This window comes from Scardinius erythrophthalmus (assembly GCF_964197995.2).
Source record: "Scardinius erythrophthalmus genome assembly, chromosome: 2".
Lineage (NCBI taxonomy): Eukaryota > Metazoa > Chordata > Actinopteri > Cypriniformes > Leuciscidae > Scardinius > Scardinius erythrophthalmus.
The window spans coordinates 60,099,541-60,171,629 of NC_138222.1; the positions used below are offsets into that span (position 1 = coordinate 60,099,541).

The 72,089-nt window shown below is 37.7% G+C and overlaps 2 protein-coding genes across 2 annotated transcripts in view; one reads left to right on the plus strand and one right to left on the minus strand.

Annotated features, from left to right (window-relative positions):
- Positions 1–3,322: 3,322 nt before the first annotated feature.
- On the plus strand, positions 3,323–32,086 carry LOC308705370 (cell adhesion molecule CEACAM5-like; the record flags this gene model as incomplete). The annotated part of the gene is made up of 20 exons (XM_081390345.1): positions 3,323–3,336; positions 9,380–9,567; positions 11,023–11,286; positions 20,451–20,726; positions 20,825–21,109; positions 21,185–21,463; positions 21,552–21,815; positions 26,103–26,348; positions 26,441–26,551; positions 26,743–26,823; positions 27,125–27,175; positions 27,258–27,320; positions 27,429–27,503; positions 27,584–27,661; positions 28,011–28,079; positions 28,160–28,237; positions 29,347–29,400; positions 29,625–29,684; positions 29,817–29,886; positions 30,113–32,086. 19 exons carry the CDS (start codon positions 3,323–3,325, stop codon positions 29,879–29,881), a joined length of 2,601 nt encoding a protein of 866 aa, XP_081246471.1. The 3' UTR covers positions 29,882–29,886; positions 30,113–32,086.
- Positions 32,087–38,026: 5,940 nt separating this feature from the next.
- The window catches only part of LOC308687126 (Fc receptor-like protein 5), a 40,983-nt gene continuing 6,920 nt past the window's right edge, over positions 38,027–72,089 (minus strand). The window contains exons 2-19 of the mRNA XM_081359389.1: positions 65,045–65,080; positions 64,061–64,321; positions 62,352–62,636; positions 60,778–61,110; positions 50,532–50,810; positions 50,149–50,433; positions 49,795–50,073; positions 49,443–49,706; positions 47,351–47,596; positions 47,152–47,253; positions 46,880–46,960; positions 46,730–46,780; positions 46,571–46,621; positions 46,394–46,462; positions 46,232–46,309; positions 45,856–45,915; positions 45,654–45,723; positions 38,027–39,750 (exon numbers count right to left, since the gene is read on the minus strand). Coding sequence (XP_081215515.1) covers positions 45,659–45,723; positions 45,856–45,915; positions 46,232–46,309; positions 46,394–46,462; positions 46,571–46,621; positions 46,730–46,780; positions 46,880–46,960; positions 47,152–47,253; positions 47,351–47,596; positions 49,443–49,706; positions 49,795–50,073; positions 50,149–50,433; positions 50,532–50,810; positions 60,778–61,110; positions 62,352–62,636; positions 64,061–64,321; positions 65,045–65,080 — 2,825 coding nt within the window. The 3' untranslated portion in view covers positions 38,027–39,750; positions 45,654–45,658. The remainder of the gene's footprint in view (positions 39,751–45,653; positions 45,724–45,855; positions 45,916–46,231; positions 46,310–46,393; positions 46,463–46,570; positions 46,622–46,729; positions 46,781–46,879; positions 46,961–47,151; positions 47,254–47,350; positions 47,597–49,442; positions 49,707–49,794; positions 50,074–50,148; positions 50,434–50,531; positions 50,811–60,777; positions 61,111–62,351; positions 62,637–64,060; positions 64,322–65,044; positions 65,081–72,089) is intronic.

Sequence of the window (72,089 nt, forward strand, 5' to 3'; positions counted from 1 at the left end):
ATCAGTACACTACTGTAATTATTTTTATTTGTACTAAATATAAATTAGATTTGATAATTTTGATATATGATTAATTTTATTTTTTATCCTACATAAGTACTACTTTCATACAAACCAATTAGACAAAGTTATCACAAAATTTTTTTTATTTAAAACATTTCATATATATCACAAAATAAACATGCCAATGCTGGAAATGATGTGTGAAATTTTTACACATTAATGGGTGAGTTTAGAGACAACATTTTTTGTGTTAATTTTAACTCATTCATTGTGTTAATGATTTTAACAAAGTAAATATGTCAGAGAGGTTAGCACAAAGATGTGTAAACGTGTTAAATTAACACATTATGTGCTGTCCTTCACTGCAAACATTTTTGAAAACATACATAAAACCATAAACAAAACATTAGCATTTGACTCAATGAATGTAGAGTCATTGGTTGTTTAGCTTATACAAGTATTATAATGAAATATCAACCATTACATTCATAAAACTGCAGAATATAAATACATTTTTAAGCATTCAAAAAGGAAATGTCCAAAACAGGACAAAACACAGTTCTTTTCACAATACAAGTTTCCAAAAATGTGTTGGATTCATGTACACTGGTGGCCAAAATAAGTATTTAAGTGTCTTAATGTTTTTGAAAGAAGTCTCTTTAATGCTCAAGAAACATTTCTTATTATTATCAATGTCTGACTGTCTACTCCTCCATCTTTTCTACAGCATAGGAGTAAAAGTCATCATCAAAATAATCTTTAAAAAGCCAACACAATGTTTTTGTCCACCTTTGTGAATAAATGAACTTCTCCAAAGATTGGTTCCTGTTCAGAACTTGATTGACAACATCAGAGTGTTCCCTGGTCTGCATGCGTGCCCACAAACACAAATGTACTCAGTCCTTCAGAGGAGATCCCGGTTCCAAAACTATATGAGAGAGAGAGAGAGAGAGAGAGAGAGAGAGAGAGAGAGAGAGAATATTAGTGTCACATTATTTTTAACCTCCTTTTTTGTTAATTTTTATTATTATTTTCACAAAAACTTAAGAATATATATTTGTAAACAGCTTTTGTCAATAAATAGCATACAAAAGAACTAAATTAAATTATGCCAGATTAAATTTTAATACTTACAAATCCTAAATTCTGTCCAAAAATGCTGAGATCCATAGAAAGAACGACTGAAATCGATGATTTTAGCCCATTTCAGCTTGTCTGCAGTGAAGGAGTACCTGTTTGAGACAAATACACAGTAAGATACATGCAAGAAATCACTGTGTGATGATCGTTCTCCTTCCTACAGTAGTTAACCCACCTGTGCGCTGATATTAGGACCTTCCTAGTCAGGTGGGACTGCAATGGTAGAGTCTTCTGGCTAATAAAATATCAAAATAATGCACAAATATAAACTTAAGTTGTTTAGAATGCTAGATTTGGTATGAATTAATTAGTGAGAGTTTTACTGCAGTGCTTACCTGGATACATTTAATCTGGTGAGACTGAACAAAGACGGTCCATCTTCTGACTGGTTCATTTGCTGTGTAATAAAGTTAGACATAATGCAAAGGTCACTTATTTGATATAAAGTTAGCCAATTTTATAGAAATTTTATAAGATATTGTAAGCTACCTAGTCTGCACCAGTGGCTCAAAAGCAATTTTCACATAGCGTATGCTAATCATTTCAGCAAACTTATCTCAAAATATCACAAATGGGCTGGCCTACCTCTGGAATCTTGCTAGAAGTCACTGGCGCGAATTGCCACTTTGTTGCAGTTGCCTTTAAACACAAAAATGGAAGTAAATATTAAATTCCATTAAAAAAAAAAAAAAAAACTATAATGGCCTATGGTATAGTTTGCAAACTAATGCTAAAACTATAAAGGTTCTCATCAGTAGGCCAACATTAGGCTATAAACAGAATTTCACATTAGTTTATTCACATTTATTGTTAATGTAAACGCGTTGCTCGTTGGCATATTTTAACTCGACAATTCAATAATCTAACAAAGTGTGTAAAATGAAACGTTAGCTCAGTTTACCATGGTAAAGTTCGTTACCGCCATGTTGACGACGAGTAACGTTAGGCTAACGTTAACGTTATAACATAGGTTAAACTGGGCACAATCCTGTCAACACACACAGAATGTTTTTTTTTTTTTTTTTACCTTGCTTGCTGATCTCTCTCTCGGGCCAGACACGAACGTCGCGATCCAACAAAAGACAGACCCCATTACCTACACTGGATGCTCTGACGCGACACGACAAATCCCAGACAGTGTAGTGATGCGCCGCGGCCGTTATATTTCTGACTTAGTCCGATACGAGTCCAAGCGCTCGCGCTATTTCTGACAAGGGATAAACAGGTTTGCATTTAAAGGTCCGGTCGCTTCAATGTATATAGACAGCCTCTAGCTATTATAGTGTTGTAGACACGCGGTGTAAGGCAAAAATTAGGAAATAAAAAGCACGGTGGAATGGTGCCAGCCAGAGAGGCAGTTAGTCAAATACAGTAGTATACAGCAAATTTAAAAAATACAGTAAGTCTCTGTATGTGGTGTTAGACGTCACAGAAAATTCCCATGATGCAATGGGAATCACAGTTATTTACTGTAAAGAGAAATAGCAGTATAATACTGGGGGATTTAAAGTAAATAACTGTAGAAATTACAGAAAAGTCTAACAGTGTAGCAATGGTAAGAGAAACCATGTGCCTGTATGATGTGTCCCAGTGATGTGGTGTAGACGGAGAATAGGAGGGGTCCAAGAACTGAACCCTGAGGAACCCCTGTTGTTAGTTGATGTGCTCTGGATACCTCGCCTCTCCATGCGACCCTGAAGGACCTACCTGTGAGATAGGATTCAAACCAGTGGAGGGGAGTTCCTGTGATGCCCAGTGATGAGAGGGTGGACATAAGGATCCGATTATTCACAGTGTTGAAGGCAGCAGGCAGATCCAGGAGAATGAGAACTGAAGATTTGGAAGCAGCTTTTGCGATCCGTAGGGTTTCTGTGACCGACAGTAGTGCAGTCTCAGTTGAATGCCCTTTCCTGAAGCCAGATTTGTTGACATCCAGCTGGTTGTTCAGAGACAAGAAGGATGCTACTTGGTTGAAAACAGCTCGCTCAAGTGTTTTCGCAATGAATGGTAGGAGAGACAGGTCAGTAATTCTCTACAAATGATGTGTTTAATGTTTTTTTTTGTTTTGTTTTTTTTAAGCAGTGGAGTTACCCGAGCCTGCTTGAATGCAGTAGAGAAAGTGCCAGTATGGAGGGATGAGTTGATGATGTGTGTGAGTGTTGGAAGAAGTGTGGGAGAGATGGCTTGTATAAGGTGTGAGGGGATAGGGTCTAGAGGGCAGGGGTAGGATGACTGGAGAGGATAAGTTTAGATACTTATTCCTCGGTTAGTGGAGAGAAGGAGGAGAGAATGTTATTGGCTGTGGGAGAGGTTGGTCTGGGTTCCTGTGTGTGTGGAGCTGAGAACTGACTGCTGATAGTTGTTGTTTTATTGGTGAAGAAGTTAGCAAAATCATCAGCAGTTAAAGAGGAGGTGGGTGGTGGTAGAGGTGGACAGAGGAGAGAGTTGAATGTCTTGAAAAGTGATGGTGTGTTAGAGGAGCTGTTGATGTTGTGGAAATATGAAGATTTTGCAGCATGAACACCCACAGAAAAGGAAGAGAGGAGAGATTTATACATACTCAGGTCAGATGTGTCTTTTGATTTGCGCCATTTCCTCTCCGCTGCCCTGAGTTTGGTCCGGTGTTCACGAAGAACCTCAGATAACCAGGGGTGTTAGAGGGAGTAGCGCGTGCAGACCTGTAGGCAGTGGCGGATTTAGCAAATTGGGGGCCCAAGGCAAAAGTATGTATGGGGCCCCCCCATTCGATCTTTAAAAGAGAACGAAAAATTGTTTTACAGACTGAATGGTGGATAGGCAGGTAAAGCTAATCTACAGGGAAGTAAAGGTTGGAGAGGAAAAAAAAAACTTTCCCTTTAAATCCTGCATACATTTTCTTTAATCCAAAAAGCAGAGAACACACAAAGTGTAGCACTACACAAACTAATAGTCACAATGGCACCCAACAGAGAATACGGTTTCAGATAACACCAGAACAATCTAGCATCACAATAAGTGTATTGTGATGTCAAAACATTTTAGTAACTAAACAGAAACATGTTACAATGTTTACATGGTACAATTTCTGGTAAGCTATGGGTTTTTTTTTATTGCTTGACACAAATTTCACGATTTCAATTCAATTCTTGTGATTTGATTCAATATTGACTCATTTGGATAAATATTAGGTACGCAAGATAGGCGTTAATTTTTCCAAAGAAAAAAAAACTCACATAATGCTGTAAACATATATTAAACTCAAATTAAACATAATGTGTTTTATTATAATAACAATTTTAATAATATAAGTAAAAAAATACTAAATATGTAATATATTACACATATTTAGCAAAATAATCTCTTTTTTCTAGCCAACTAACATGCTATAACATATATTACGGCTTTCCTGAGGTAACGTAACGTTAAGTGACATAATTGTTCTCCAGCTGTTATATTGACGTCTTTCCAAGGTTGAAAAACACTGATTGATCGATATATAAGAGGTAAATATACATTTCGGTAAGTTGTACTATATCTTTCAACATTGTTCATTCGTGTTTATTCACTATTAGCTAGTAGAGAGGATCGATTCGGTTCACCTGCTGCTAGTGATCTGTCACGTCACATTTACAAGCGCCAAAACGGTATTTATAGTAAGGGGGTAACGTAAGAGGGGCGAACTTGGGAGAGGTGATGTTGCATTTTGCTCCAAGCAAATCCACGTATATCCATGTGAGTGTGTTAACATTATTCTCACCTAGCGCCACTTCACAGCTAACGTTAAAGGACAATTCCGGTATTTAACACTTTGAGTCTATTTTGTAGTTTGTTTTGGATGAACAAGAGTGGTGCACAAAGAAATTTTGACAATGGTTCCTGTCGCGACAGTTTTGAAAACGAACGTTAAGGGTTGTTTTAAGGACATGTTCGTGCATGGCCATTGACTCCCATTCTAAAGCGGTCATGGGCAATTCTAAAATAGTCAAAAAGTCGCGACAGGAACCATTGTCAAAATTTCTTTGTCCACCACTCTTGTTCATCCAAAACAAACTACAAAATAGACTCAAAGTGTTAAATACCGAAATTGTCCTTTAAGTTAGATGCTGCTGCTGTAGAGGCATGTTCAACGCTTTGGACGTTGTTGTTCCTGTCTGTATCCCCAACAGTAGCCGTAAAAAAAACTATCATCTTTGGCAGCGTTGCCAAATACTTATCTGCGTCTTTTCGCTTTTTTCTTTTATTTGAGCCGCTTGGGTAACTTCGTTTCATTTTCGCATTTAGACTCGTCTTGTTTCGTCTCTGTTTGTGTACGTCCCAGTCCTCCTGTCACTGCGTGTTTATCTTTCGCGCCGCGCACCGTTACGGACTAGTCCATTTCATTGTGAAAGTCGGGGGTGTATGTGTAGACGAATAACCATAAAGGCATGAACTGGACATTTTAACTACTACTTCAACGTTTCAACGTATTTCTTAAGAATATTAATACAATTTACCATGCTTTTGAAGCGTTCATGATGATAAGATGCTTTTTTTTTTCTTTTTTTTTTTTTTAGGTTGGTTGGGGGCCCCCCTACTACGACTGCTGGTAGTGGGCCCCAAGCAGCCGCCTACCTATGCCTCTATGTTAAGACCACCACTGCCTGTAGGAGAGAGGGCAGATATTGTCTAGAGAAGAAGTTAGAATGGAGCATGAGGTATCCATTGCGGTATTCACAACCAGAGATGAGAATTGTGAGAGAAGATGACACAGCAGAGGAAAGATGGGAGGGAGAAAGTGAGCGCAGGTTTCGTCTGAAAGTGACTGGTAGGGGGGTTGGTGGTGCATGGGTAGGAAGTTGTAGATTGAAAGTAATGAGGAAATGATCTGAGACATGGAGAGGTCTGACCAAAATGTTGTCTGTGCTGCAGTTACGTGTGTAAACCAGGTCCAGTTGGTTGCCTGATTTGTTAGTACCTGTGGTGATGAGCCATTTGAGATCGAAAGAGGCTAGGAGAGAGATGAAGTCTGTTGCATACGGCTTCTCGAGATGAATGTTGAAATCACCAAAGACTAGAAGTGGGGTGCCGTCCTCAGGGAAAGAGGACAGCAGCATATCCAGCTCCTCTACAAAGCTTCCCAGCTGACCTGGGGGCGATAAATGACTACAATATGGATCTTATTGGGAGTTGTAAGTGTAATAGCATTATATTCAAACGAGTTGTTATTGCATAGATAAGAGAGCGTTGAGTATTTCCAATTGTTAGAAATGAGAAGCCCTGTACCCCCACCCCTCCCAGACTGGCGAGGGGAGTGAGAGAAAGAGAAGTTGTTAGAGAGAGCAGCGGGGGTTGCTGAGTCTTCTGGACGAATCCAGGTCTCAGTCAAGCCCAAGATACTAAGAGTAGAATGAGATGCAAAGGCTGGAATAAAGTCAGCTTTATTGACTGCTGACTGACAATTCCATAGACCCACAGAAAGAGAGACAAGTGTGTGTGAGGATGAGAGAATGGTGCGCAGATTAGCAGTATTGCGCTGCCTTCTGCACGTGATGAAAGAGCGTTATCGAGAGACAACATGAATGTATTGAAAGCACATGTTGAGTAAGGGGAAATAAGATAAAAGTGTGAAAGGAAAGGGAGACGAAGATACTTAAGTGCCTTTCTGGTGTCCTTGCTCGTTTGGAGTCGCACAGTTAGAGTCGATGGCCTTTACCCGAATCGGTCTTCACACGAGAAGGCTGAACACGAGAGCTGAACTACATAGATATAATGCTTTCACCGCTGAGTGAGGACAGCTGTCTCGGCCCAGCAATTAGCACAGCAAAAGCAAATAATCCGAAAATGGGAGGAATCGAAACTAGCTGTTGGACAGCGCTGTACTTAAGTGTAATAAAATTCAAACTGCAATTCTTTTCAGACGTGGCTGTTATTTAAAGTAGGAACGCGTATAAATAAAATACAGATTTATGTGAAGGTAAAAATTAAAAATAAGCAGAGAATCGAAGATAGCCTTACCTTGAGTCAAATAGTAAACTGAACAACAGGAGAACTGGATATTAAGAAAAAAACACTTGTTCACTGAAGTGTGAGTCATTGAATTAAGAATATTTTGATAGGAGACATCCTCTAGATGGGGTTACATTAACTACTAGTTCTATCATCAGGCATGCATAACATTATACAATATAAAAAGACAACATACAAACAGTAATAATACACTAAATGTACTGGGGAAATGCATGTTAATTCATTAAGAAAATTTGTCAATGAATTAGTGGAGAGAATTCCATTTTTTTATGGGATTGCATGTCTGTTTTTTTTTTTTTTTTTTTTTTTCGTGGCCTTTACTGTTCTCTCACTCAGAACAATAGTGTCTTTGAAGTGTGTGAGTGGAGCAAAAAGGTGATAATTCACAGTGGGGCAACCAGACATCACAGAGTCTTCCTGGGTGAGGAGTTGTAAAGATTAAGTGGAATGATGGTGTCCCTTACGGTACAAAAATATATCGGAATAGACTGCAAAATACAATGCGATATATTACATAATACATTTCCATATATGGGAAAATAGTGCTTATATTTTTTTAATATACTGCATTATATGCATTGTCCATGTATGGCTATATATTACTGAATATAAAATATTTATAAATTAAGACAAAAATAGCATAGTAGTTGTATCCTTTATTGTGTACATATATTGCACATACATGTTCCCATGTGAATGTATGTTCACACACACACACACACACACACACACACACACACACACACACACACACACACACACACACACACATTCACGGAATGAGTTACAACAGATTTCTAGTTCCCAGCATGCTTTGCTTCTGACTGACTTCTGAAAGGAGAGCAAATGTTAAATTTTCTGTTATTTTGGAATTTAAAAGTTTTTTCTGGTATGTGTGAGTTTGTGTTGAAGAGTAGAGCCTGTGATTCTGTTGATGACTGACTAAACACCATTAAGATTATAATTACTATATTTTAAAGCAGAACAGTGATAGTCTCGTACATGCAGCTTTGCTTGTGCTTTTAAAAGTAACTAGCTTGAAAAAATTAAACATTTATAATGTAAATAATTTAAAAAATATAATGTATGTGTTTGTTTTGCATTTTACATTTGTAATATATTACACATGCAGTACCATATCTGATCACATATACATCTATATATTATGATGTGTATTACTGAATATAAAATTACATACATTATGATGATATATTAGTAAATATATTGTCACATATTTTTCAATATATGAAAAGCGGCAATTCCGTATGTATTATTCAATACATTGTAATATATTAACACAATATATTATTCTGTATATTTTCAAAAATAAGGTTAAACCATTTAATATATTGATCATTCATATGGGAAATATATTTTTGTTCTGTTAGGGGTGTTTGATCGATCCAGTCGTTACAATTAGGTTCCATGTAAATGCAGCTACTGTCACTATGGTTACTGGAGATATTTATGAGTATAATGAGAACAGAAAAGGCCATTTAAGTAATTGAGTTCAATAAAGTTGAGTTTTGTGCTGAAGTCAGAGAGAATGACGTGACTCACAGATAATGATGTTAAATGAGTTCATGAAGTCTTCAGATAGTCTGATGAAGTTGATTCAGACTCCATAAACTCGCAATTACGAGAAAAAAGGGCAGATTTGTGAGAAAAAACCCCTCAGAATTACCTTTTTATTTTTTATTCAGTGGCAGAAACAAGCTGGAAATACGACAGAAATACGACCTGGGCATTTCTTTCTGAGATTTATAATTTAGCCTTTTCTTAACCGTCAAATGCATATATATGTGATGTTATCGCTTAATTTCAAGGCCTTCAAACATTTGATTCGTTATGAAAGGATGAACAGCAGTAGAGACCATTATAATCACAATAATGAAATATGAACATACAGAGAATAGTGATTTTTTTTAACTGCACTGGAGCCAACATTTACCAACTTGAACATTTAATGCTTGTTTGCGAACTTAAAAAACAGTTGGTCAAGTCACATTTTTTATTTTCAAACTATTAGAGTTAGTTGCGAAATACATTTAAATATAGTAGCTAGGATAGCAGCTGTAAAAGAAAAGTCTTTGTGTTTCATTCCCAGTAACCAAAAGCACAAAACTTCATAAAGCGTGGGCACTCGAAGACCTTGGTTGGCTCATTAACTACAGTCCCATTGCACTTTAGACTGGCCGTCGTAGTGTTAAAGGATTTACAATCTGAAGTGTGTGATAAACTCTGATCACAGTGACTGGAGATATGAGTGGTGTAAAGACAGTGTAAAGTTACAGACGTCTGATCGTTACACTGTAAACAGAGACACTCTCACTATCAGAGGAGCTACTGAGTCTGATCAGGGTCAGTACAGGTGTAAAGGACAGAGAGATGGAAGACCAAACTCATCAACATCAAGCTCTCTTTCTCTCTCTGTGAAGGGTGAGTTGAACATCATTGTCCTCATAAACTCTCTCTACTAAGATACATATATAATCAAGACACTGTTCAGACTGAACTACTTTATTATTAATACAGTAAGCAGGGTCTATAATGAACACTCACCATGAGCCAAATGCCAGTAAAAAAACGGCGAGTGTATGAAACGCTGTCAGTCGCTATTTGGCCAATAACAATTTCTATATAATCTTATATAATCTGTAATGATAAACGTTCAGTGTTTGTTCAGTGTTGTTGTTTAGTGGAGGAATTCACGCTCTCTCATTCATACACTTGCTCATATTCTTTCACATGTGTACTCGTGTCTCAGGCAGAAAGTTCAATATCTTATGCAAATGTTATAATGTCAGGGTTATTCTTGTGGTTTATTTGTGTTCAGTAATGTTATTAAAACTAAACTCTTATAGCTCTATATTTTTTTAGGCAACCATGTAGATCTGTTGGATAATTGTTATAAACTTTAGGTAGTATCTTAAATAACTTTATATTACAGATTTATAGTTACAAGTTTAAAGTTGAGTGAACTTAAATTTGGGAGTTTACTTGTTATCTTTGTTTGCTTGAATAAGTTGGTGCAATATTTAATACAATTACTTAAAGTCGAAACGAATACATCAATGTTTTCATTGGTGGTGGATAATATACAAAAAAGTATAAGTTGGTCTTAAATGCAAGTTATTTTATCAGTGTTCATTGAAATGAAAAAAAAAAAACAGGTAACTGTAAACTGTGTATCTGACGATTTGTCTTTTTTTTCTGCTTTTCTTCTCACATGCACAGTTACTTTGGACTATGTTTGCCTTTATTCTCATTTTTAATAAAATTGTACGTTTTGATAGTCATTATGTGTGTATAAAGTGATTTAATAATGTCCAGTATTCCTGGTTTTATTTTCAAACTATTTTGGGTTAATCTTAATCCTGTAATGTAGTAATTTTACTCCAGAATTTTGGTTAAAAAAAAAACATTTAAACCAATCTACTGCCAAATTGGGTTGTTTTCAACCCAGCATGTTTTACTGTACAACAGTTTATTATTTAACTGTATATGCTACATTGTCACATGACCTCATCACTTTGCATGTTTAAGTCTGTAATATTTTTACACTCTTAAATTATGTAAGATTTGTAAATGTTGTACAAGCTGCAATTCTGTGTCACGCAAATAGAAAATAACATACATGTATTATAGACTCAGTTTACATGTATGACACACTTTACCCAGTGTTTCAGTTTCTACAAAGTTTATCAGTATATAGTCTATCAATAATTACAAACAATTTTGATGTAATCAATACAAACTTCCAGCAAACTAGATCTTTCATTTTTAATACAGTGTTTTTCTCATAAGGAGGTTTTGAGTTCATAAACACTAACATTGATCATGAGACTGTGATGCTGTTTTAATCAATATTTACTCATGTGTGTATTAATACAGGAAAACCTGTAGTGAAGGTGAAGCCATATCAGCGTGTGTTCAGTGGAGAGAGAGTCACTCTCACATGTGAAATACAGGGAGGAGGAGACATTCAGTGGAGATACAGCTGGATTAGAGATGGACACACTTTCTATACAACAACAAGAACAACACCAGAGTTCAGTTTCACAGCTGGTGTGTATCGCAGTGGTGAATACAGTTGTAGAGGAGAGAGATCAGACTCACACACAGACTTCAGTGATGCTGTTAGACTGACTGTATCAGGTGAGTCTTCATATTCACGTCTGTTTAATGATCATTTAAAATCCATATTTCAACACTTATGATCTTCTGTATCAGCCACATCTGTTCTTATAAGCAATTCACTTTCAGTCATGATTGTCTTCAGATGTCTTGTGTGTGTTGCACATTTTTATCAGGATATTTTTTTAAACAACATGTAAATTGTGACTTTCCAGTGTTATTGGCGTCTCCATCTTTGAGATTTACTTTAGTCACTGTCGCTATGGTTACAGGAGATATTTACTGATAGAAAAGATGAGTTTTGTGCTGAAGTCAGAGAGAATGACGAGACTCACAGATAATGATGTTAAATGAGTTCATGAAGTCTTCAGATAGTCTGATGAAGTTGATTCAGACTCAGTATCTCCTCATATGAGCTTGTAGTTGGAGATCTTCATCTCTCCTTCAGGAGCTTCATTCTGCTTTCTATGGCGAGTCAGAGGTGTTTGTCTGAGATCGTGACGGAGCCAGAGCCTCAAAACAACTGACATGACAAAACTAATGACAGTACAACAGAAAAACACAACTAATATTAGGAAATATGAGATAAAATCATCTATAAACTATATAGTGTGAGAAATGTCAGTCTGCCCCGACTCAGCTTCCACTTCAAGATTTGTATTAGAATATGTTTCTTCCCTAAAAGAGCTTAATTATCATAGAGACGATTCCTCCTGATCTCAGTAATATGTAAACACCACCAGAGTGAAACTCGATCACTTCTAGTGTGAAACGGCAGTGGGACGTCGAGAATAATCCTGTGTTCAGAAGATACATGAAGAATACATGGAGTTCCCGTCTCAAACAATATCAGAGATGTGGGAACGGAAGGCTTTCACTTTCATTGTTATCCTCAATTTACTTTTAAGACAAAACTTCGTTTACATGTAGAGCTGGGTATGATTGGTATAAAGACAGTGTAATATCACAGACGTCTGATTATCGTTACACTGTAAACAGAGACACTCTCACTATCAGAGGAGCTACTGAGTCTGATCAGGGTCAGTACTGGTGTAAAGGACAGAGAGATGGAAGACCAAACTCATCAACATCAAGATCTCTTTCTCTCTCTGTAAAGGGTGAGTTCAACATCATTGTCCTCATAAACTCGCTCTACTATGATCACTGTAATGAAGGTGGACTGGTTCTTTAGGTTTGGTCATCGCTATGGTGTGTCGGTAAGAACACAGAGATAGGATCCACATTTAAATGACTTCAATGACCATCAAGTTCACTGGTTACATTAGTGTGGGTGGTCATTAGCATGTGCACTTGTGTGTGTGTGTTTTAGTCATTGACACACACAACTCTGGCAGGAATGATGGAAAAACAACACACGAACCATCTCTCTATGATAGAGCGAAAACAAAACTAAAAAGTTCTGCACAGTCACTCACCAATGCTGTGGTTTGATTGGCTGTCCGTTCGCATGATTGGGACATGATCACTACAGTATATAGGCTTGTCCTGTATATTTGATGAATGGATAATAGTGGTATCCTCCTCTTCTACAATCACACATACAATCAAGAGACTGCGGTTTTGCTCAGAATGGAAAACATGCAGTCTGGATATGAATATCATTTAATTTAGTTAATGTGTTACATAGAAAACAGATGTTTTGTCTGCATTATGTGCACATTTAAGCTCCGACAGAAATACTCTTTTGTTGATTATTTCAGCCGCACGTGTGTGAAATATTTTTAGAAGTGTTTAAGGAGAAATGTAAGATTCAAATCTGAAAATCTCGATTAACTTCAGTGTTCAAAATACAAACAACCACTTGCCTTCTCATCTTTTTTTCTTTTCTTTTATTTATCTGCACACAGAATTGTGTTTGCTTAGTCGTTTCTGCTAATATTTAACATCTATAACCAGTAACAGTAAAGTGACAGAGACTGTTCCAGAAAGCAGGTTTAACTTACCGTCCCATAAACCCTGAACTCTAAAGCTTTCTCTCTCGTGGTTATGGGCTCCAGAAAGGCCGCTGTGAGTAAGTTCAGTCACTCAGAGCTCATGGTGAACAACACACACACATTCTCAATCTCACAGATCATCAAATCCTGGAGTCACCGGCTGTGTCTCATCTCGAAGGCTGAATCCTCCGGAGGTCACATTTATCTGCCGCAAACGTCATGAGGCTCTTCATCTCAGTAAACTGATCATTACATTCCCATGAGGAAACTACAACAATTTACACTTCACTAGCAATAACGCTCAGTTTTATAATGGTGACTGTCCTGAAATAAGACGTTCTTTATGACGTATGCGGCCGATAAATGTGACGTCAAGAGGACGCAGCTTCGACATGAATCTTTAAAACTTTTTTGATTATTAAAAACTATTAAGAAGAATATTACTGTGAACAATAATTGTATTGTTTTTTATGTTTACAGTAAATTACAAAAGAAAGATTGACTGAACTAAAAAAAAAGGATCTTTTCAGAGTGCATTATCTATATCCTCCAGACATATACAAAGTTCTGTCATGAAACTCTAGATGGCGCAGGCTAATAGGTCCTTTACTCGCCTGTTCATAATCACATCGTTATCTATAGGCCGCAGCTGATTGGTTCCTGCCGTATCAGTAGCCAATGAGCTCGCTGCTCAACTTTCAAATACTTTGATAGCATTGCTTTCAGAAATTCAACATATAAGATAGATAAGTGCATAGGTTTTTATGCTATATCACTATGTGTTTTGTGTAATCTGCTTCATCAATTCCTTAAACTAACCATTCACAATATTTAAATCTTGTGTCATGTCAAGAGTCCTGATTTAATGCTTAGAGTGAATTACTAGCAGCTAGAGAATATGCTTTTTACATTTATGCAGCAGCAGTCAATGTAAGGATACAGAGACAAGCTTGCAGGAACTCTTTAAAGTGAGACAGGCTTTTGTTTATTCGCATATCTAACAGAGCTACAGCAATTCCTAATATTTGTACAGCAGCAACATGTATAACAAATCAGATTGCAATGTTAGCAAATATTAGCAGACGTTACGGTTAATTAGACACTGAATTTGCTAATTATTAAGTATTTGCTTCACAGCAGGAGTATAAATAGGAGACTCATTGCCGTTTGGACCGCTCATTGATGTAGCGGCCCCTTCTGAGATCGCACGGCCTGAGATGAGTTTTGCTCTCACGGCTATATGTCATTCATTGAGTAACTTGTGTTTATGCTGTGGTGAGGACAGACAGTCGGGTGCAGGCTGCGAAGTTCAGGAGTGACAGAATGTGGGTTTCACTCTCAAATTGTGTTGTTGACAACCATTGTATGGGACAGATATGAAATCCCAAGTAGTAGCGCATTAGCAATGTAACTCATGTACAATAGATATTAGCCCGACGTCCCAGGGCTATTGTGTTTTTCGGGCTACCAAAATGCATAACCAGCCTGCCCGACAGACCATCTCAAATAGTGTAATCAAATTCCTCTCATTATTCACATTATTGACTAGTTATTTTAAGGAAAAATATGACTGCGCAAGTTTTTGATAATGCTGATTTATCCACAGCACAATTTCTCATGAATCGGCGTGTCTGTTTTAAGAGAAACGCATGATCAATAAAACAAATAAGCTCCACTTTCACATGAATGCTTTACTTTGTGTGCCAGAATGTTTGAATCCACGTGCTAACACACTATCACTGTAAAGCTGCTTTGAAACAAAAAAAAAAATCTGTATTGTAAAAAGCGCTACATAAATAAAGGTGACTTGACCATCATAAATTCTGCTATATAAACAGCATTGTTAAGCATATTTGAATAAGTATAAGTGGCAAAGCCATGTTATCCACCTGTGAAGCCGAGTATATGGCACTAGCTGCCACTACTCAAGAGAGTATGTTTCTTGTACAGCTACTTAAAGGAATTGATAGTAGTAACCAGCATGTACCAGTCAAGATATATGAGGACAACCAGGGGGCGATAGCTTTGTCTAAGAACCCAGTACGCAGACAGAGATGTAAACACGTTGATATAAAATATCACTTTGTACGGTCTGCACACACAGAAGGCAAAAATATCTATAGAATATTGCCCTACTGCGAACATGATAGCTGATGTCCTTACCAAGCCGGTGGCAAGGGCTAAGTTTGAGAACTTCAAGAGGTATTTGTTTGGAGAATAATGTGAACTGGCAGGTGTTTTTATTTTTGAGAGGTTTTTAGATTACTGCCAGTATACCAAATGTTTTATTTTTGTTTGCCACTATAGAATGCTATAAACATGTCTTTGAGTGGGAGTGTTAAGCATATTTGAATAAGTATGTGGCAAAGCCATGTTATAGTCTGTGCAGTGATGTCATTGAAGTGTGCGTGCCCCGCGCACTGTGTATGTTATGAGCATGCGCATAATAAAGTGTTGATGCTGTGAGTTCAAGAGACGATGGTGGTCTATCTGATTTTTCTCCCGTGAATAAATTAATCACTTTTGTGACAGTGATACGTGAGTGACTGCTGCAGAGATGTCTAACGCAACAAGCATAAAATAATTAGAGCACCATTTAATTGTCTCAAAAACGTCTGGTGTTATTATTATTATTATTTATTGCTACACTTCAATATGTGAATTATTCCATCAGAAAATGAACACTTTTATCGTTGTCAAGCTTTAAAGTCCGCGTGAACCGGAAGTTGCAAACAACTTTTCTTCAGTGTTGTGACGTGTTTCCCAGTGAAACGGAATATTGAACAGAGGGCAGGGTTTTACTCTAGCGCACCTCCTCTCCATCTTTGCTCATAACAGACTGACGGTTTGAGGGGAGTGGTTAAGCGTTTCCCAACCCAAGTCCTCAAACCTACGTCATAAGGGAAGGTCCTCCAATGCAGAGGGGAGGGGCATTTTCAGATTTTGATTAAAGATTACGAAGCCAAAAAAATTGTTTGTGTGGATTGACTGGCATGGATGAATTGTTCACCACAAAACGATCAATTTAGGCAATTTAGATCAATTTTGATTTCATGTGGACTTTAAAACAACAAAGCTGCTCGCTCTGCTTTATGGCTGCTATAGATCTGACCTGCCACAAGGTGACACTGTTTTCAAAACTCCTGATGCTTAGAATCTTGTACTGGAACAATCAGAGAAAAGTGTCAAAGCTTCAAAGAGTCATTATTTATCCATCCAGCTGCAAGTTCTGCCGTTTGGGGAAGACAACTGGTGCTTCCACCCCTTATAAAGCAGTGCCGTTCTCACTTAATGTATTGTTGCTGAGTGACAGAGATTGCGTGCGCAGCGGAGAACATTGTGATCTAAAAATGTGGCGTTCAGAGCAACGGGGTTGCTTGTACAAAGATCTCCTCACTGAGAATCCAGAACAACTCTCTCATATCTTGTTGTTGGTGAAATTAATGCTGACACTAAGTCCGTCGACAGCAATATCTGTGAGAGAGGATTTTCCTGCATGAACCGAGTGTAAACATCATATCGTACTTCTCTAGTCTGAAACACTGAATGATCTCATGCAACTCTCCATAAATGTTTTTTATTTATTTATTTATAAAGGGACCATGTACAATTTTACAAATTAACATACATGTTTCCATTTCATGCATTGTAACGGATTTAGCCAAAGGCTAATTTTCAGTTTCAGTTTGTTTTTATTTGATAGGGACAAAGCATGTTAATGAACATTTGCACAAAATACACAATGTAAACAAGCCGAATTATAGCAACATTGCTAATTTACGTCCGCAGTCCCTAGGCAGGTACACACAAAGACAAATACTCAGCACACAACACTACAAACAAAATAACTCAAAATTATGTTTTTTAATAAATTGAATTTTACAGTGATGAAATGAGAGGTTTTTTTTTAGCCAACACTTTTATCGCCTTCTTATAAAGTGTTTCTATTAACTTTAGAGTTGTCACCTGTGAATGATCAACTATTGAAACAATACTGTATGTGAACAAATCATTGAATATAAATACAACCTTGCAGCACCAACTGTCAAGAATGGCCTAATGTACTTACAATTCTTTAAATTAAATTTTACAATATTAGACAACTTTTTTTTACATAGCTTTTAAATTAAGAGTAAAATCCAAAGTAACCCCAAGATACGTAAACTCTTTAACAACTTCAAGCTCCTCCCCTCTCAGAAATACATTTGAATGTGTCAACTCTACTAACTGTTTTGAAAACATCATAGACACAGTTTTTTTTTGTGTGTGTGTGTGTGTGTGTGTGTGTGTGTGTGTGTGTGTGTGTGTGTGTGTGTGTGTGTGTGTGTGTGTGTGTGTGTGTGTGTGTGTGTGTGTGTGTGTGTGTGTGTGTGTGTGTGTGTTTGTGTTTGTGTGTGTGTGTGTGTGTGTGTGTGTGTGTGTGTGTGTGTGTGTGTGTGTGTGTGTTCAATACTAAACCTGTCCTGGTAAGCCAATCCTGTATATTGGTCATAGCAGAAGTCAAAGTAATCGAGGTTTTTTCAAAATTCTTAGCATACAATTGAACACTTACATCTTTACATACTCCAGGTAAATCATTGATATAAAGTGAAAACAGAATTGGGCCTAAAATAGAACCTTGTGGAACCCCCTTGGGTCAAGCAATGTAAGAAGATTTTATACCATCAATACATACACATCGTTTCCTATTTAAAATATAAGATTTTATCCAAAGTATTGCTTCCTCTGAAAATGTTTAATTTGTTAGTTTAGATAAAAGCACCTGATGGTCAAACAGTGTCAAATGCATTTTTTAGATTTTAAAAGACAGCACCAACACACGCATTCTTACCTAATAAGCATTTCACTTTCTCAACAAACAAACAGTTTGCTGAATCCGTAGTCCCCAGATAGGTCAACACTAACATAAAATTACACAGACAATACATATGTGTTCACATACAGTACAATAGAAACATACACACACATACTATCAGGGCCACAAAAAATAACGAAAGAAAGAAAGAAAGAAAGAAAGAAAGAAAGAAAGAAAGAAAGAAAGAAAGAAAGAAAGAAAGAAAGAAAGAAAGAAAGAAAGAGAAAGAAAGAAAGAAAGAAAGAAAGAAAGTGCACTTGTAATGACACATCAAGGATGTTAAGAGGCTAAAAGCAGGTTTAAAACTTGCCCCATTGAAGTCAACAGGGTGCAATTTTTAAAAAGAGGATAACAAGTGTAGGCAACACCGATTTTTGTCGTTATTCTCTGTACTGACAGCACTCCAAATTTACAAAAAAATGAGCTCAATGTTAAAATTGACCAGAGTTCTCCTTTAAGAAATGTAGCCTTTACCTAAGGTTACTGCGACTAAGCATAGTGGACATGAGTAAATGTTCATGAGAAAATGTATAGCTTTATTACTTTATTTACCAACTTTCAACAACACTTTTCAAGGCTGATGTTTTCATTTACTCGTGTGTGTTTCAGGCTCGGTTCAGCTAATACATGTCCATTATTCACCCGTTGTCCAAATGACTCCATATTTACAACAAGGAGTATGGAGAATTTGACTATGTCGATTATTAAATGATGTTAAATCATCATACTATTTGCTCAGTTGGTTATGGGAGGTTTCGTTTCTCATCTCTATTAGCCTACAGCGTGTAGCCGGCGCACATAGTCACAGGCCAATAGAGTTAACCCTCTGAGCCCGAAGAACAATGCCTTAAAAATCTTTAAGTTTCATTATAAGTTTCATTCACTTTCCTGCGCATTTGGAAGATGACACACTACACTGGTGAGGAAGCTCTTCAATAGTCCTGGATAGTGACGTAGAGATCGCATTTTCCTCAGAATAAGAGAGCGGGACTTACTTTGAATAACAAATTGATCCAGCCGTGGATGCAATTTTGGATGAGCAAGTTTGTATTTATATTTCTTGGACTTTTTCTAGACTTCTCTTTGAATATATTTTTAAAATTCAATTTATTCCTGTGATGTAAATGATTACTCCAGTCTTCAGTTTCACATGATCCTTCAGAAATGTCTTATTATGAATGTTGAAAACAGGGTTCGCTGATGAATAGAATGTTCAAAAGAACAGCATTTATCTGAAATAGAAATCTATTGTAACATTATTCACTACCGTTCAAATGTTTGGGCTCAGTAAGAGTTTAGTTTTTTGCTGCTGTTGTTGTTGTTTTTTAAAAGGAATGTATACTTTTATTCAACAAGGTTGCCTTATATTGATCAAAAGTTACAGTAAAGAAGATTTTTTTTCTCCGCAGAAAACAGCTAAAGCTAACAAATCATCCACAATCCCTCTCCAAACACGTTCAGATTCACCTGACATTTTTGTGTCGCTCGAACCCGTCTTCAAACTCCCGCTGTAATGATGTATAATTTCTCTCACTGTCCAATGAGTGACAGTGAGTGTTACATTTACAAGTGGGAGACGTTGGCTCCAGATTGAGGCGAAAGCTGATTGATTGCTCCCACATGTGTATTGTCCAATGCCATTTTTTAACTTGATTGACAAATGGATAAAGAAAAGCTTTTGGCAAATAGAGAGAGAAAAGGTTTGCCAAATGCTTTTTTTTAAAAGCGATTTAACATGTGCATTTAAAATGATTTATTAATGTACCTTTTTTATTGTTTTATTAATCTACGTTTAAAAACATGAATTAAATAAACAATTTTAAATTTGACTATTTATTCATACATTTAAAATGTTGTTTTTTTTTTAAATTGTTTTATGGTTTTTATTAAAATACATTTAAAAACACGAATCAAATAACCAACTTTAAAAATGTCTATTATTTGTCCATTTAAAAGTGATTTATTTATATAAATTTTTTATGTTTGAAATATTAAATTGATAAATTGATTCTTATAAAACTCCTGGTCCTCCATAGTTTTGTACCTGATTATGATTTACAGTTACTTAAACAATAGATTTAAGATATATTTTATCTGACACACACAAAAGTTGTGAAAATGAAAATTGTCATAATTTAATCTCACATACCCTCTCTTTCTACAAAATCTGTTTGTCTTTCTTCATTAGTCAAAACTGAACATTTTTTTTAATGTAGTTCATATTCATATCTGTTTAATGCTACTATAAAATCCATATTTCAGCACTTATTCTCTTCTGTACTGTATGAACTGTTGCAGACAAAAACTCAATGATTTGTGTAACGCAGGTGAACTCTGACTCTTGAGGATCTGAATCTGTTGTTGTTCTCCTGCAGATCTAAAGCCGAAGCCTGAACTCACATCAGATCCTGCAGGAGCTGCACTGACTGGAAACACAGTGACTTTGACCTGTCGCATGGATCCGTCCACTGGAAACTGGGACTCTTACTGGTACAACCACACACTGAACCCTGAGACAGAGAAGACAGAAACAAACTACAGCCTGAAGATTGATTCAGTGTCTGATGGAGGCCAGTACTGGTGTAAAGCTGGAAGAGGGAAACCAGTCTATTACACACAAGACAGTGATGCACTGTGGGTAAATGTTACAGGTGAGAGAGACTGTAGTGTGTGATGCAACAAATACAGATCAGAGACAATATCTACACAACTTCTGAAACTATAAATGCAATAATCTGTGTTTGTACAGAGAGTCCTAAAGCTGTGCTGACGGTACGACCTGATGAACGAGTGTTTAGAGGAGAAACAGTCACTCTCAGATGTGATATAAAGTGGGCAGGAGACACTGAGTGGACATACAGATGGGAAATAGAGGGAACCAACAACCAATATAAAAACTCTGTCAGCCGAACCTCAACACAAGAGTTGAACATCAGCAGTGTTGATCTCTTTCACCGCGGTAAATACACCTGTACAGGACAGAGACACACTCAAAGCTCTCAGCGCAGTGATGCTGTTACACTGACTGTCTCAGGTGAGTGTGTGTTTGTTGTGATCAGCTTCTCCATCAGTTTCTCTACGGCTCTGTAACTCGTGATGTTTTGTTCAGCTGAAGCTCAGGCATCAGTGCGAGTGTCTCCACAGCCGTGGCTGACTGAAGGAGAATCAGTGACTCTGACCTGTGAGGTTTCAGGCTCCTCTAAAGGCTGGACGTTCAGCTGGTTCAGAGATCATGATCATCTGTCAGACAGCAGCAGAGGAGCTGGAGGATCTTACACTCTCAGTCCTGCTGCTCTACAGCACACAGGAGTTTATACGTGCAGAGCAGAGAGAGGACGACCAGCCTATTACACACACACCAGCAGCTCACACACACTGTGGATCACTGGTGAGGGTTTATGCTTGTGCTCATCCGGATCTGTGTTTCACTGCAGTCTCTGTGCTGTCAGTTTTGATGGAGATTTTCCTCTTTTCAGGAGTTTCTGCTTCAGTGTCTCTGCTCATCAATCCCAGCAGAAGTCAACACTTCTCATCGGACTCTCTCTCTCTGAGCTGTGAGGATCAGAGTAACTCTGCTGGATGGACAGTGAGAAGATACACAGACAAAGACACACAAACTTGTGCAAAACAAACAGGATCTGGATGTGTAATGGACTCTCTCAGCACATCTGACACTGGAGTGTACTGGTGTGAGTCTGAATCTGGAGAGAAACGCCATCCTCGAAACATCACTGTACATGGTGAGTCTGGTTTATAATTGTGACATTTGCACTCATTCTAATCTAAATTCTAGCAAAAAGTCTACATACATGTTCATATTTTCTGTACAGCTGATACATTGTACAATTTTTGTAGTTTTTCCCCACATATTTTTTTATCATGATGTTACATGAACCTGCCCTTAAATGGCACATAAAAGCAAAGCAATCAAGCAATTCACGTTCATCAAACAGTCTCTTCCCATATAAATTGGCAGATTAAGCTGCAAAATGGACCTGATTTTATGCCAGTGGTTAAAAATCTGATAAACAACAAACTCTCATGACAATTTGTATCTATTTTACATTTTGGCAAATTGGTGGCTAATTGGTTACTTTCGCTTTTTTGGATTTTATTTTAGAAAAAGCATATGAAGACATGATAAGGCATTCAAACCGATTCAGTACGGTCAACAGAAAGTTTGCTCCCGCTACTCGCCTCTTACAAACCCTCTCAAACAATCCACCATAGGAAATAATAAAGAGAGCAGAAACGATCAGCTGTGCTCATGTGACACTGAATAACCAATAAGAAATAAAGAAGTAATGTCACGGCAACCCAGCGCATCACTTTGCGCTCTAGATGCACGGTCGAGACTCGGGTACCTTAAATGAGTCCCTTTGCCTATTCCCCGATCTAGTTCCTCTTCTGCTGCACCAGGAAAGGGCTACTTCAGATAATAAGCCTTGGTGACCTGAGGATCACATGATCCCATGCTGAGACTGCGTTTGTAGGTGGTTTATGTTCTCTCATGAGAGCATGACCATGTCGGCATGTTGTCTGTCTTGCCTTTCTCGTAAAGGTTTGAGCACTCAGCATGTCGTGTGTCGTCAAGTTTGACAGCCACGATCACTGTCTCGTATGCCTGGCAGCTTCCGGATGGGATTACTGGTCCTTCTCATGGGGGACCCAGGGTTTCATTCGGAGCTCCAGGGGAGGATCAGATGTCGCTCGCTGCATTGGAGAGAGGGATGTTATGCTTTGGAAATTAAGATTATGCTGAGCTTCCCATTGTAATGGTGTGTGTGCTCATGCTGAATCAGATTCAGAGTTGACAGCCATGCTTTCCCGGGCTGTAGCGCAAGGGACCCGTTCTAAATGTCGGCTTGCTACGCCACTCCCGCCCGCTGGGCCGGATATGTGCGTTTATTTGCTCTAGTAGAGATCCCCAGAAATGGCTAACCCTGTTGAGTTCCTCTGTCACCGCCAGCAGTCAGACATGGTGGAGAGTCTGATGCCAGGCCTAACACCCGAATGCATTGTGGAACCTGTGTTGGGGATATTTTGGGGATATTTAGTTTAATTTTATCAATCAATAAATTCTACTAGAAACAAACCTTGTTGTATTATTTTAATTTAATACTGTGAAGCTGCTTTGATACAATCTGTATTGTGAAAAGCGCTATACAAATACTTGACTTGACCTGACTTGTTAGGCTGGGTGTCCATATGTAGTGATCCCTGCGGCGATCCCATATGTGTATTCGGTTAGTCCACTTTAATTCTGCTAACTATAAGTAACTTTTCAACTACGTCAACTAACTCTCATTAGAGTATTAGTAGGCTGTAGTGGACTGTAAGTAGACTAGTTATGGTTAGGTGTTAGGGTTCGGGTTAGGAGAATAAGTTGACTTGTAGTTGCCAAGTTACTTATAGTCTGTAGAATATCTGTTCGGGGATCAACGAAAAGTGTTAGCAAATATTAAACAGACAGTCTACTAATCCTCTAATGACAATTAGTTGACATGTAGCTGCAAAGTTACTTATAGTTAGTAGAATGTCTAAAGTGGACTATCGAAATAAAGTGTTACCGTGTATTCTTCCACGGTACGGCTACCCGGTATGGCTAGCCCGTGTCTTTCCCTCGACAGAGTCCGCTCTGCCGTCTCTGCTGGTGTTCTTTCCCCCTAGGATTAGGCTGGAACCACCCCAGAGACTGCCACAGGTTGCACTACCCTGCTTGGCTAGTCCATATATGTAACTATACATTTCACCTCCCTCTGGGCAGGATGTGGTTTTCTCTTGAAGGGTACAAAGCCCTAATCTCACGCTCCAACATTTGTGGGCGGACCACGAGACTCAAGCAGAGCGCTGGAAGGGCCAGCGAAAGTGACGTGTTGGTAGATATCCCCAATTTGTCAGTTCCGAATGTGACCGACTGAAAGTGACCGTCTCGTTTATGTAAGTAACCCTCGTTCCCTGAAGGAGGGAATGGAGACGAATGTTGCTGTACCTCCGCTGTGCGTCCGTCACTAAACTCAGCTCCTCAGCGGAAAAACAAAGATGCAACACCTTTGCTGCTCGTTATTAGGGATGCACCGACATTTCGGCTGCCGAAAATTATCGGCCAAAAATGGCATTTCGTTTTTTGTCCGAAAGAGAAAAAAGGCCGCAAATATGGCCACCCCTCCCCTCCCCTCCATGTTGAGCAATCAGGTTTCACTCTGGCTCAGCACGTTTGGTGACTTTGCGAGCGGCTCCGCTTCGGAAGATGCACAAGTTCGAAGTGTGTTCCGCTGTGTGCGGGCGCTGTGCTCTCCGGTCTCTGTTTGCAGTGCGTTCTGCAACCTCTGTGTGTGTGTTTGTGTGTGTTGCGCGCTCTGCTCAGTCACTCATGGCCCAAACGCATGTACCGTTCATGCTCACCGGAAAGGCAAAGTCCGCTAAAAACGTGGCAACATGAAATTTCTCTGGACTTGTTTCTGTTTGCAATAGCCCTACTGTGCTGTAACGTGTGTATAGCCGTGCTGGGCAACGCTGGTAAAATGACGCTAGAATCTTGTTCACTGACCTCCCCCTGCTATCTGCTCACATGCTCTGATAATAATAGCTTTGTAGGACTACTTTATTTTGATAATAGGTAAAACAATAAATCTGTTAAATATGATTCTCCTGCAGAGAACTGAATAAAGAATAATATATCGATTATTAAATATTATTTTAATATAGGCCTATTTTCTGTCCAATTTTTGTGTTACTTGAAATAAAAGTGTGGTTATTTCATACATTTTTTGATTAATTCAGATTAATTAAAAAGTTTAATAATAATACAGTTATAAAAAAAAAACTAATTTAAAATAAGAAATTAATTATTCTTTTTTTTGTTAAGTCATTTTCGGTTTCGGTTTTCGGCCAAGTGCATCCAGAATTTTCGGTTTCAGCCCAAAATGTTCCTTTCGGTGCATCCCTACATATATATCCCTACTCGATATATACCCGCGCTGCGAGGCAGAGCAGCTGATGCAATTATCGCATGCCAATGGGCAATGGCTCGGTTAGGTTACACTCTAAGTAGATTGGTCTAGATTGGAAGACATATAAGTATTTGGGAGTGACCATAGATGATATGTTATCTTGGAAAGATCACATTGAGACCCTATGTAAAAAGACTAAGCAGAGAATCTATTTTCTTCGCCGTCTTAGGTCTTTTGGAGTAAGAAGGCAGATTCTTCTGCTGTTTTTTAGGTCTGTGATAATGAGTTTACTGCAATACTGCAGCTCTAGTTGGTATAAAAGTCTGTCTGTCGTGTTAAAAACAAAGGTTTTTAATCAATTAAAAATCTGTTCAAAGATAGTAGGTCAGCCGCTTGAGAAGCTCTATGACTCAGCTTATCACAATAATATTCTCAGGTTGGCTGACAATATAGCTTCTAATCCCATGCATATTTTGCACAAAGAATTTGAACTACTACCGTCAAAGCGGAGGTATAGAGTTCCCAAATTTAATAAGGTGAAGCTGAAACATTCTTTTGTGCATCAGGCAATCCTAGCGCTGAACAAAAAAACCTAATCAGAGATCAAGAGTATTGGGGTGGTGGGGTTGATGGATAAGTGTTGTATTGAATGTATAATTGTGTGGTTTGAGTGAATGCCAATGTTGAATGTATGTTAAATGTTGTTGTAAACATGGATACTGTCATGTAAGAAAAATTTCAGACTTTAGTCTGACAATAAAGTATAAAGTAAGTAAGTGGTCTCTCAAAGCGATCCCCAATTCGTCGGTCAGTTCCGTCGTATGTCTCCGTTCCCTTCTTCAGGGAACGAGGGTTACATGCATAACTGAGACGTTTTCTCATGAGATCAGGTTAGACTACACAACACTAGTATAAAAAAGCATGAGAGGGTCTAACTATCACTTTAAAAGTGTCGCCACTAAAAAATCTTGAGAGGTATAAAGTACAATTCATAATATCAATATTTTTCTTATGTATTGTTTTGCTGTATTCTTAATATTTACAGTATTAAACACACATTTCTTGTGTTTGTAGACGGTGAGGTGATTCTGGAGAGTTCTGTTGATCCTGTGATTGAGGGAGAGACTCTGACTCTACACTGTTTACATCGATCTACAAACTCCTCGATCCTCAGCGCTGATTTCTATAAAGACGGATCACTGATCCAGAATCAGACGACAGGAGAGATGAGCATCACTACTGTCTCAAAGTCACATGAGGGTTTCTACTACTGTAAAACAGAGAGAGGACAGTCACTCCACAGCTGGATCTCAGTCAGAGGTCAGTGATGATCAGTGATGATATTACTGTAATATAATCATACAGTATCACGTCACTCACGGACAGATCTGTGTGTTTGTCATGTTCTTCAGTCTCAACAGCTTCATCTTCTCTTCTGGTCATTGGTGTGTCTGTAGGATTGAGTGTTTGCTTGTTGTTCTTCATCTCACTGGTTCTGCTGTGGAGACACAAACACAAGAAAGGTGTGGAGCAGTTCATCACATGTTATGAATTATTAAACCACATGAACAGCAACAAATGGAAGCTACAGTTCCTGAAGCCTAGACAGCCACTGCATGTTTATTAATAAATGAGCAGTTAATGCATGTAATCTGATTATATGTGAGTGACAAAACTATTACAGTGACTATAATGATCTTTATCTCTATTGTAGATCAGCACTGTAACATTCAACAGACATCAGTCCCGATTCCATCTGGAGAATCTCAAGCGTTAAACTCTCCTCTGCAGTCTGGTCAGACACAATAACAAATGATTTAAAGGGATAGTTCACACACAAAAATGAATTCTGTCATCATTTACTTTTATGTCATTACTAACCTGTATGATTTTCATGCTGTTGAACACAAAGAAGATGTTTTGAAAAATGTCTGTTTTTCTCATGCATTAAAAGTGGTCCAATGTTGCCTGGAACCCAACATTCATCAAGATATCTTTTTGAACTATCCCTTTAAGCTTTATGTATTTTTTATTAAAAAATGTTTTGTTCAAGACTGATTTTACCTTTTGTCCTCAACATGTTTGCTGTCAAGCAGATTCTGATCACATTTATGATGATGTGATACCAGCGAATAAGAGAGACAAAGGTGGAGTATTAAACTTTATATAAACACTTATAATTTAAAATCAGCAAATATCATTCATGTCGGCTTGACTTGTTTGTTTTAGAGCCGCTGGAAGACGTCACATATTCAGAGGTCACTGTTAAGAAAAACAAATCTGCGGATAAAGGTTAAAAACCCTCTTCAATAGAGTCATTAACCAATAACATTGACAGTGTCTGTTTTTATATTGCATAAAATATGAAGAAATATTTTCATGAATTAACTATTTTTCTAGACGATACCATGGCAAAGTCAAATAATGTGATGTACTCAGAAGTCGGAACAAAAGTAAAGAAAAGCAAAAGCAAAGGTGAGATCCTGTTTTTCCTGAAGTACAGCATATTTCCAGCATATTCTGAATAATATGATTTATTTTCTGTTCTGTATTAGATATTAATACTGCAGGACCCAGTGATTTGACTTACGCACAGATCAATATACAGGACAAAAAGAAAAGCAAGAGCAAAGGTAAACTCTCAACAAACTGCATCTAAACACAACTGTCTGAATGAATCATCACATTTAACTAGATATAATATATAATGCCTCTATATTATCAGGCAAAGAGAACAATTTACTATCATTAACAGAGCTGATAAAGACCTTCATTTTGGAAATGTAATAACAGTCTCGACAATCACATAATTACTGTAGTGAATAAGACTGATAATAAGAGTCAGATAATCGAGCTGGTGTTCCTCATGACAGGCGCTGGACTTGCTGATGTTCTGTTTGAAATGAAATCTAAGCAGAATCAAAGAGGATTATATTGCATAAAATATGAATAAATATTTTCATGAATTAACTATTTTTCTAGACGATACCATGGCAAAGTCAAATAATGTGATGTACTCAGAAGTCAGAACAAAAGTAAAGAAAAGCAAAGGTGAGATCCTGTTTTTCCTGAAGTACAGCATATTTCCAGCATGTTCTGAATAATCGGATTTATTTTCTGTTCTGTATTAGATATTAATACTGCAGGACCCAGTGATTTGACTTATGCACATATCAATATACAGGACAAAAAGAAAAGCAAGAGCAAAGGTAAACTCTCAACAAACTGCATCTAAACACAACTGTCTGAATGAATCATCACAATTAAAGCTGAAGTCAGTAGCTTTTTTGGGTTAAAAAATATCCAAAATACATTTTTGAGCAAGTACATAACCAGCCAGTGTTCAAAACTCTTTGCTTGCCGTAGCTCGATTCAGAATGTTAAGCTTGTAATAATGTTTTTAACTCCAGTGGTACTGGTGGATTTCCGCGGGAGATTCAAGCATGTCTGCGTCATTACGTCACATCTGTACACATAAAGAAGAGTCTCGGCTAGTAGACTATGAGTGTGAGGATGCTGGAGGTGGAGATTTATAGCCTTTTCTCACAGCACTTGATATAATTAAACTGATCAATTTGATGACGGATCCAGAAAGGTTCAAACGACAATCACCAACTGGAGATTCACCCGCTGTAAAACGCAAAAGACTTCAGACTTCGGAGAAAAAAAGAGACCGCAACCGGCCCATGCGAAAACAAGGACAAATATCGGAAGGGCATTAAATGTAGTCACGCAATGCTGATGTTGTTAACATTAACAATTTGAGAACAAAGTATAATTTGCACAGTTTGACGTGATAAGCGATCGTTAGATTTAATCAGCGCAATTTACTGCAATGCTTTTTCCCCCTTAGTTGGTCAGAACAAAAGTGGATTTTACTTGCTTGTTCAGACGACATTTTCCAGTGAAAATTCTTATGTTGGTCATACTTCCAAAAAAGTAGAATCAGTGATTGCGAATTACAGTATCCACACCACCGGCGCGGTGATTGACAGCTGCACATTCTCCTCAAAACATTGGATTCATCTGTGCTGTGCCATGCCGAGGCACAACCCACGTAAAGTTGATAATTCCACGAATAACTGCAATTGCAGATTTCGAACAGAGATGGCGACAAAGAGAAAAAACTGCGGACTGCAGCTTTAACTGGATATAATATATAATGCTTCTATATTATCAGGCAAAGATAAATATTTACTATCATTAACAGAGCTGATAAAGACCTTCATTTTGGAAATGTAACAACAGTCTCAACAATCACATAATTACTGTAGTGAATAAGACTGATAATAAGAGTCAGATGTGTTCCTCATGACAGGCGCTGGACTTGCTGATGTTCTGATTGAAATGAAATCTAAGGAGAATCAAAGAGGTAATACAGAGATGCTCTGAAAAATTGTCTTCAACAGGTTACAGATCATGTGAAAATAAAATATATAAAATAATATACAATATTTAAACAGCACCTGTTAATAAACGTTCATTGTGGTTTGAGAGGTTCTGTTCTCTCTTGATATAATCATGGATTATCAGTTATTATTGTAGTTGCAGATGTAAAGCGTGTGTTTATTCTCTGTTTCTCTTGTTCACTGTCAGGGAAGAGCAGCGAGTCTGGAGACACTTTATACTCTGAACTGAAGAACAACACAGATAGAGGTGAGAGAAACAGAGTCAAGCTTCATCACTGTTAAAGTTGAACTATTAAACATTAATAGATCAGAATGATTCATAAAGTCATGTGGATCATTGAGGAAGTGTGAAAATCTCATCAACATTTGTGTTCTTCAGGTGCTGATGCTGGAGTCGGTGATGCAACGTATGCTCAAGTTTTAAGGAAGAAAGGAAAACAATAAAACACGTAAGATTTTTCTTACAATGATTTTACAGTCACTGACAAGAAGTTCACAATTTGCACTTTAATGTAGAATATAAATCTGTTTTTAGTGATTCAGTTCAGTTATGTGTGAGGATCAGGATCATTGTGATCTTAAAACTGTAAATCATCAACAGCATGAGCTCAAATCAGAGCTTCTTATCGTCCACATTACCTGGATAATTCATCAAAGTGTGTTCTCTTTTTAAAGGTCCCTGAGAGCAGTGAAGAAAACAGACGGCAAGAGAAAAACACCAGCAGAAGAAATGAACCTGAGTCAACTGCTCATGCTTGAATGAAAGAGAATTGCACTGTAATATCTGCACACATATTATATAAGCAAATGTAATACATTTTCTCTAGTGATGCCATTTTCTCTATTTTTGATGGCAGTCTTACATTCGATTCTTTTGTATTTATTTTTCATCTCAGAAATATAGCCAGATTGTGCACTACGCAAATTTCTCTGTAGCTGAAAAGCTGATAAACTCATTCGTTGTCTCTCGGATTGATTACTGTAACGCCTTTTTAGCCAACGTTTCTAAATCCACATTTAATAAGCTCCAGTACAGTACTCTTCCGCCAGGATCCGGACTGGGAACAGGACATGCAACCCTATTACTCCTGTTTTGGCTCTCGCTCAGGTTCAGTGTCGATTTTAAAATGATGATGCTGCATTACATTGGCTCCTCATTATTTATCTGCACTGTTAACCCCTTACACCCCGAATCACGGTCTAATTCATTCAGTGTTCACTCAGACCTATGACATCTTTAAAGCTCAACTCAAGACATATATTTTTTTTTAAAGTAGCATTTTTTGATCTTCAAACAAAGTCCAATAGAAGAGAGCGTATCTCAGGGAAACGTGTACAGTTAAGGTGCTCTATAGAGTTTATAATAGTCCATCAAAGAAGATTTTAGGATGACCATGGCACTCTTTCAAATTAAAAAAGCCTTGATTCAAAAAGCCTATTATGGACTTTTAATTTGAAAGACTGCCATGGTCATCCTAAAGTTTTCGTTGATAGCATTTGTTGATTTTGACTTTAATTTTGTATTTATTGTGCAGTGTTTTACTTTTTTTCTGTACAGCGCTTTGAGAAGCTGCTTTTAAAGTCGCTCTATAAAATAGTTCATTATTATTACAATTGGCCATTTATGTTTAACACGTTACCTGTCTTCTCTAATAGGGCCTGTTTTTGCAAAGACAATATTATTTTTCTTAATCCTTCATAAATGCTGTTCTTTGATTCATTCTTTTATTTGTTTCAATTTTTTTTTCTGCTGCAGTTAATTAATGAAGTGTTTTTTGTTTTTTGTTTTTTTGCTGCAGTTAATGAAGTGAAATATATTTTTTTTGCTGCAGTTAATTAATGGTGTGAATTTTTTTTTTTTTTTGCTGCAGTTAATTAATGAAGTGTGATTTTTTTTTTTGCTGCAGTTAATTAATGAAGTGTGATTTTTTTTTTTTTTGCTGCAGTTAATTAATGAAGTGTGATTTTTTTGTTTGTTTTTTTGCTGCAGTTAATGAAGTGAAATATATATTTTTTGCTGCAGTTAATTAATGGTGTGAATTTTTTTTTTTTTTTTGCTGCAGTTAATTAATGAAGTGTGATTTTTTTTTCTGCTGCAGTTAATTAATGAAGTGTTTTTTTTTTGTTTTTTTTTGCTGCAGTTAATGAAGTGAAATATATATTTTTTGCTGCAGTTAATTAATGGTGTGAAATTTCTTTTTTTTTTTGCTGCAGTTAATTAATGAAGTGTGATTTTTTTTTTTTTGCTGCAGTTAATTAATGAAGTGTGATTTTTTTTTGCTGCAGTTAATTAATGAAGTGTGATTTTTTTTTTTTTGCTGCAGTTAATTAATGAAGTGTGATTTTTTTTTTTTTTTGCTGCAGTTAATGAAGTGTGAAATATATATCTTTTTTGCTGCAGTTAATTAATGAAGTGTGAATTTTGATTTTTTTTTTTTTTTTGCTGCAGTTAATTAATGAAGTAAGAAATAAAGATATACATATGATTTTCTTTGCATGAGTTTTTCACATTAGTTAAAATTTTGAAATTTTTACTTAGATTGTTGTTATTCTTATGAACAAAAGCAATGACCATATTTTAAACAGTTTCATGGGTGTTTTTCAGTGTGTTTTCTGGGACTAAACTATATAAAAAACATATACCAATCAAAAATCATTGAAATCTTGTTTTTATTTTACTTTGCAGTGCATTATAAACGCACAGTGAACAGGATGTCATCATTAAAATAATATTCCATTCTTGAGGATATTTGGCATCTTTAACATCCAATCAGCAAACTATTCGAGCCGTTAAATGAATCATCAGATCCTGCTAGATGAGCAAACCATGGATGTTTCGTTTGTTGCTTTTAAAGTTATTTTATTCCAGGAGAGAAAAGTAGGACAGAGGAGAAAATAAACTGCTTCTTTTGCTATATAGTGTATTGCGGGTAAAATGCATTTTGAGTTTATTTATTTTTTATGCATTGTAAATTAAGTATCAGTGTAAAGAGGAGAAAGGTTCATTATCTCACTGTCTGTGGGAATTTACTGGATAAGGATTTATGTGTATTCATAAAAGTTATTTGATTTTATTATTTCCCATGACTTTCCCGGGTCTATAAAAAAAAATGGAAATAAGAAATATTTAGATTTTTAATTGTTTTCAATTATTTTAATGATTGTTCTGTTATTTAAATCATTTTAAGTCATCTGGAGGCCCTCTTCGAAGTATGCTGAGGACCCCTAGTGGACAGCCTGGTTAAGAAGCACTGGACCACATGTGGAAAAAAGACAAGAGACCTGATCAAACACATGCTGGAAGAAATGCCATCATGCCTCACTTTAGAAAAGACATGTAAAAGGAAAACAGCTTGCTTGATCTTGCTTTTCAGTGGACCATAAACACAGGTTCAGAAAAGTATCCACAGCCTGACTGCCGTTCAGTTAATTCCATTTGTGGATTGTGCAGTCCTTTTTTTAATTTTGTTGCATCTCATTTAGCGTTGTAGTAGAGTGGCACATACAGTGCACACGAGATATACAAGCAGCTCATGGCCTTTGTGTTGCATGTTCATTTTTTTATGCTTCCTTGTTCGTTCAACTTCACTTTATTTTTCGCAAACATTATTTTGCTTTGTTTCAGTCTGATAAAGAGACATCCACTCTTGCATTGCGTGTTTGTTAATTTTGAGGGTGAAGTGATGAAGAGAGGGGTGTGTTTGTGAGTTGATTTCAGATATCATCAGCGTTGAACAACGATTCTGAGAAATTGCATCTATTCCTCTTCAGTTGTTCAAAACTGTGTATCATTATGCATGCAAAAAGTAATGTATGCGTATAAATAGCACGACAAATACATTGCATGCTATAGATACGCAGTACTAGTAGATTGTGTTGGTCATGCACCATCCGCTGCTCACAACAGTGGAGGAATTCAGCATTTTTAGCCGGAGACTAAATACAAGTGAGGACTGCATGTTGAAACATGAAAAAAACGATTATTATGGGATTAAATACCTTTTGACATAAAACAACAAGTAGCCGGTCAGTCTCTATCTATCATGAATTGTTGTCTCTGCTTTCCTCTGGTGTGACACTGCAACTCTATTCTTTTCCCTCAATTTGGTCTGGAGAAATGTCTGAAGGCCTGCTGTACGGTTTCTATTTCACTCTTACAATTTCCACAGCTTTCACAAATCTAAACCTAGTGCACACTGACATGCACAACAAAACGCTACCAAACATCAGTTATAATATGCAAAACAATGAAAACACTGTGACATTAAAACACAATCAAACGTTTTGCAGTGTTCATAAACGCATTAATATGAACAGGGTGTCTGTCCTCTGGCCATTCCATAAATGTTTGATAAACAGCCGAACCGTCATTGCAGGACAGTGTCGACTCCTCAGAAACCTGCAGTTGATCCTTCAGCTTGTGATGGAGGACATGAAGGACCGGGACCCTGCAGAGACGCTCATATGATCAGACGTGATGGACCAACTCATGTTTAGTTATGCACTTCAGAACGAACAGTGTTGAGTTCATATCTAGACTAAGAAGAGTTTTGATTTGTGCATTTTGTGGTCCCTGCATTAATATTATCAACCATATTTTTAACATGAGAGTGGGCACAACCATTTTGTAACCTGAATGTGCAAGGCTTCTAGTGCCATTCACCTCCAGTTATTTTAGCTGTACAACAACAGTTCATTATGCTGCAAACTTTTAGTTGGCAGCATATTATTTTAAACTATCATCATAAACACACTGGACTGTTGCACAAAATGTTATATAATGTATGGCACATTGTTATTCTTAGTTATTTACTTAATGAATCAGAAGTCGTGCACATTCACGAGAAATAGCTTAATCTGTTTCTGTTATGGCACAGTTTTGAACACTTCACTGTTTTGTTATAAAATGTAAACAAATAGTCGTAATAAAGGATGAGCAGGTGTCCTGACTTTTAACATTCATAAAAAAACATCTTTTCCCCAAAGCATCTTGACCAGCATCGCCTGGAGGAATGTTCCAACAACAGACAGCGCTCGATCTCGCGACACTGTTACTAGAAGATCCAGACTCTGGAGATCCAGTGAAGAATCCATTGAATTCGCCTCAGAATTAATAACATCATTGCTGCGAGATCCTAGCCTGGCTAACGTCAGACCAAGTCTCATTTGCGAGCAAGGCAGTATGGGGAAACCCAGGCTAGCGAGATCCAGTGAGAAACATTCCGATTCGGCGCAGAGTTCTCCGTTATAAACCATATCAGATCAAACAGCGCTGGTGTGGAAACCAGGAGAAACCCTTATAGAAGGCTTTCAGTCCACAAATCAGCAACATTCACCATGGATTTAGGCTAATGTAGGAACTCTAACCATAACTATGGTATTGTGACAGAAATAGTCAAACGCTTACAAGTACTACACATCTTTTTCCAGTAGGCTACTTCAAAACTATAATATCATATATAAATGTTATTTTTAATGTGATGACCAACACATTTTTTGTTCATCCTTCAAAGATTGTCCTAAAACTAAAAAACTTAAGATGTAGGAAAATTCTTTTTTTAAAACACTTATTTAAAAATAATAAAATAAATAAATTACCATTGTAAACAGTAGGATGCTTATTGGCTATTTTGACTCCATAATATATTTTTTTTCCACTCGTTTTGCTTTTTAATTAATATTAAGACATTATGAATGATAATAATTAAAGTTAATTTCATCTACACCCTAAATTAAGCTTAGTGCTTTATTGTCAGCCCCAGTGCTGCCAGATATTTTCTGCAGAGCTCAGTGTCTGCGGTGCCGCTGCCCTCAGATGTTAGTCTGGAGCCCTGTGAACTTAAATGAAAACTGCACATTGTAATATCTGTATTTATTTTTAAAGAATTTGTCAGTATTACAGTTATTTTGTGGGAAATTTGAATAATTGCATTGCAAGCTGATTTAAGCTTGCGCTCCTAAAATGTTCAGTCAGGGGCTCCAGCGCTCCTAGTTTAAAACAAGTTAGTCTGGAGCCGTGTCCTTGATCAGAATCAGCCTCTCTCAGTCAAGTACAATGCAGACTAAACATTTAATCACATTAAAAAATCAGAAAATAAAAAACAAAAGAATTATTATGTAAAATAAATATATTGCATTAGGCTTGTCATGCATGTGTGTCATATTGCGTGTTATCTCTGTTATTAACTCTGGGCTTTTAGCTCTTACATTAACATAGGCTAATGCAACATGAAATAAACCATTTTCAATAGTTAACATACATGCACGAAGCAACATGTGCATGCTTTACATCTGGGCTTTTCAGTGCCATTAAACATTAATCAATACAAGAAAACTTTTTAAATGAGCACATTATTTTCTTAACCTAGTGCTGGGAGTACATACCTGGGCCCGGTTTCCCAAAGCGTTCTTATCTCTAAGTAGTTCTTAACCTATTCCTTAACCTCTCTCTTAACATTATGGCACGATTCCGAAACGTTCGTTCGCTAAGTATATCTTCTGTAAGTCACACTTTCGTAAAGTTGGTCTGGACCATTCGTAGCTCTCTCTTAGCGTTGTTGCAGGTCTAAATTAATATAATTCTGAAGTTTTAATACACCCAGACAGTATTAAATTAGGCTAATTCAAGTGTTTTCATGCAAAGAATAAAATTGTCATTACACTGATTGTTGTTAGATTTTTAATTATATTATTATACAATATTATTAATTTAATTAAAACGCTCTTTTAAAGGCCAGTGAAAGCATAGGCTACTGTCAGTTAAGTCCTATTCGGACGCTAATATTGTTTCTCATGGGCTCGTCCGGTATTTTAAACATTTACAGGGAGAGTCGGTGATTTTATTGCCGTCCGAATCCATAATATCAGTGTTTTTCTCACCCAATCCGCGTAAAAATCCCTGGCCAAATTAGTACCTTCTGTTTTTTGACAAACAGGTCGTGTGGTAATTTAATTGCCGTCTGAATCCACATCTCTGAGTTTACAAGAGATTCAAAATTCACGGTTTAAATCCTTTTTGATCACTGCCGAGCACCGTACGCAAGATGTAAACTTTTATTACTGAAATGCTGGAAAGTATTTACACAAGAACAATATTTCATCGCAGCTCCACCTCAGCGAACAAAAATGGGATGGGAAAGAAAAGGCGGCATGTACATTTTTGAAAAGGTTATTGTGGCAGCAATAGGCTATGTTACAATTTTAAAATATGTAGGATAGGCTATTATAGGCTATTTATAGTTTGGATTATTTTTTATAATATCCAATAATCATAATAAATTGCAATTTCAACTATTTCTGAAGTGCTTCTTTTATAAAGATGACCGCTTTTTCACATAAACAGCCCCTGCACGAGAGAATAATTGATCCTCGAGCCATCGATTTCAAACAATTCAGCACCATCGCCACGGACAGCGCCGGGTCACGTCGCACGTAAGAAGGTATATCTTAAGCAGCTTTCTAAGGTATAGTTCGGGGAACACACTTAGGAAAATAAACAAATTTGGTAAGATATATCTTTCGAGTCTTCTTAGCAGGCTAAGAGTGAGCGTTATCGGGAAACCGGGCCCTGATCAATTTCAAAGAGAGCAAAAGTTCAGGATTCTATCCTCGATCAGAATCAGCCTAACATAAGAAAAAGGACAACTGAAACGTTAACATACAGCTAAACAAAACATGAGGTTAGCAATTTCTCAAACTCTCAAAACAGCAAAGTTCTCGACACATCTCGATTAAATGTAAGTGCACTCATCATAAAATACACATACAAATTACCATGTGCACTGAAACTAAAGTTTTAACAGTCTCAAGTTTACATTGCGCTGATGTGAACACATACCTCTCTCAGTCAAGTAGAACGCAGACTGAGAAAAGAACGCGAAAATTCAGTATATGGCCACCACTCTAGCTCCTATCCAATAGAGGGCGCACTTACACAACAATTAACTCTCCCAATACCTATAAGCTATCATGACATGACTGAACAATACAATATTTTGGTGAAATAAACTCACAAACAATAGAATATAGAAAATGAAAGGTTGCAAAAATATTTGTCATTCTTTGACCTGTTACACATGCATTACACAGTATAAAGCCTTGATATTCTCTAGCCTCTGGATGCTTCTTTCTCCTGGGTTACAGCCTCAAATGCCTCTTCTTGCTCCTCAATGATCTGTGGACTGAAGTTGAGGAAGAAGCATCAGTGCAGAGATCAAAACCTTCATTTGTGTGAAGAGTTGAGGAGTTTGCAGCCGTCAGCAGGAGCTTTAGTGGACGAGTCCATCACATCAACTGGAGAAGACAGAGCAAACTTAAATCTCTTCTTGTTTTTTGGTCTTTTTAAGCATTTTCTCATCTACCTAAGTAATGTCGCTCACCACTTTTTAGAGAGATAAACATCAATCAGAATTAATACGTTATGCATTAATTTTTAAGCTTGGTAATCTGTTAATTAGTGGACATCAGGGCTAGTTGTCACAGTGGACGTCAGTCAGTCAGTCAAGTTTTTCTCTGCCAGTGGTTATAAAACGTTTTTGTGAATGTGTGTATATATATCAAATTCAAATAAGGATTTTTTTTTTTTTTTTTGGTAATGTGTTTGATAACAAGCTTAAACAATAAAAACACTTTGACAATGCAAAAGCAAGAGTCAACAACAAATGGACGAATGTGTTTTTACAGGACAAAGGTATTGTTTCCCCCATTAATGTAAGGTCGGGGCAGGTTGTCACACAGGCATCCTAGTGAGGCTGTGTCCGTCAGTCCTTCTGAGGCTTGTGGGCTGTTCATCCTCAGCATTAAACGCTAGTCAGTCTAAGACAGCCTAAGTGTGCATGGCTACATCACACATGTTCCTGCCCACACAGTTTCAGCACCAACATACTATAAAACCTTAATTTTGGAAAAATGCATTAATCCAATAGAGTGAATGACACTCGTCTGTGGTCTCGACGAGTGACCACAGACGGATCCGAAGGATACACTTGATGAATTCTTCATAATAATCGGTTAAATTGAGACGTCCTCTGATGGAGCTTGATGACGATATATGCAGCTTTCTGACTGAGAAGAACCCTATGCCACCACAGCTGACCCTTCATGAATCCTGCAAGACTCAAACAGACACCAGTTAATACAAGTTCATCTCAAATGTGAACAGGCTTTATTAACTCATGGTTTTCTCGTCTAGCGGTCTCTGCTGATTTAATGGCTCTGCTGATTTAATGGCTCTGCTGATTTAATGGCTCGCATAGTTTGCTGGATGTTAAAAGCGTTAAATGTTCTCAAGGATGAAATATTATTTTAATGACAACACCCTGTTCAGTGTGAGATAATAATGCACTGCAAAGTCAAAACACAGCTAAGATTTAAATGAATTTTGATTGCTATCAGTTTTCATACTCATAATGTGTAGTTACTTTCCCTTTGTTGGGCAATTTAGTCACAGCATCAGAGAATCAGAAAATACACTGCAAACACCTGTGACCTTTGCTGAACTGTTTAGAATATGGTCATTACTTTTGTTCATAAGAATTACAACAATCTAGAAAAATTTTTCAACCCTTGTGATCTTAGGTTAACAAATGTGAAAAAGTTATGCAAAGAAAATATCATGTCACACTTTATTTATCAAATAGAAAGCTTACATTTTGTTAACTTCAGCAAAAAACAGCAAATATGAAATAAATTAAAGTAAGAAAACAGTAGGCTATAAATGAGCAGTGTTGGGGAGAGTTACTTTGAAAAGTTAAAAAAAATAATAATAATATTTTTGGGAAAATGTAAAAGCCCTTTCACACCAAAATTGAAATAATAAGGCTGAAGGAGATGCAAATCCACGCGTGTACAGTAGAGGGCGCTCAAACAAACTTTTCAGCTGCTGCCATTCAAGATTGCAGAAGAATAGGATGCAGGAGAAGAAAGTTTAACACTTTCTTCAGCAATAACAACAACAAATCTAAAGTCATTTTTGCTTATGGTGTGACTGAATCATCGAAGGTCAGCAGCAAGTAGGCTACATTGGACAATAAAGTGAGATTAAATGCATACAAATATGTGTTGCTTGTAATGCATTACCCCCAACACTGTATGCTATAAGAAAAATCACAGACAATAATTAATAAGACGTGTTAAAAATAAATGCTCATTAGAGAAAATGTTTTAGTATATATTAAAGATAGATGTCCTTATATAATATGTATGCAGATAATGCAGTGCAGTTCTCTTTCATTCAAGCATGAGCAGTGACTCAGGTTCATTTCTTCTGCTGGTGTTTTTCTGTTGCCGTTGTTTTCTTCACTGCTCTCAGGGACCTTTAAAAAGAGAACGCAGTTTGATTAATTATTCAAGTTCCACAAATTGTTGTTCTAAGAACGTTTTCCAAACATTATGTTTTGGTGATGGAAATGTTAAAATGTCCAGTTCTCATAATGTTAGAGGAATGTTTTTAAAAGGATATTATGATGTTCCTAAAACACTCTTTCAAACATCCGGACGCCTGCTGTTAACAAGCAGAATCACTGAAGGAAAGTGAAACAAGAACAGAAACTACAACTGACTTCAACCACAGTCTTAGATGAAATCAACTGAAGATAAAATACGTTAAATCTCTGAAGACCTCACAGAGGAGGATTAAACAACTCCACAAACACCATTACCAGCTTCACTTATTACTAACCAGACTGACTTTATTTCTGTCAGACGTCTACAGAAGTTCTTACTGCGAATTAACAGAGGTTTAGATGTTGATGATTTATTGTTTCATTTGAACACACCATTATGGTGATCAGTGTTTGCTTTAGTTGGACTCTTGACTTTCGTTAGTTTATTTCTCTTTCAGCAATTGCAGTTTGGAAAACTATTCAACATTGATAAAGAGATTTATTAATAGGCAGCACAACATGTCTTTCCAATGACATTCACATTACTGCATTAAAGTGATTAAAAAACTGATTTAAATAATTACAGCTGAGACATCAATGAAAAAGGTCATAAATCCAGCTGTTGACACCTCTTGTGTAATAGTTGACACACTTGGACAGTCATCATACAAACCTCAACAATGGTAACAAAACTTATTTAAATATAAATAGTAAAATAATTCAGCTAAATAATTTACTCATGCCACAATACATGCTGGGCTCCATTAATGAGTTTTGTATGTCGACATGATGTCAAGATTGTTATGTTTCATATGCTGATTGTATAACTGAGTGTATAACACTGTTGCTAAAAAAAAAAAAAAGACTTTAATTTTCAGAAATTCTGACTTTTGCTATAGATTATCACATGGTCTGTAGCACACGTCAAGAGAAATGGACTGTTCTCTTCCAAACATTCAGTGGTTCCTAACCATGTTCCTGGAGACCCAACACTGCACATGTTGCACATCTCCTTTGTCTGACCTTTCAGATCTTTAGGCGTTTCTCAATACCAAGTACGCAAAGTTCAGACTTGCCAAGTTCGACTCAGGAGAACGGACTCCCAAAGACGGGAGGATGAAAGTCCGGTAAATCTGCAAATGGAGCAGCAGCGTACTTGATAACGTCACTCAGCTCGCTCTGGCTACTCCGGTTATCTCAGTATGTAGCCTATATTTTAGGCAACAATAAAACAAAATGTTATAACATCACTCTGCCTGGGTGGGTTAAGATGTAAGGAAAGGGTAAACAGTGTAATTATAATTATTATAATTAATAAATTACATTTGTAAGTAATAAATTAATGAATTACAGCTGTAATTACATGCAGATATTTTCAAAATACAAGTACAAACGCACCGCTTTCGTATCTCTCACAGAGGAGCGGAGGCATAAAAGAAGGAGTGACGAGAGAGGAACAGGCCTGGACTATTTATGTTGTGTTATTTATGTTTTGTTTAGTTTATGTGTGTGCGGCAGTCGGCTGTGAGGGGCTGCCGCCTTTACTTTCATTTTGTTTATTTATTTTATGATTATTAAAGTTGTTAAATGTCCTTCTTCCCACAACAACATACCTTTGATACAACCACTTAATTTGTTTCTTCATTTTATTTCTAGAGTTTTTCCGTTGAATGTCACACAGCAGCTGTTTGGTTGCTTGGTAACAGACCTGAGAGTTGATTACAGAACTTGATGGAGGGGTTTAAGATTTCCTAACTACAGATAAGATGAGATTTTGTAAGATAGGATAAGAATCCTAAATCAACTTCAGATTTGCTTCTGTAATATGAATGTGTGAAAAATCCTACATTAACTTGTCAGATCTTAACTTAAGTCTTAAGATAGAAAGTTTCTGTAATACTCCCCGAAAGATCAAGATAAGAAACCTGAAATTCTTAGAGAAGAAAACATACACTGAACAAAAACAGGGTAAGCTTTAAAATGTAATTGTGTCTCTGGCATGGATCTTCCAGCTTAGCTGGCATAGAGTGGTGTATTTAGTTTTTACCTTTGCAAGAAATAATAAAATGAGAATGAGGACTGCCCTAAAACTCTGATAGTATTGTCCCACTCTGTTCATTACTTTAGAGTAAGAATCCTTTTGGGGTTTCATGAGATGACTGTCTGAAAAAGATTGATTTTTATAGCGATATCCAGACAAGGTTGTCAAACAGTCGCAACTGAGTAGGCCGTGGAGGAGCATGAGCAGGAATAGAGAGACAGCTGTGGTGAACTGAACTAACCCACACTACACTGGTAGGCTTGGCTGTTTTCTGAACCGCAGGGCTAGGGGGTACAGTAGATCAGAGCTGACCCTGAGATAATATAATCAGAGAAGAGAATATTATAAGCCTACCTGACTCCTCCTGACTTTATAAAGGTAGACCTTTTACAGGAGTAAATAGAGGAAGAGGCTCGTGACCGAAATAGAGTAATGTGATCACGGTAGAAACTACCAAGAGGCTGACGCGACACACACAATATTTAAACGAATTAATAACAACAACAACAAAAAAACACTTCTGATCAGTGAATAAGGCACTTCATGATAACGTCACCATGACAGGCAACATCATCTATCCAAACATACAGAAAAGTAAGTTTTGTGTCTTTGAAATTACGTATTAATACCTAGCTATTAACAATGAGACCAGGCTGGATGTTATTCTGTGTTGAATCCTTCCGACACATTAAAATACTTTTTTGAACACACTGTTAAAACAGCCAGAGAAAAACTAATTAAAACAATCAAGGAATCAACTACAGGAAACACTGATCACCACAATGGGGACTTCAAATGTTTATTCCTCTTTCCTTCAGTGATTTTACTCATTAAAGGAGTCATGACCTAGTATTACCTTGGATACCTACTGCTGTATTATAGTCTTTCAGGCCCTTCTAAAAAAGAAAAGTGGAAAAAAAATAAACACAGAGCTCCTCAGACCCTTATTTCTGAAGGCATTATTGTCTCGCGAGATCTGATGCGATATTTTGGCTGTCGTGGACAGTCATTTTAATAATGCAAATGAGGGGCGCGTTGATTGGTGGCAGGAAGGAGGGGGTTGACACCGCAGGTGACGCTTTAGCATATCATTACAAAATGACATCATGGCGCAAATTATGAATGAACCCGACCTGGCCGCGACCGGCTTCCCGGCCAGTGTATAAGTATGAGGCGCCGATTAGGGCTTAAATCAAACTTCATTCACGCACACATATATGAAACACGCTTTGTTTCCCATGTTTACCTCGAAGCTAATACTCCCGCTAGCATACAATAGCCGCATTAGCAGTTAGCTGCTGTTTGTTACACAGAGTAGAGCAATAAAAACACATTCTTACTGTTTCAATTGCAGGCAAGTGTCTGATTGTTGAAAATGGCCCCTTTTTCCCGAGCTTCGATGCCAACTTCGCCTGATATTGCCTCAAATTTGTGAAGGATTCCGGCGTAAAATGTTTAGTTAGCACAGACACATAACGTTAAGCCAGTGGGAAGGGTTGTAGGAACCGCGTCATTAAAAATGAATTTAATCCACTGGTCCCTGACAGCTTGGTCCGTTCTTGGGAGAGAAAACACATTTACATGTTGATTCTGGCAGTCAACCACAGAGCAACTCAGGTGTGTACTCGTTTCTCCATCTTTCTCGACTGAACTGAATATGAGGGGGAGAGGGGCGGGCTTCCCGCGGCATAGGTTTGCGGTGTCCATATATGGTATATCCTGCCCCGTCATGACGTCAAGACGGGGCTGAAATCAAAATCTCGTATTTGAGTGCGCGTGCACGCGCGCTGGTTTATTTATCCTGAGGTAAACGAACGCTTCACTTTTAAATATCGGCTTCCCGGCCAGTGTATAATCGTTAGGCAATCATAACATACATTGATTCTCGTGGAAAAGTGAAAATTGCAGGTCATGACTCCTTTAAAGGTGGGGTTAGTCGTTTTTGAAATATGCTGTTTAGAAGTTAGTCGCACCGACACAACAACAAACGCGTGTGGCCAATGCATGATGGCGGAGGAGGGAGATTTGAAGACTGCAGAAATAGAGATGAGACACAATACAAAAGAGAAAATCTCAGAAGAATAGCACTGAAAAATGAAGGGTTATGATCAGGCTGGAGAGAGCGAAGCGGGAAGGCCTGAAAACAGACACAGATGTTGCTTTGATTTGCTCCACATGTGAGTAACACTGGGGGCCCTATCTTGCACCCAGTGCAATTGACTTTGTACACCGACGCATGTATCATTCCTATTTTGTACCCGATGCACAGCGGACTTTTCCCTCGGCAGACGTGCGTCGGAAATTAAGGAATGAACTTGCGCTCCCGGGGGCGGTTCAGCGAAAAGAGGAGGCGTGTTCCAGCGCAAACATTCCCTGGTGCTATTTTGCAGGTTTAGAAAATAATTCCGCCACTGACCAGGAAAACCCTAGTCTAAAGTCAGTGGCGCGTTTTCAGTGGCACGTTCAGATGCTATTTTAAGGGCGCATGCTTGGCCATAATGTAGCGTGTGCACAACAGCATACACTTTGCTTCTCTCATCTACACAGACGCAGCAGTTGAAATTTTTGCAAACCAAACATAATTACAAGGAAAAATATTCCACACGAGGGAAATCATTGTGGTGTCCATGAAGATGTGAAAAAATAGGCATAAATCTAGCTTACACATTTACCCAAATTATTATACGGCTGTTTAACCGAAGCTAATTAATTTGGGTGTGTTTCTCCATCCCCAATGTCACTTCTCTGTGTTTTACGGCCCTGATGAGAACGTCGGTCTCCTCGGCTGTGAACCGCTCCTGGCGTGTGCCTGGCAAATCCGCCATTATAATAGCAATCCACCATGGAACAAGCGCGCCTGCTCTTAAAGGGAATGTGAGATGACGCTGTGATTGGTTTATTTCACGTTACGCCCAAACCACACATATGAGTAATGAAGCTAATTCAGACCAACCCATTTTAGATTTGCGTCGGAGCAAGAGTCATTTATCCCGCCGGTATAATAGCAACAGCGCCCGACATCTGCCCACAAAGTTACTTGTGTTTCACATTTGATACTTGCATTTCAGATCGTTAAAATAGGGCCCATGGTTTGATTCGCTTTATTTTTCAATAAGCATTATTTTGTTGCGCTTCTGATATGATGAACAAACATCTACTCTTGGATTGCTCATGTAACGGAGGTCAGCTAGTGAGAGTCGCGCTGACGACTGCTAGTTAATGCGGTGTATACCGTCATTGTTAGTGCACTCGCCCCACCTGCAGGGGATCGGGGTTCGAGACCGACTCGGGCTGTTGGGATTGGAGGCAGAGTTTTGGAGGCGGAGCAATGAAGAAGGGGTGTGTTTGTTTGCGTTGATTTCAAATATCAACATTGGCCAACAGCATATTTCAAAAACGGCTTTCCCCACCTTTAACATCAGGTGTCGTCACTAATGCTCACTCAGAGCTGTTCATTAAACACAGGGGATTTTACTGTGTAACAACCAACCGTAAGACATTTTTAACCCAGAAAGTTAGTGATCCTTAATAAATTAAGGAGAAAAGTTAGGAACCTTGCCAGAACAATAGCTAAATTTATAAGAACGTTCCCTGTTATCCAGGTAATGTGGACGATAAAAAGCTCTAATTTGAGCTCGTGCTGTTGATGATTTACAGTTTTAAGATCACAATGAACCTGATCCTCACACATAACTGATCTGAATCACTAAAAACAGATTTATATTCTACATGAAAGTGCAAATTGTGAACTTCTTGTCAGTGACTGTAAAATCCTTGCAACAAAAAATCTTACGTGTTTTATTGTTTTCCTTTCTTCCTTAAAACTTGAGCTTTCGTTGCATCACCGACTCCAGCATCAGCACCTGAAGAACACAAATGTTGATGAGATTTTCACACTTCCTCAATGATCCACATGACTTTATGAATCATTCTGATCTGATGATGTTTAATAGTTCAACTTTAACAGTGATGAAGCTTGACTCTGTTTCTCTCACCTCTATCTGTGTTGTTCTTCAGTTCAGAGTATAAAGTGTCTCCAGACTCGCTGCTCTTCCCTGACAGTGAACAAGAGAAACAGAGAATAAACACACGCTTTACATCTGCAACTACAATAATAACTGATAATCCATGATTATATCAAGAGAGAACAGAACCTCTCAAACCACAATGAACGTTTATTAGCAGGTTCAGTAAATATGTGATTGTTGAGACTGTTGTTACATTTCCAAAATGAAGGTCTTTATCAGCTCTGTTAATGATAGTAAATTGTTCTCTTTGCCTGATAATATAGAGGCATTATATATTATATCTAGTTAAATGTGATGATTCATTCAGACAGTTGTGTTTAGATGCAGTTTGTTGAGAGTTTACCTTTGCTCTTGCCTTTCTTTTTGTCCTGTATATTGATCTGTGCATAAGTCAAATCACTGGGTCCTGCAGTATTAATATCTAATACAGAACAGAAAGTAAATCAGATTATTCAGAATATTGCTGGACAAATAATATTGTACTTCAGGAAAAACAGGATCTCACCTTTGCTTTTCTTTACTTTTGTTCCGACTTCTGAGTACATCACATTATTTGACTTTGCCATGATTTTGACTAGAAAAATAGTTAATTCATGAAAATATTTATTCATATTTTATGCAATATAAAAACAGACACTGTCAATGTTATTGGTTAATGACTCTATTGAAGAGGGTTTTTAACCTTTATCCGCAGATTTGTTTTTCTTAACAGTGACCTCTGAATATGTGACGTCTGAATAAAACACAACGAGGAACAAGTCAATCACAGACCTAATGATTTTTGTTGATTTTTTCATGATGCATGTGTAGATTTTTTCTATATATTTTTTTAAGACTCAACCTTTATTTCCACTATTCACTGGAGTCAACTCATTATAAATGTGATCAGAATCTGCTGGAAAACATGGGGAAAAGTTTAAGAGCAAGACAGTCTAAAAAGGGGGGAAAAACATTAATAAATAAATATAAATCATTTGTTATTGTGTCTGACCAGACTGCAGAGGAGAGTTTAACGCTTGAGATTCTCCAGATGGATTCGGGACTGATGTCTGTTGAATGTTACAGGGCTGATCTACAATAAAGACAAAGGTCATTATGGTCACTGTAAGAGTTTTGTCACTCACATTTAATCAGATTATATGCATTAACTGCTCATTTATTAATAAACATGCAGTGGCTGTCTAGGCTTCAGGAACTGTAGCTTCCATTTGTTGCTGTTCATGTGGTTTAATAATTCATAACATGTGATGAACTGCTCCACACCTTTCTTGTGTTTGTGTCTCCACAGCAGAACCAGTGAGATGAAGAACAACAAGCAAACACTCAATCCTACAGACACAACAATGACCAGAAGAGAAGACGAAGCTGTTGAGACAAACATGACAAACACACAGATCTGTCCGTGAGTGACGTGATCCTGTATGATCATATTACAGTAATATCATCACTGATCGTCACTGACCTCTGACTGAGATCCAGCTGTGGAGTGACTGTCCTCTCTCTGTTTTACAGGAGTAGAAACCCTCGTGTGACTTTGAGACAGTAGTGATGCTCATCTCTCCTGTCGTCTGATTCTGGATCAGTGATCCGTCTTTATAGAAATCAGCGCTGAGGATCGGGGAGTTTGTAGATCGATGTAAACAGTGTAGAGTCAGAGTCTCTCCCTCAATCACAGGATCAACAGAACTCCCCAGAATCACCTCACCGTCTACAAACACAAGAAATGTGTGTTTAATGCTGTAAATAATAAGAATATAGCAAAACAAATCATAAGAAAAATACTGATATTATGAATTGTACTTTATACATCTCAAGCTTTCTTATGCTACTGTCGTGTAGTTTTACCAAATCTAATGAAAAAAAAATGCAACTATTTTATGAGTAAATGATTGTTTTGTTTAAACTGTTTTTTTTTGTTGTTGTTGTTGTTGTTGAAAAAAGTAAGCATTGTAGGAACATTCATTTTTTGTTAATTCTAATTGGTTATTCACGGTCACATGGGCACAGCGGATCAGTTCTGCTGTCTTTATTATCTCCTATGGTGGACTGTTTGAGAGTGTTGGAAGAGGCGAGAAGCGGGAGCAAACTTTCTGTTGACCGTATTGCATCGGTTTGAATGCCGTATCAAGCTTTATATAGCTTATCAGAATAAAATTGAAAGCAAGTAAAGTTCATCAGTCTTTTTGATGGAAATGATGACCGACTGTAAATGACTCGCAAAGGATTATTCCTCTATAGCCTCTATGTGGCTTTTGGATGCCGCTAATCAAGGTCCACCTTTAAAGGGATACTCCACCGTATTTTCATATTAAACTATGTTATTCCCTTAACTAAGACGAGTTGATACATACCTCTCTCGTCTCAGTGCGTGCACTAAATCACTCTGTCTTGCGCGAAACTTTGTTAGCACTTAGCTTAGCCCAGTTCATTCAATATGGGCCAAGCAGAGAAGCAACCAGACACCTTGACGTTTTCCCTATTTAAATACAGTTACTCGAGTAGTGTAACTCGACCTAGGACGGTGACACAAAACAAAACGTTGCGCTTTTCTAAGCGTGTAAAATGGATAACTATATTGTATGGCGGAATACCATAGCAAGTGCTTGTGAGCACTTCGACTTGGGCGCAGTAATATCTTCACTAGAGGGAGCGGGGGCCGGTGAGAGGATTTTTCACAAGTGAAGATATTACTGCGCCCAAGTCGAGTAACTGTATTTAAATAGGGAAAACATCAAGGTGTCTGGTTGCTTCTCTGCTTGGCCCATATTGAATGAACTGGGCTAAGCTAAGTGCTAACAAAGTTTCGCGCAAGACAGAGTGATTTAATGCACGCACTGAGACGAGAGAGGTATGTATCAACTCGTCTTAGTTAAGGGAATAACATAGTTTAATATGAAAATACGGTGGAGTATCCCTTTAAACCCAACCATCAGTGGGACACAAAAAGATTATAATAATGAGATTGTACAAATTCATACACATTAGTCACCAATTTGCCAAAATGTTAAATAGTTAAAAATTTCCATGAGAGTTTGTTGGTTGTGTATCAGATTTTTAACCACTGGCAGTTTAATCTGCCAATTTATATGGTAAGAATGTGAAAAGTGACCAGTCACATTTTGCTTTGTTTGTATGTGTCATTTAAGAGCAGGTTCATGTAACATCACAATAAATGAAGTTACAAAACGGAGCCTAAACATTCAGTCCTGTCAATCATCATTATGAGCGTATATAAGCAGCGACAATTCTTACGGCATCCCTCCTCCTCCATTTCTCTTATTCTTCCTCTGCGCTGTACTGTCATAGAGGGTTTAGATCGAGCCTTCTTTGAGGACAGCAAGCCAAGTTCATTTACCATTAACTATATTAAGACTGAATGGCCATGTGAACTCGCGAATAGATACATATGGAGAAACTCATTCAAATAATTGAACAGAAGTCAGTCTGTCATCAGCTGTACAGAAAACAATTAGTGGAAAATGTCTTTAGACTGTAATTATAATTTAGGATATAACATTAGACTAGTAGATGTCATGATTATAAACCAGACTCACCATGTACAGTGATGTTTCGAGGATGGCGTTTCTCTCCAGATTCAGACTCACACCAGTACACTCCAGTGTCAGATGTGCTGAGAGAGTCGATTACACATCCAGATCCTGTTTGTTTTGCACAAGTTTGTTTGTCTTTGTCTGTGTATCTTCTCACTGTCCATCCAGCAGAGTTACTCTGATCCTCACAGCTCAGAGAGAGAGAGTCAGATGAGAAGTGTTGACTTCTGCTGGGATTGATGACCAGAGACACTGAAGCAGAAACTTCTGAAAAGAGGAAAATGTCCATCAAAACTGACAGCACAGAGACTGCAGTGAAACACAGATCCGGATGAGCACAAGCATAAACCCTCACCAGTGATCCACAGTGTGTGTGAGCTGCTGTTGTGTGTGTAATAGGCTGGTTGTCCTCTCTCTGCTCTGCACGTATAAACTCCTGTGTGCTGTAGAGCAGCAGGACTGAGAGTGTAAGATCCTCCAGCTCCTCTGCTGCTGTCTGACAGATGATCATGATCTCTGAACCAGCTGAACGTCCAGCCTTTAGAGGAGCCTGAAACCTCACAGGTCAGAGTCACTGATTCTCCTTCAGTCAGCCACGGCTGTGGAGACACTCGCACTGATGCCTGAGCTTCAGCTGAACAAAACATCACCAGTTACAGAGCCGTAGAGAAACTGATGAAGAAGTTGATCACAACAAACACACACTCACCTGAGACAGTCAGTGTAACAGCATCACTGCGCTGAGAGTTTTGAGTGTGTATCTGTCCTGTACAGGTGTATTTACCGCGGTGAAAGAGATCAACACTGCTGATGTTCAACTCTTGTGTTGAGGTTCGGCTGACAGTGTTTTTATATTGGTTGTTGGTTCCCTCTATTTCCCATCTGTATGTCCACTCAGTGTCTCCTGCCCACTTTATATCACATCTGAGAGTGACTGTTTCTCCTCTAAACACTCGTTCATCAGGTCGTACCGTCAGCACAGCTTTAGGACTCACTGTACAAACACAGATTATTGCATTTATAGTTTCAGAAGTTGTGTAGATATTGTCTCTGATCTGTATTTGTTGCATCACACACTACAGTCTCTCTCACCTGTAACATTTACCCACAGTGCATCACTGTATTGTGTGTAATAGACTGGTTTCCCTCTTCCAGCTCTACACCAGTACTGGCCTCCATCAGACACTGAATCAATCTTCAGGCTGTAGGAGTTTGTTTCTGTCTTCTCTGTCTCAGGGTTCAGTGTGTGTTTGTACCAGTAAGAGTCCCAGTTTCCAGTGGACGGATCCATGCGACAGGTCAAAGTCACTGTGTTTCCAGTCAGTGCAGCTCCTGCAGGATCTGATGTGAGTTCAGGCTTCGGCTTTAGATCTGCAGGAGAACAACAACAGATTCAGATCCTCAAGACTCAAATAAATGAGCATTTTTAAATAATTTAAATAATTGCTTCAGTCCTCTTGTTGGAACAGATGAGGCTGATACAGAAGTGCGTAAGAAAAGAGTTGAGCTCCACATTACTCCTTCACTGTCACCCCTCTTTATCACATAGACATGAACATCACTATCCAAACTTAAATAGTTGTAAATCAAGAATGATTAGGAATATAGACCTATGACTGCTCTTGTTTCAAAGAAGAAATTTGGAAGATTATTGTAGAAGTGAAAATCATAAAAGTGAAACAGAAAAAAAAAAGTTATAGAAGTTTGAGTTTAGGAAAATGTATAATGTAAAAAATATAATTATTTATATAAAATATATATTTTTACAAAACATGTTTTACTTTAAAACTGCAAGAAAATCAAAGCCAAGTTGTGTTCCAAATTTTAGGTTGATATACTCTAGATCACACAATACTCTTAGATCGACTACAAAATTATACTGGTGTTCATGGACAAGCATTAAGCTGGTTCAGATCATACTTATCTGACCGCTCCAATTTTGTCTATTTGAATGGAGAAAAATCGACCATACCTCCAGTAAACTATGGAGTGTCGCAGGGATCTGTGTTAGGCCCTCTATTATTCTCAATATACAGAGATATTAGAGATTGGCATGGAGTACTTTCCATAAGATCAACTCTCAATGCAAATCAAACCAGCTATTAGGCTAACTGAAATAAAAACATGCCAATCTCTAGGTATGGTGAAGGCTATGTGATGATGTGGGGCTGTTTTAATTCCAAAGGCCAAGGGAACTTTATCAGGATGCATAGTATCCTGGATCCATGAAGTAACTGGCCTTTAAAAATAAAAATCTGCCTGGCTCTATGGGAATTTAACATAGGGGTGTCCAAACTTATGCACCCTGTATTTTAAGGAAGAATATTTATTTATTTACGATACATTATTCATTCACAAAGAAAATTGGTGTCCTTAAAGGTTGGATTTTTCCTAATTTTTTTAAATTAAGGCATTAAGTTCAGTTTCCAAAAGATTATTTTTTATTCCTCTTTTTAGTCAACTTTAGTATGGGTGTCTAAACTTATGCATAGCACTGTAGATGTATACAGTATGTGATCAGATATGGTACTGCATGTCAAGTCAAGTCAAGTATATTTGTATAGCGCTTTTCACAATACAGATTGTATCAAAGCAGCTTCACAGTATTAAATTAAAATAATACAACAAGGTTTGTTTCTAGTGAAATTTATTGATTGATAAAATAAAATTAAATATCCCCAAAATATCCCCAACTGAGCAAGCCAAAGGCAACAGTGGCAAGGAACCGAAAAACTCCATCAAGTGACCTAATGGTGTCCTAAAACTCCATCAAGTGACCTAATGGAGAAAAAAAAACCTTGGGAGAACCCAGGCTCAGTCGGGGGCCAGTTCTCCTCTGGCATTTATGAACTAGAGGCCGGATTGTAGTTTGAACTGTAAGATTAAGAATGTTATATGAATGCCTGGCTGAAGAGATGCGTCTTTAATCTAGTTTTAAACTGGGAGAGCGAGTCTGAGCAACGAACAGTATCAGGAAGACTATTCCAGAGTTTTGGAGCTAAATGTGAGATCCCTGTGGCACTCCATAGTTTACTGAAGTTATGATCGATTTTTCTTCATTTAAATAGACAAAAGGGTAGCGGTCAGATAAGTATGATCTGAACCAGCTTAATGCTTGTCCTTGAACACCAGTATAATTTTGTAGTCGATCTAAGAGTATTGTGTGATCTATAGTATCGAACGCAGCACTTAGATCAAGTAAAACTATTGAGATACAGCCTTGGTCAGAAGCTAAAAGTAAATCATTTGTGATTTTAACGAGCGCAGTTTCAGTGCTATGATGCGGCCTGAATCCTGACTGAAACTTTTCATAGATGTCATTTGCATGTGTAATACAATATTGTAGATATATTTACTCGTGCAACTTTGTGACATACTATCACGTGCACTAGTACCTAATAAGCACTAGCTAAAGAATGAGTACTAGGCAAGGCAGGTTTATTTATAAAGCACATTTCATACACCATGGCAATTCAAAGTGCTTTACATAGAGATGAATAAAAATAATCACGAAATAAAAGCAGGGGAGATTAAAACAGTTATAAAAGGAATTAAAAGAGATAAATGATACAGTTATAAAATGAATTAGAGTAAAATGAATTAAAATAGTAAATAAACTTCTCATCTGGCAAAACACCGGTGTATCTTATTTTGACTGTGAGATTTCCCCATGACAGTCAGTATTCTTCTGTGGGTTTTCATATACCGTGGATTATCTGAGCAATCCAGATTAGTAATCTGAACCAATCCAGACCAGTAATCTGTACTAGTCACCACAGTGTTCCCTTGACCGTCATGAGTCAATCCCTCTCAAACTCCACCACAGAAAGAGCACTTGCTCACACTAGTAGCTAAAGAATAAGCACTAGTACTAAATGTAATCTAATACAGCAGTTCTCAACCTTCTGCAACTCATGGCCCATTAATGACTGATTAAAAACATTCTGAGGATCACCTTTCCAAATATGATAGTATGAACACAGAATAACAGAGAATTCAGAAAGTGCAATGATATACTCTGCTGTTAATCTGTTATGCCACTGTAACTCAAGTCAGCTATAGCTGAAAACTGGCCTTATATAAAAAGACTTGTCAGGTTTACTCAGTAACAATAACAGGCTAACACCTGTAACAACAGGTCAGACACACAAGAGGGGAACATTCTCTCTATTCATTAAATGTTCAACAAAGTTCATTCACCCCAGTTTACATACTGTAAGTATAATTTATCAAATACAATTAGCGATATTAACATGTTTAAAACAATATTCTTTTGGCTTCCCAACACAGCTCGGGTGTTTTGAGTTCAAATGTCTCTGCAGCTTTGATGGTTTTAGCGCCTCATTTGACAAACTTTCTCCACATTCAACACACTGCGCCTTCAGCTTAAGGGGATTTAACACCAGACTATCGGACTATGGAAAGCCAAAAGGGCCAAAAACGAGTGAATTTTAACACGTCTACAACGCATATTTAACATGTATTTAAAAAACGCGTGAAATACACAGTAAAAATGAGTTTGAACGTGTCAGTGTCATCGGCTGCTGAAGACTTGGGTCTAACCATTTCTGTGAGCTTAGGGGGGTGTACCGTTCATAGACGAGGCTACCACCGTTTACATGCTATAGATCAGCTTATTCAGCCTATTTATTTTATCCTTTTTTGTATTTTTTTGGTATAGCCTATAGAAATAATATATTTAAATAGCAGTTTTTTGAAAATTTAGATAAAAATAAAATTGCCTTGTTTTTCTCCACTCATGCCTTTTTGTAAATAAACACATTAGTGGATATTCTAGCTTTACAGTCCAACTGAAATCAAAATTGACCTTATTTACTTTGTTAGCGCATATTACTAGTCTTGTGGTGAAAAATTAATCCGTGCAAGTTAATACACAGAAAAAAATTGTTTGCCGTCATAATCTTTAATCAAAGTCTGAAAAGTTACTTCCGGTCTGGAATGGCGTTCCTTCTCTGATGAAATAGGTTTGACGGCTTGGGTTGGGAAACGCTTAACCACTCCCCTCAAACCGTCAGTCTGTTATGAGTGAGAGATGGAGAGGAGGAGCGCTAGAGTAAAACCCTGCCCTCTATTCAATATTTTCACTGGGAAATACGTCACAACACTGGAGAAAAGTCGTTTGCAACTTCCGGTTCACGCGGACTTTAACATCAAAACATTGACATTTGTGTGGGAAAATCAGTTACATTGGAGGTAAGTAATCAATGCAGGATTAAGATACAGATCATTGTTATCAATATCTGTCTTTGGAAAACAACATGAGCTTTTGTTCTGCTAACATTTACAGCTGTCGCAAGCAGGCGGCGCTTATTGAAACCTTTTTGTTCAGAGATTGGGCACTCATCAGACAAACAGTAGGTACACAGGTGATATTATCAATTTCAATGAATTTAAAGACTTAAAGTATTTAATATGGTATTTAAGACTTTATATATAAGTATTTAAGACTTACAGGATTATAATTAGAGCTTGTTGGTCAGGACAGGTATAACAGGTATATTTCACATGTATTAAACGTGTATTTAACGCACTGATTTGTCACGCGCAAACAACACGTATTTAACGCATATTTCACGTGTATTTAACGCATTAAAAATTAAAATATTGCTCGCCATAAACTGATAAACCATAAACTTTTGTAATATATATTAGTCTCAGTACCTGCCCTTATAAAGCCTAATATGTAGCCTATTCAGCGTTGTATTTTCTCACCACACACTTCGAAGCTTTTGCTTGCACTCCCACATCTGCTTTTCAGAACACGATCCACATTACAGTAAAGTAATGTTACTGCATCTGATCGAACAAGCGGTCAATCTGACGTTGTGACGTGATTGGTGTTGTGATATTTAAACATAAATGAGCTTTTAAATAATGCATCTTAACTTAACTTGAGTGTTTTGGATCATATAAGAACATAAGAACATACATAAGAACAATCAGATAATTAGAAAATAACAAGATTTGTCAATTAAAAAATAAAATAAAAATTAATTTGGGGGTAGTCTACCACTGCCTACACAGCCCACCAGATGGCACTCCGAGGCCCACGGCCCACCGGTTGAGAATCACTGGCCTAATCAATACTAGTATCTAAAAAATATGTAAAAATAATCAGTAGTTTTGGTGAGTATAATGCTTATTTTTCTCCCCGTTTTTTTTTTCAGAGCTGAATATGATATTCTTCTTAATTTATTTATTTTTTTCCAAACATTAATACTATTGTAATGTCTGAAGAACAACAGAACAACTGAACACAAACGCTCAAGCCAAACTCACTCGCTCGTTTCTCTATTCTATGGAAGCTTATGGGTAGCAATATTCAATTTGAAATGTAATATGCAAAATGACAATGCATTGGGTTGGTGGCGGGGCCAATTTCCTTCCAACACCTCAAAATACGCACCATAGCGGCGTATGTTTACCTGTTGCCCTGCCTTCACGCAGTGATTGACAGGGCGGAACGGGCACGTGATCGGCTCAGAATGCATTTTCAAATTGCACATTGAATTTTGCTACATTCATTGCGTGACACTTAATGGAAATGCAATCGCAAGTGTCTTAACTGTGAGTGTAAATGCAATTAAGAAAAAATAACATTTAAATTACAATTTTGCCACAGTTTTTGCTTGAACATGTTAAACATATCTAATCATTTCTGCAATACATTTTAAAGGAGACATATCATGCTTTTAAATTGTTCCTTTTTACATATAAATCATACATTTGTAGTCTATATAAAGCGGAACTGCAATGCTTGGGTCTGAATTCCTCATTATTATAGCTCCACAGGCCCCTTTTCTACCCCTTTTCTGATGTGCGTCTGAGAGCAACTCGTTTTGGTGCGGTCTCTTTAAATACAATTGAGACACTTCATACCCCGCCCCCTCCCCAGGTTGTAGCGGTGACACTCGGTTCAACTCCACCCCGTTCGGCCATTTTTGTAGTTTGATAGCAGAGATAAGATTATCTAGTGGCACAGAAACGTTTTATTCACACGTTATTAACAAAATGTCAACAATGGAAGACTTGTCCAGCCAGCCTTACATGTTCGAGCCAGAGTTGGAGCCGGAGCGAGATGAAAATGAAGACGACGAACCTGCAGAACAACGTCTTCATATGGATGTATCGCAATGGTGTGTTACTGTATTTACACATGAAACTTTGGTCTTCCGACCTTTTACCACCGTGTCGATTTATTTTGATTAATATGTGCGAGGGAGAGAGAGCAAGACAGCGTCTAGTTTGGAGACGGTAAAGTCTTGTTTACACTTTCGCCTTGCTCCGAAGAGAGAGAGTGTGCGCGCGCGACCGGGGTCTCTCTCTCTCTGCTCGTTCTTTCAGTTAAACATGTGCCCTGTCCTATTTGTTACAGTCTATGGCCCTGTCACAAGCGCGGCAGTTCATCTAGATTAGACGGTGTAATGAAGCGTGTGGGTTACTACATCCAACAACCGAACATTTTAACTTACCCTCTCGTAACTTCTGCATCCTTTAGCTTGGACTACAAAACTGCAGCGAGAAATAAAAATGGCGGATTGCTCGAAGTGGTGGGCCGGAAGTCAATTTCCTTATGTGGCAGTTCCGCTGCAAATACTGTGACGTAATAGTTCAAAAAACGTCATAGATAACAGCAAAATCGGAACAGGTTGAAAAATATGACCAAAACAGAATATAAAGATATCAACGAAGCACCTGAAGAGAATAATTTCAAATTTTCTGTACTTCTAAACACTCCAATTATACAACAAAATGCATTTAAGGGCTAAAAAAGTGGATTTAGCATGATACGTCCCCTTTAATATTAATTTTGCAACTTATTAAAAGCATTAAAATATGTATTCAATGTACATATTAAAACTAGTGTATGAAATGGCAAATGTAAATTTTATAATTGAATTTTCATTTTCATTTTGCACCAAACGTTGCACAAATGTATGGGAAAATTAAAATTTAAATACAGAAATGCATTGCCATTTTACATATTGCATTTCAAATTGAATATTGCTACCCATAAGCTTCCATACTATCCGGCCTTCTCCGAACTCACCGCATTAACCCTATAACTGCCGGTGCAAAATAAAACAGCAATTTCACAACCATTATAGAGTCAGTGCGATACACTATTAAAAGTGTATTAAGAGGTGGATTGATTCAGCTGGGACACCACTGAAGGTTAGGTGTGAAATGCAGCGCCCGCTACTGGTATTAATATATCACCATATGGTCAATGCATATATTGCAGTGTATTGAAAAATATAAGCACTAGTTTCCCATATATGGACATGTATTATGTAATATATTGCATTATATTTTGCAGTATATTCCCATATATTTTTGTTCCGGAAGGGGATAATCTGAAGGGCAGCAGCTCATGAATGAACTGAACATGTCTGAACATGTCTGGAACATGTCTGGAGGATGGGGTGAGCGAGGCACAAACTAACGCACAAACTAACGCAGAGCTAGTTGTAATACACACGGTTTAAAACTTTCCACACATGCCAGCATGACGAAACTTAGAGCCCGTACACACGGAGACGCGTTCATCTGTATAGCCTACGTAAATCTTACGGATCCGGCCTTTTGCGAGCCTGAAACCGCTATTTTTTTAAACCGGGTCCCAGAGTGGATAAATCTGAAAGCGACACACTTGCGTTTTCGTGTGTACAGCCAATCCGTGTATTTTGTGAAACGATGATGTCATCACCCCACGTGTTCGTGTTGCAGAAGCTGCTGAGCCTCTTATTTCTTATTTCTTTATTTACTATTCACTTGAATGTATTTTTGTTTTATTTCTTTATATTTTTTCTTTATATTTTATTTCTTATGATGCTTGTCTGTTGTCTGATTAAGTCATTTTATATTTTGTGCCAGGCCATTTATGGTTGTTTATATTGTTCAATAAAGCTATTAGTAAAAATAAATAAATAAATAAATAAAATAAAGAAGAAACTACTGAGCCTATTATTATTGTATACAGCACACAAGGTTTATGCACATGCTCCAAGTCTTCTCCGTTTTAGTGTATCTCTGTGGCAGAATTACAGCGCCACACACTGGTCTGGAATGTGAACTACAGCGTTTTGAGTCGGTTTCAGTGGTTTCGTGCGTACGCAAATATTTCTTTAGAGGACGTCGTGTTTATGGTATTTTTTTTTTTAGAACGAGGGAAAAAAGATTGGATTGGGAAAACTCTGGTTTGGTGTGGATGTGGCCTTAGTGTATTTACTAGTTGTCATATCAACAATATAGTGAAAAAATCTTTGGATGATATCACTGAACATTTATTTAACCCACATGTGTCAAACACAAGGCCCGCGGGCCTAATCCGGCCCGCCACATTATTTTATATGGCCCGCGAGAGCATGGGTGTCTTAAAATTAGGAATGCAACGAAATTTAGGCTGCCGAAAATTTTCGGCCGAAAATAACATTTTCGTTTTTTGGCCGAAAGATAAAAAGCCGCCGCGCCCCTCCGTGTTCGGCGATGGTTTGACTCTGGCTCGACTCTGGCTCAGCGTGTTTTATGACTTTGCGTGCGAGTCCGCTTCCGAAGATGCATAACTTCTAAGCGCGTTCCGCTGTGTGTGTGCGCTGTGCTCTCCGCTCCGTGTTCACAGCGCGTTCTGCTCAATGTTCCGCAAGCAACCTCCGTGTGTGTGTGTGTGTGTGTGTGTGTGTGTGTGTGTTGCGAGCTCTGCTCACGCTCACCCTCACCGGAAAGGCAAAGTCCGCAAAAAAAAAAAGTGCCGACATGAAATTTCTCTGGACTTGTTTCTTTTTGCAATAGCACTACTGTGCTGTAACATGGTGTGTATAGCCGTGCTGGGCAACACTGGTAAAATTACACGAATCACGATCCTCTCGTTCTCCCTGCTCTGCTCATGCTCTGATAAAAATAGCTTTGTAGGACTATACTTTATTTTGACAATTGGTCAAAAAATAAATCTGTTAAATCTGATTCTGCTGCATAGAACTGATTGAAGAATAATATACTGATATTTTATATTATTTTAATATAATAATATATTTATTTAAATATATTAAATATTACATAATATTTAATATAATATGTACCAGTATTATCCTTTTCACCATTTGTATCACTCCGCTTGTCTGTGTTTGCGCCACTTGCAGGCGACAAGTGACTGTCTTTATGAGTGAACAATTGAACTTTAAACTGATTATTGCCAAAAACATTGATTAACTCAGGAAAGAAACAAGTTGCTGAAACCAATCTTTAATGCTAATATAAATTGCTCCCTCTGGACACAAAAAGATTGCACTGGTTTTTGATTGAATTGTAACATCTATGCAAAATAATCCTTGAAAGATTTCTCATTTAAGGCCATTCCTGTTTGGAATATGTGATTGTGTTTTGTCAACAATAAGCAGAAACATTCTGCATTTCCATTTTGTAGTGTGGATCATTCATTGCAATATTTATCCTCATTCTCATTTTTAAGAATCTGTTATCTTGACAAATAATTTATGCTACTGCCCACTGACATGCTTTTAAAGCTATTGTTATCCAAATTTTTTGGCCTTTAAACACCTTAAAATGCACATATGTAGGTCCGAGAAATCCAAATTTTATCGGGGGAGCATGTCCCCGAATCCCCCTAACTACCTCACATTTGAATACGCATGACTGTGTGGTAATGTGTGCTGGTGTGGCTACAGTGCCAGGGCTGAATTTTTGAGCCAGTCTGCCCCATATACAATAATACATTATTCTCTGTATCAAATCATTATTACCCAGCCCCTGATGTTTCGGGCTCATCCCCTGATGTTTTTAAAACCTAGAAACACCCCTGCAAATGCATATACAATGTAATAATCAAATAAAGAGACAATATATTAACATTTTAAAAGTCTTACAGTTACAACCGGCCCTTTGAGGGCAGCCATAATGCTGAAGTGGCCCTCAGTGAAAATGAGTTTGACACCCCACACCAGTATTGGTGTCGGCCGATACTGCGCTCTCATATTCATACTCATAAAAATGCTCCAATACCAACAACCGATACAATGCAGAGTGTGTAGAGTGTGTACAGTGTGTTCAGTGTTTGTGTCCAAAGAACCTGACAACAGAGAGTATAATGGGGATACAAAAGCTGGTTAAAAAAATAAATAAAATACAATAGAATGTCATCCGAAGTAAATGTCTAATTATTGGAATATTAAACGAAATATAGTCACGTCTATATTGCTCTTACGAGACGCACAAGATTGTCGAGCGCATCCCATTCTCACAGACATCAGTGGAAAGATTGTAGTGAAAGTTTTTAGAAGGACAATGATGTTGAACTCACCCTTCACAGAGAGAGAAACAGCAGAGCTTGATGTTGATGAGTTTGGTCTTCTATCTCTCTGTCCTTTACACCAGTACTGACCCTGATCAGACTCAGTAGCTCCTCTGATAGTGAGAGTGTCTCTGTTTACAGTGTAACGATCAGACGTCTGTAACTTTACACTGCCTTTATACCACTCAGATCTCCAGGGATCTGACCAGTAATTTGGACTATATGTCCGGTCAGTTCTCCAGATCCAGTCACTGTAAGTCTCTATCTCACACTTCAGATTGACTGTTTCTCCAGTGAATACACGACTGTCTGGTGTCACAGTCACTGTAGATGTGGGTAAATCTGAGAAGAAAGACAAATATGTCAATATTTAATGTCAACTAAATAGTTTCATTCAAATTCCTCTGAGAACTTTTAGAGCTTATTTAGTTTATTTTCTTCTGCAGAACATCAGTGATCAGAGATGACTGGAAACTGTCAGTAAACAGAGACTGTGTGTTTTATTTCTAAACTGTGTCTCTGGACAGGATGATGGAGACTAAAATACTCTTCTTAGTCATGATTTCTGAGTAATTGGACTTATTTTATGATACATTTATGGTGTTTTTGTGTCCTTTTTGAACTCTAAAAGTTCACCATCTCATTATTATAGCAATCAGCACATTATAAATATATTAAAAATAATATATTATTTATATTAATAATAATTAACTTTCATTATCTCACCTGAAAATAATAATACTGTCATAATTTAATCTCCCTCATGTCGTTCCAAATCTGTATATTTTTCTTCTTTAGATTTTTTTAATATATTAACTAAGATTAATTTCATCCAACACAAAATTTCAACATTCATAATCAGAGACAGAACGACGACAGGATCACCTGAAAATCAAAGAAAAGCTGCATTTGTATAAAAACTTCAGTAAGTGCACAGAAATATATCTATGGAAATATGTACAAATACTTTTAAATAACGTGGCCAATAACACTGTAATTTTTCAGCTGTTTCTCAGGTCTGTGTTCACATGCGTCAGACAGACGTCTTTATCTGTTATTAGATCACACTTCAAGTAAAATACTTCAGCTTTAAAATGTATTTTCAGATCTCTGCATTCAGTTTCATTCAGTTTTGCTCCTTCAAGTTTGAACACAAAGAATTAAACAGACTGAAAGCCTCAAAATAGAGATGAACTGTATCGCTCAGTCAGTCTGAAGCACAGCATTTGTGCAAAGATTCACAGATTTCCAGTAAGTGCAGGCAGCAATTTAATAAATTAAATACAATAATATGTTTTTGGAAGTATTTTAGTTAATATCATGTATAATGAGCGCAGTGTTTTTATGATGGTGTTTAAATACTTTAACTATTACAGTAGGTTTTAAGAGCTCTGCGTTCAGTTCTGTCTTTCTCAATCTGTTTTGAACACAAGAACACGTCAATCTGTGAGAGAATTAAGCAGAATTAACCCTTCAAAAGAGGAGTGAGAACCGCATTATTAGTGTGAACGATCCGAGGCTCAATTGTATTTGTGATCATAAATAGGAGAGAGAGTTTATGAGGACAATGATGTTGAACTCACCCTTCACAGAGAGAGAAAGAGAGCTTGATGTTGATGAGTTTGGTCTTCCATATCTCTGTCCTTTACACCCGTACCAACCCTGATCAGACTCAGTAGCTCCTCTGATAGTGAGAGTGTCTCTGTTTACAGTGTAACGATAATCAGACTTCTGTAATATTACACTGTCTTTATACCACTCATATCTCCAGTCACTGTGATCAGACTTTATCACACACTTCAGATTGACTGTTTCTCCAGTGAATACAGGTCTGTCTGGTGTCACAGTCACTGCAGATGTGGGTAAACCTGAGAAGAAACACAGAAACATAAAGACTCAAACATCTCTTTCAGGGAATAAAACTGATTGTTCAGAAGGACCTTCGGTTGTTAACACTGGTTGTAAATGGGAATGTTGCTGGTATAAACCCTGCAGTGAATGAATTTTAACCATCACTATTGTGTCCTTGAGCAAAGCATTTGACCAACGGTTTCCAGAGGGATTTAGTTCATGGAGCCATTCTGTGACAGAAATACATTACACTGGTCTTGGTCATATGATGATAAATATACTTTTGCAAAAAGGAAGAGAAAGTTGGCAAACCACAGTTTGTAACAAAGTTTAAAAAATAATGTAAATATATTTATTTCATGTTTTCAGCACAGGTGAAGTGTGGAGTCTAATGGCCATTGAGAACATGAGATACATGTTTCTATTATTGGAGCTGGTGTGTGAAACTTTCTCTTCCCTTTGGCAGTTTCTGTGGTTGAGATCCTCACTGAGTTTGTTTTGCCCGCTGGATGTGTGCATTTTGTGTTGAGCTTTTATGATGAATATACTTTTACCACAACCATAACCAGCTAACGGGGAAGGTTATCATAACTTTGGCTAACGTTAAGGATCTCTCAAAGTTATGAACAAAAATTCCAGTAACTTTAATAAAATATTTGTTCAATGTTATCTGATCTTTAATAATGTTCTCAAAATTAGCACAAAAACTGTAGTTTCTTCATCTATAACACTCTTGGACCCATTTAGACATTTCTTTCAACACTGAGGATTTTGCTGTGTATCACGTCACTATAACTTTCCCTGTTGGATTAATTAGTAAAGGTTTTTTGAGGAGGACTTTTGAGTTGTTAATACAAATTAGGAACATCATGCTGCTAACCTTCCAAAAAAAAAAAAAAAAACCTCCACTAGCACTGAGAAAAATGGACACTTTAAAGTTTCCATCACCAAAACAAAATGTTTTAAAATGTTCTTAGAACAAAAATGTGTAATCTGTGAAAACACTCTGGTCTGGGTTTGTGGTTTTGACTTCAACACTAATAATCTGTAAGTCTCGTCATTCTCTCTGACTTCAGTCCAAAACTCATCAGAACTGAACTCAGTCGCTCGAGTCCTTTTCTATTCTCATGACACTCATGAATATCTCCTGTAACCATAGTGACAGTGACTAAATCAAAGACGGAGACACACATAAATTAAAGATCGAGACGCCTATAACACTGGAAAGTCACAATTTGCATGATTTTATAATACACCAAAACCTCCACAAAACATGCAACACACACACACAGACACACACACACACAAGATGTGTGCAGTTACTGAATGACTAAAAAGTTCATTTTTCAGTCCTATTAGGAGAAAAGATGTGGCTGAAGAATGTAAGTGTTGAAATATTACTTTAAATAATCAATAAACAGATGTGAATATGAAGACTCACCTGATACAGTCAGTGTAACAGCATCACTGATGTCTGTCCATGAGTATGATGTCCCTCCTCCACAACTGTATTTACCACTGCGATACACATCAGCTATGAAACTGAACTCTGCTGTTGGAGTATATGGATAGACAGTGTCTCCATCTCTAATCCAGCTGTATATCCACTGAATGTCTCCTCCTCCCTGTATGTCACATGTGAGAGTGACTCTCTCTCCTATGAACACAGGCTGATCTGGCTTCACCTTCACTACAGGTTTCACTGAGAAACACAGAAGTAAATATTGAAAAGCATCGCAGTATCAAGATCACTGTCATGAACTCAAAACTTCATCAGGAGAAAAACACTTAAATTAAAAATCTAGTTTGCTTGTAAATTGTAATGATTACGTCAAAAATGTATGTGTTGGTAAAAACTAAATGAAGCTGATATTTGTATCCAGTCCGCATGTCCTTGTATTATTGATCTTCCAGTTCTGACCAGTAGATGATGCTGTTTACAGTCTGAGTGTTTAAAGATCTGAACTGAACTAACTTCTGTCTGTCTGTTCTCAAGCCCTTTTCTCTTCCAGCCCTTCAACCAAACCACACTGAATGAATAAAGCTAAGCATTGGTGCTCAAGATCTTAATGGCACACAGTCAATAATTACAATTGCAGCAAAAACTCAGAAACATGCAAATAAAACTCACTGTGCAAAACTCATTTCTGTTTTATACAGTGGATTATGATCTTTTGAAATCAATGTCTGACTGAACTACTTTACAACTGAAGACTGTTTGATTGAATAAATAGCAGATTTCTGTAATGTTTTGCAGCATAAGGAACTACAGTCAGATGATTCTGTGAAATATGCAAAACATGGACATAAAACATCAGCAAACAGACAAATGAGGGATCCTGATGTAGACATGAAGACAAATAAACGACTACAACACAATTCACATTAGTTATAAACTAAAATGTACTGCAGTAACGCACAATACCTTGACTGAGTCCAGAGTGAACGAGGGACATCAGCACTAAAAGCAGAAGAAACAGATATGAAGCTTTTCCATTCATTCAACACAATGTAAATCACACACTGAAACATGTCTAGAGTTTATTCTACATGAACTGGAAGTGTTTTTCTTTTGTGATGCTCATTCAGGAGAACTGGTGGATTATTGTCCAGCATTTTTTTTTTTGTATTATTTATTTATCAGGGACAATGCAGCGCACATTATTACATACATAATTATCATAGGCAAAGCCATAACAAAATGTGTAAATGTGTTGCATAAAAGGTTTCTAGCCAATAGGCTAATTTGCAACCCCAGTCCCTGGTCAGGCCTTTCTAAAAACATATACCAAATATATAATTTGTAAAAAACTACATAGTGTAAATTACACAATCATGCAAAAATATAAACCTTATAAACACTAACATTAACAATTTTACACAATCCCGACCACATTACACAAAACAACACATCACATCCAGCACAGACAATACATTACAACAAAAATGACTCAATGTCCACATATTTGATTTTCTTTCAGCCAGTGTTTCACCTTTCTATTAAATGTTTTCAGGTCGGTTTCTGTTTTTATTTCCGTTGGTAAATCATTCCGAAAAACTTGACTGGCCAAAAGTGGTTTTGCGCCCCTCTGCTATGCAGTTGCCACCGGCTGCTCTCCTAGTGGCAACTCTCCTTGTGTTTATTTTTGTCACAAAAGGACAGAGTACGGCTGGAGCTAGATTATTTGTGCATTTAAAAATCAGCTTAAGAAAAGAGAACTTAATAAAACTGTCAAAATTTAAAAGCTTGTATTTCTGTACAATCAAACAGTGATGCCGCATAATTGGTTTCTGATCCATTATTTTCAGTGCTTGTTTGTATAATGACATGATGGGTTTGACTGTTGTCTGAGAGGCTTGGCCCCATACAGTAACACAATAAGATAAATGAGAAAGTATCATAGCATGAAAAAACAGCAAAGCTGCTTTGACAGGTATATGATGCCTAATCATTCTAAAACAGTTTAGGTTTGTCCGAACAGTCTTACAGAGTTTGTTAATGTGTATATTGAATTTGAGTTGGGAATCCAGAATAATACCTAAAAATTTAAATTCCTCAACGGCTTCTTGATCTATTTTAATAGTACATTTAGCTTTTCCTCTAATTGAGAAGCACATAGATACCGTCTTTTTGACGTTAAGCGTCGGATGATTTTCTTTAAGCCATTGGGATATAGCCTACCCTCCATTTCCTTGGTCAGGGTCTCTGCTACTATAGTTGGTGTCCTAGCTGAAGCATAAATTACTGTATCGTCAGCATACATTTGGCAGTTGGCTGGCTGACAGCATGTAGGTAAGTCATTTATATATAGACTAAAGAGCAGAGGCCCCAAAATGGAGCCCTGTGGAATACCCATTGTGGATTGTAATGATGTTGAGAGTTCGGTGTTTATTTTAACACGTTGCTCTCTATGCTCCAGCCGATATGATGCAAACCAGCCGATAGCATGTTCAGAGAAGTTGAAGGTGGTAAGTTTATTCAAGAGTATGTTGTGGTTCACATTGTTCAGCCATGGTAAGGAGGCTTTTCGTTGCGTGCCTTTGAATGTCTTACTATATTTCACAACCAGATTTGTAAGGTTTTTCATCAGAGAGTTACAACAATTTTCTAAATCATTCGATTGTAAAACATTATTCCAAATCCAATCTAAATGATCTAAATCATTTTTAACTTGTGTCAACTTATTTTTGGGTATACCCAAGTTCCCTTGTTTACTTTCGTTCGTAAATTTGGGTAAACACTGTTTAGTGAGTTTCCGTACAACCATGGTCATATTGTGATCAGAGAGCCCTGTTAGTAAATTATAAGTTCTAATGATTCTCTGTGGTCTGTTAGTAACTATCAGATCTATCATAGTTTTACTCGCTCGTGTGATCCTTGTTGGACCTTTAATCATCTGATGAAGACTGTGTTTTGACAACAGTCTCTTTAGTTTTTTTCTCTAGCCAGTTAATATTAAAATCACCAAGAAAAACAGATTCGGTGCGAGTATTTACATATTTAAAAATTTTGTCTAAATTTTCATAAAATGAGACATCATGTGATGGTGGGTTATACAGTACTATAATGTTAAAATTCATCTTAGGGGATAATTCAACATTTAAAGCCAAACATTCTAATGGTGTATCCAGTTTGATTTCATTACATTTCAGAGTGTCTCTAACATAGAATAGGCCTAGTACTCCCCCCATAATAACACAATGTTACTGTTACTGTCACTGCTATATACACATAGGCCTAGGTCCAAATACATAAAAAGAGATGCTCGCTTACATTATAGCTGCATTTTCCAGGCTTTCCTCTGTGCGAAGTTGTCGATCATATCCTTAAGATATCATATACCAACGGTCGTTTCAGGTGCTTTACTCGCTTCACTCTCTTGCTCCATCTCAATCTCGATCTCCCCCTGTGTCATCTTTTTAAAGAAGCTTCCTATTCCTATTTTTGTTAATTTATTAATTAATTTATCAAATTCCTCTTTTCGTTTGCGCTTTTGAAAGCCACTTTTGTGTTTAAAATTTGACGACTCCATATCGGTCTCAAGTTCAACGTTTTTTACTGTTTTGCACGCAATGCGCATGTTCACCCGGGGATTCCTCAGTCCCAATTGGAAACAAATTACACCAAATTCATCATTGTTCGTTTCAAACATTTATTTAATGATCAGTCAAATATGTTGTTGTCATTATTTATTCAAATCTATTCGCAAAAAAATAAAATGCGATCAGACTAAAAGTAGTCAAATGCGATAGGGGGACCCGGCTGTCAATCAATATCTTCCAGTAACGCGGGCGGGCCCCTGATTGGTCCGGGCCCGTAAGCAACCGTTTACCCTGCTTACCGATAGTTACGCCTGTGGATTGGATACTGTCTCCGTATGGAATTCCTGTTACCTCGGGGAAGACGTCCGTCCGTCCGGAGGTCAGCCGCTGCACGCGCAATCCACCCGCCGGTGCACCCTCCGGGCAAAGGCCAACAGCAAATGGGCCTGCATTCAATAGGGCTTGGGCGTCGTGACGTCATACTTGGCGTGGCGGCCATGTTGATGGCCTCGCGAATGTAAACATACAGCAAGTCAACGGGGAGAAGCGGAGTTGGGAGAAAGAAGAAAGATGTTAAAATCCCGAAAAGGATGTGGAATTTACGGGGATACGTTAAATAGGGAAAACAGGGACCAGTAAGTTATGTGGACAAATTTTCCTGTAAAATATCCCGTATTTTAATAACTTACTATCATAACATTAATGTTAGCCCTTCCATCGGACCTGTCAGTCTCTGTACTGTTGTCCTGTTGCTACCCCCTTGCCCTTCCAGAAAAACAGATGTTTTCAAAGCATCGTTTTGCTTACTTGAAGGCAACCTTAGCGTGATATTGGCCTTTTTTTAGATAACAGCGTGGTTGTTGTGAGAGCACGATTTCACGCCAATCTGCAAGCAAAGTCACGTTAGACCTAGCTTCACAACTCGCATAGTTAATGCTGCAGTTTTGCAGAGGGATAGCAACAGAAAGATGAATGTTGAAATTGTAATTTTTCGGGATATTTTATAGGTAAATACTAAAACGGGAAGACAGCGGGAAAAGAGCTCAAATACGTGATAAACCCGGAAAAAACGGGAGGGTTGACAGCTACTAACTACACTTTTTTTCCGATTTTGTCCACATACTGGTCCCTTGCTTCCCTATTTAACGTAACCTATCCCCGTAAATTCCACATCCTTTTCGGGATTTTAACATCTTTTTTCTTTCTCCCAACTCTGCTTCTCCCCGTTGACTTGCTGTATGTTTACATTCGCGAGGCCATCAACATGGCCGCCACGCCAAGTATGACGTCACGACGCCCAAGCCCTATTGTACGTCCCCAGACAGCAAAATCAAAGTCAAGAGAACACCGAAATCACGCCAATTGCATCCTCTCTGGTAATCCCGCTTTCTCAGCGTGCCGCGATGGGTGATGTTAAAGTTTGTAATGTGTGCCCTCATACTGCTCGCTTGTGTCACGTGAATGTGACCTGCTTTCCATAAATGGATATATGCTAATAAAGGTGGTTCCGGTCTAATAAAGGTTTTTTCCTCCGTAAAATTACTAGAATAACCGGTTATTATTCACGAAAATGACTGCGCCAATAGGTTATGGGCCCAGAAGAGAAGTAGGTAACCGATGGAGTAGATTGTATTTCGACGGAGATGAGAAAAGTTACGAACTTTGGGAGACAAAATTTCTAGGCCACCTGCGTTTGCTAGGCCTAAAGGACACCATTTTATCAGAGCCTCCCGCGCGTGATGAGGAAGAGGATGATGACGATAAAAACGAGGAAGCATATGCTGAGCTTATTCAATACTTGGATGACAAAAGTTTGTCTCTTGTAATGAGAGATGCAGCGGACGACGGTAGGAAAGCTCTGCAGATTTTGAGAGGTTATTATGCTGGTAAAGGAAAACCGCGAATAATCAGCCTGTACACAGAGTTAACGTCGCTGCAGAAAATGGCAAATGAGAGCATCACGGACAGAGCCGTCGCAATGGGGTAGGCAAGGTAGGCAGCTGCCTAGGGCCCCCAGCTGAAGGGGGCCCCCGATGGCCGCACGGTCGTTTAGGTTGTGTATCTGCCCTCGTCAAACAGTATCAACCATTGTAAACAAACAACCACAGTGAGACAGTGCTATCACTTTCCAGTACTGCTCCGTGAGAGGGGCCCCCCAAACTAGAGGGATTCCCCCTATGCAACGACAAACACTATGAGTGCCCTAATCACTGTAATGTTGAAGTGACATCCACCGTCGCGCACCCCCCATCAGGTCCCCCACTAGCTGTCAGTGGAAGAGAAACACTCAGCGCTACGCGGGCATTTAAATTTAAAAATGTCATCATGAAGCGTTCATACCCTTCACGATTTTCCAAAACACAGAGAAAGAAAGAAGAAGAGGAAAAACGCCAAAGACACAGCGGCAAGTAAACCATTATTATCTCCAAATACAGCTGTCTGACGTGTTTTCACATCTCTGCGAACATAAACCTTGACATCAGTGAACACAACGGTAGATGTGAGCGTTGTTAGAGGGTGAAAAAGTTCGACTAATAGTCATACACAACTTTGTTCTGTTTGCAGAATTTAAGCATAAAATACACACTAGACAACTTCTCGACACTTCACTGTTGTAGCTAACGTTACAGCGTTCGAAAACTACCTTTGAGCTAAATCCTCTTGATGCACGAGCCCAGATTACGATCGCATGAGATTTTTTGCCATGTAACTTATAAAGGCAAAAGCTAGAGAAGTGTTCTCTTGACGGCTGTGTCTGCCCGCGGCTGCGGTCGGTCACGGTAAAAACTTTGTCAATTCCAAACAAATAGAGCTGGTCCTAACACTCCCATGCAGTTAGGTCCAAACAAAATAATCCATTAAGTCCGGTTACATTTTAGATGTAAGTTATGCAGGCTATCAATTTCCGTTGGTGGTGTTTCTATTCCATCTGGAGAAAAATGCCCTTTTTCCTTCGCGTTTGTCCTTCTATTCAAGTTCTTTTCCTGTAAAGTAAATATCGAATCCTCCACACTTCACTTTCATGATATGCTATGAGAATAACAATAAACGTATGGCTATTCACCAAATGTTTTTTTTTTTTTGCTTTATTAGGTGCTTTGCTTAAATTTCTGTCTGTGCCAATTGATAATTCATGACTCTTAAAATGCACCAGAATACAAGAAATCCCATCTGAATTTTAAAAATTTTCCTGAGGGAGGACTTGGGACCTCACTTCACTCTTTTGCCTAGGGCCCCCAAATATCTTGAAACGGCCCTGATCACGGATTATATTATTCGAGCAGAAACCGCAATCACAGCTCTGAGAAATGCCGAAGAGAGTCTCAGTGATGGACTGTTAATTGCGATGATTTTGAAAGGTTTGCCAGACTCGTTTAAACCGTTCGCCATCCATATCACACAAAGTGATGAAAACATAACGTTTGCAGAGTTCAAAACCAAGCTGAGGAGTTTTGAAAGTACGGAAAAGTTCCACACCAGCGCGAGTGATGATAACGTGATGAGAGCGAGTGCCTCAGCTCCGCAACAGAGGGGAAGAGAACGACTAACGTCAGCAGACTCTGACTTTACGTGCTATAACTGCGGTCAAAAGGGGCACAAGGCCCGTGCTTGCCCGAACCAAAATCACAAAAGACTGTGGTGCAATTACTGTAAAAGCTCGACGCACAAAGATGAAAATTGCAGACGCAAAAAGAGAGACAATGTTAAACAAGCCGCTGACAAAGAGGACAACGACGAACACACATTTCGTCCCCTTGGAATTATAAGGTTCTATCTGCGTTCTGAGCAGTTTTGAGATATTGAGCTTCAAAGTTTTTGCATTACATATAGGAAAATGTATATGGGGAACAAGTTTCTTTCAAACATGAAAATAACAGGGACCCTAAATGTATTCTAAATATACAATATCAAAATCCTCTCAAATTTGTAAATGGGGATTTTTGGAATAAATGCAGATAGAACCTTCTAATTCTAAAAAAACACTTTTCGCTTAGAATTATAAGGTTCTATCTGCCAAAACATTATTTGAACACTAAATATAAAATTATTAATGTTGTAACAATGTCTCAACGTGTTAGAAAGTAAAATTTGATCCTTTCTATGACATTTATTTAATATTTTTAGCACTTTCCATGTATTTAGGACATTTCAAATTAAGCAAGGTAGGTCTAAATATTTTGTCCAGTGCAGATGTTAATTTTTGGTACCAATTTGGTGGGTAATTAAACACATTATTGCAGAAATTGTTACTTTAATCTTTCTTTTGTTTAGACAAAAAGCAGCCACTGTAATACATCTGAGCAGGACTTTATTCCACCTAAAGTGGGCCAGGTAAAATGGCTTTCTCTCTAGAGACATCAGTATGGCTGAAATAACATGCTAACGTTTATTGTTGTAATTAAGACCCCATCAATTAAATTGTTGAC